Source organism: Gigantopelta aegis, chromosome 1 (assembly GCF_016097555.1).
Source record: "Gigantopelta aegis isolate Gae_Host chromosome 1, Gae_host_genome, whole genome shotgun sequence".
Taxonomy (NCBI): domain Eukaryota; kingdom Metazoa; phylum Mollusca; class Gastropoda; order Neomphalida; family Peltospiridae; genus Gigantopelta; species Gigantopelta aegis.
In genome coordinates, this window is record NC_054699.1 from 15,284,928 (window position 1) to 15,345,875 (window position 60,948).

Consider the following 60,948-nt stretch of genomic DNA (forward strand, 5'->3'; position numbering starts at 1 on the left):
TGGAGCTAATTTTAATTATTTACCGGCCTCGGTGGCGTCGTGGCAGGCCATCGGTCTACAGGCTGGTAGGTACTGGGTTCGGATCCCAGTCGAGGCATGGGATTTTTAATCCAGATACCGACTCCAAACCCTGACTGAGTGCTCCGCAAGGCTCAATGGGTAGGTGTAAACCACTTGCACCGACCAGTGATCCATAACTGGTTCAACAAAGGCCATGGTTTGTGCTATCCTGCCTGTATGAAGCGCAAATAAAAGATCCCTTGCTGCCAATCGGAAGAGTAGCCCATGTAGTGGCAACAGCGGGTTTCCTCTCAAAATCTGTGTGGTCCTGAACCATATGTCTGACGCCATATAACCGTAAATAAAATGTGTTGAGTGCGTCGTTAAATAAAACACTTCTTTCTTTCTTTCTAATTTTAATTAGATTGGTCAAACGAAATGTCACATGAAACCTGCTGCTCACCTGCTCCCAGAGATTATTATCCCTGGACAGTGACTGGTTAGAAGTCAGGCTTAAAATCTCTAATTAAAACAAAATCAGTTACAACCATTTATTTCTGTATAAAGCAATACATTGAGAAAAAAGGAAACTATTAGTAGAGGGATGACTGCATCATCGAGTTATTAACCTAAAATGTCCAGCTGGTGTAATTACTATATATAATGGGGCTAGTTCATTAAAATAAACCTTGGGCTCGGTGTATGCTCAAGGTTTATTTTAATTAACTGTCATGGGGCTAAAAATAATTTAATCCAGAATATACGAAATGGCTACTGATGAAATATGATTTTGAAAATGTGGTAGTTGGGGAGGATGCCCCCAGAGGTTCCCTCGTGGACTCAGGGGTGGGTTACCTGTGGGCTCTTGAGACTCACAAACAAATCCACCGCAATCCCCACTCAGAGTTTCCTGGTGATGGGTTTGTACATCACGATATAGGTCAGAGACCGTAGAATTCTGCTGTCCAAAGTTTGCCGATGCTTAGCTGAATGTGGGTGCTGTCAGGTTTCTGTAGTGTGTGTATTAGTGATTAATATGTGGATTTTGTTATATCAAGGAACTCGAAAATGATCGATATAAAGATATTTGACGTCAAACATAGGATTGTTGTGGTATTAGAGCGGGAATATTTGACTACTCTTTGGTGAGCAGTGATTACAGAAAAATTACATAGCTTGGTCTCTGATTGTAATGACAGCATAAAACCTTCCAAATGTCCGTCTAGCTCTCTTAGGCACACTTTCTTTTTTTTCTTTAGGATTACAGATTGTTTTTTGAAATAGGCAATGTCGGAGGATGTAACAAAAATAAAAATAAAATTCACCCAATTCCTGTTATTTTTATTTTTCTGTATTACGGATGTTTTCAGTAAGAAGTTCGGGATGGAGGAGAAATAAAATTAAAAAAAGATCCAAAGAGGTTCCCAGCCTTGATATACTGAAGCCAGGTATTGCATGCTGTGTATGAGAGGAAACTACTATCCCAGCCTTGATATACTGAAGCCAGGTGTTGCATGCTGTGTATGAGAGGAAACTACTATCAACCAGCCTTGATATACTGAAGCCAGGTATTGCATGCTGTGTATGAGAGGAAACTACTATCAACCAGCCTTGATATACTGAAGCCAGGTATTGCATGCTGTGTATGAGAGGAAACTACTATCAACCAGCCTTGAAATACTGAAGCCAGGTATTGCATGCTGTGTATGAGAGGCAACTACTATCAACCAGCCCCAAAGAAATATAAAAAGAACAAGCCAAGATTTAAAAAAAGATACAAATTGTTTCATTAATATTTCAGAAGAAAACAACATGTGCATGTACACATGTGAAATTCAAAAGTTGGACCAGAGTGTAACTGAAAGATAAGCATGTCAATGTTTGCAAACAAATCCTGTAAAAAAAAAACCTCCATAAAACAAAGTCATATCTCTCCCTTTTGAAACACCATTCAAAACATACTTTACACTAGATAAAATTTAAATATACATATTAATTAATACATGAAATGTCAGGGGAGAGAACAATTCTTCGGCACTCCGTTTCAGATGGGATGGAATTCCACTTTTCTATACACCACTCCACTTCAGGTTGCACCGCACCAAATAAAATACTTCCGGCTCGAAGCTGAAAGTGCACCGACAAAATCTTATGGAGTTGGAATTGCATGGGTCTTGTAAATGCTGATCTAGCTTATTTCAAGGCTTGTACTTTTATTTATTTCATATTTCTCGACACTGCGTCTGTAAAAATCGTAAGTAGGTGGAAAAATAAAATAAAACATTGTCTGAAAACTGATTTTTTTTTTTTTTTTTCATTTTGGCAAAATGAACGTCCGCAGATGCATAATCTGAAGAAAAAAAAAAGTGTGGCCTTACAGTCAGAGTACTCGGGCTATGAACTGTCAAGCCGTGTCCCTTATATACTTAAAAAAATGACCAGGCAAGGCTTTTGGACTCAGACTTGTGTGCATATTCAACAATATTTAATGCACACTATTGCTTAAAATATTGGTATATTTAATTAATAAAACAGAAATGATATGAGTTGACTAAACAGTGTGGGGCGAGCTGACCAACCGCTGGGGCGAGTTGGTAGGGGGCAAGTTGGTTTTGGGGCAAGTTGGTTTTGGGCGGAGTTGACCTGCTCCTAGCCCGAGTACTCTGACTGTAAGAGAGCTAGACGGACATTTGGACATAAACACGCTCTCATTACAGTCAGAGACCAACCTATGTCTTTTTTTGGCAATTCCTGACTACCAAACGGTAGGCAACGAGTCCCGCTCTAATACCACAACAATCCTATGTTTGACGTCAAATACCTTTACATCAATCATTTTCGAGTTAAGTGATACAAAAAAATCCACATATTAATCACTAATACACTTACTACAGAAAGAAACCCGACAGCACCCACATTCAGCTACGCTTCGTGACACTCCGTCGCAACAATTGCAAAGCTCGGCGATCTATTTCGAGACGTAGAACCACGTGATCGCGCACTGGGCGATTCCGCCTTGTGAAGCCAGGAGTTACAGGGGCCGTCTCATATCAAGCGAAGTTACAACATGGAAGAGTTGGCTAATGCCGGTTTTGGATGAATTTGGATTTCATTACGTCATTAAACCAAAACAATTACACATTATTGATTCCATTTTGAATTTGAAGGATACATTTGGGTGTTATCGACAGGATACGGCATTAAAGTATGTGCTACGTACTGCCTCCTCTTATGAACCAGATAAAGTAAGTAGTAATTTAATTTGATTATTTTATGTTTTATGTATTATCCCAGCATTAGTACAGTAGTAGAGTGTGTGTGGGTGTTGGTTTTTTTTTCTCAACAATTATGTAACGCTCTTGAGGGGATGGGGTATCATAAGATGTATTCCGAGGCGTTAAGGGGAAGGATGGCAATGCTTGTTACTGCAAAATCAAAATTGATAATCGGTGCATAGCTCATTCGATCTTTAAAACTTATCTTATAGTTGTTTTGCTATTCAGATCAAACTAAAAATATTGAAATTTGTTTTGTTCAACGACACCACTAGAGCACATTGATTAATTAATCACTAGCTATTGGATGTCAAACATTTGGTAACTCTGATATGAGTATTGGAGAAGAAACCCAGCTACATTAGCAATGGATCTTTTATATGTACTTTCCCACAGGCCACTGACCAGTTCTGGTGCATTAGTTGGAACGACAAAGAAATCAATTGGTTGAATGGATCCGTCGAGGTTGTTCGATCCTGCGACGCGAACACTCAAACGACTGAGCTGAAACCCACTCCCTAAGAAATATGCGGAAATGACTCAAATGTGAAACTGTGGTGTAATATCTCATTAAAAAGCAAAAAGAAAAATAAAGAAGATATAAAAAGCCGCGGTAGGATACTAGTAAATAAGTAATAAAAATAGTTCAAATTTTGTTTTGGGTTGGTTGTAAGTATTCTGTTTGCTTAATCAACTAGCCTTTTCATATGAACGATCATGCTTTTATCCAAGCAAATGTAAATCACATATGTGTATGGTAGTTTTAATTATTGACAATGAATTAACCTACGTAGAACACAGCCCAATTGATTTTCAACAACTGAACAAAGACCGATTCTGTAACACAATACAGCAATGATCAGTTGTAGACAGGAGTTCCGTCATAGTAGACAAGCTGACGCCTAGGGACCGATGGCGATGAGTTTCGCCGTATGCATGTATGGCCACAAATGACTGCCAGGTCCGATGTCGGGAATTAACCTGCTTATATCAGTTTGATGTTCAAGTACGCTAACCACGATTTCATGATCAGGGCCACAAACTGTACTCAAAAACGAGAGGGTGTGTGGGAGTTTTAAAAAAAGGTTTAGAACTTTTTTCAGCGTAGAATGTAGCCACAATTAATGAGATGAAACCCATCGATACGCATTGGCAGTTAACAGTACGACAATGATATTTGTCGCTGATTTACAAGTTCTTTTTTGACTGACGATTTGTTTATGAAAATGAAATGCACCGCAAAATCTGATATGAGATGGCCCCTGTAAACTGATCTGCATTTCAAGGCGGAATCGCCCAGTGCGCGATCACGTGCGTCTGTAAAAATCGTAAATAGATCGAAAAATAAAATTGCACATTGTCTGAAAACTGAGTGTCACGAAGCGTTTTTTCATTTTGGGTGAACGTCCGGGTTTCATTTTCTGTAGTAAGTGTATTAGTCAGAGTAATATGTGGACTGTTTTTTGTGTCACTTATATACTTAAAAATGATGATGTAAAGGTATTGGACTCAGACTTGTGTGCATTGTTGTGGTATTAGAGCGGGACTCGTTGCTTAAAATATTGGTATATTTAAGGAATTGCCAGAAAATATGAGACTAAATAGTGTGGGGCGAGCTGACTGGGGCGAATGGAGGGGGCAAGTTGGTTTTGGGGCAAAATGGTTTTGGGGCTAGTTGGTTCTGGGGCAAGTTGGTTTTGGGCGGAGTTGACCTGCTCCCATCATTTCAGAGTTCTAATCAAACTTCAAAGGCCCACACATGTTCTGGATTAATTTAATAAATCATTTCGGGCCCAATATGTTTATATAAAAAAATCGAAATAATTCTTCCCTTCTAGCATCAACCCATTATACTTTGTTAACACTAATATGCTGTACAGTGACTGTAAAGAGAACGTTTTGTTCAATATCGCGTCGTCACGGTCGTGATTCGCTTTGCAAGTTTTAGAGATCGCTATACAATTTTAAAACATTTAACAGTAGTAGCTAATCGATTTTCAATTGACTACAAATATCGCTAATCAAGATGTTAAAAACAACTGTTCCCTGCATTAATCAAAACGTACTTGTCCATATTCTTTAGTTTAAACGAAGGTTCGGCCTACTCACTTCAAATTGTTCCAGGGTATTCCACAATTTACTTCCGCGTTCTTTGGTGGGTTTTATCTCCCCTTAAAAAGCTTTTCACTGGTGAAATTACATACAGTATAGTTAACAACAGTGACAACAAACCAACTGAAAGGTAAATCATTTGCTAATTTGTTTTAACTTTGAAAGGATACTGCTTTCATGTAATAGTAGTAAACAATAATTTAAAGTTTATTGTGTATACGAATATGATTGACCCTGTCAAATCATACAGTTTCGTGTCGCATACTAATTATATGTTGATGATACCAGTTTTCGAAATTACATAACGTCGATTAAGAATAGTTAGTTTTGGAAAGAACACAGATGTCGTGTTGGTTATGTAACTTTAAATATGACTTACTTTTTATGGGTAAAATATCCATCCATAGACACAGTATTTTGGTAATTTCAGTTAAGGTCTCACTACATAGATATCATCTGCCATTGAAACCCGTGTTAAATTGCCCAACTTCAAATGAAGATTGCCAATAGAACGGGTTCTCGTTGGCACTAACAACATACACCATTGTAAACATACATAATATAAGCATTTGTTTTCACTAAAAAATTGAGAACATTTCAATCTCAGTTTTTTGCTATATGACCGCATCTGGCTGTAGTACCGATCCGAACAGGTGGTTCATAAACCGATTCACTCCAGCTGTCTCTTGCGCTATACACCCATGTCCCAAAAGGTCAAAGCACAATATTACAAAATAACATGGGCAAAATACAGCCAGAAGGCTTACCATTAAATACACATATATATATCGTTTTAATTCTTCACCATTTCCAGGAAGTGAATATGTGAACTATAACGTGTCACAATTAGGAACTATAGTAGACCGTGATGAATGAACTCTCACCCGGAAGTCAACTGTGCAGTGAGACCTAATATATTTTAATGATAGCTTCTCAACAAAATCCTGTACATACAGCCAGTATTTTTATTTAATAATTAATCCTAACATAATTAAAAAATTAAAAGATATGTTTGCCAAATTACTATAGTCACTAAATTCATAAACAATTATAAAATATCCAATATAAAAAAATATGACTATTAAAAATATTTCAGTATAAAACTTAAAAGGTTTTCAAAACAATCTGCATTTAATTCCATTTCCATCCCAACTAATGAACAGTGATAATCTCAGGAGATCTTTCCAAAAATGTCTAAGGGCAGATATTTTGAAATGGTAAAATTTAATAACTTAGTAGATGCTTTAAAGTGGTCTGACAATATTATTAAAATTGCCTAGCAGATATACATACAGTGAAACTCCTCTAAACTGGACACCCTCTGGACCAAGTATAGAGGCACTGATTTTCCGTTTCAGATTTTTCCCTTTTCCGTTTCATAATGTTACAAATTCCGGGTTTTTTCCGTTTCAGTATTAAACAAATTCTGTTTTTATTTCACACACACACACACACATGCACACACACCGCAATTAATTGCTGGTATAAAATAATAAATATGCAATGAGGCAAAACATGTCAGTAGTTTGTATTTATTTTTGGTTTAAATTTAAACACGAATACGCCACGACACAGACTTCGGACATTTTCTGTTTTCTTTACGATATGATCGGGAAAATAATTACAAACGATCACACTATAAACCACTTCCCTTGTACAATTTATTTTGAACAAAGCCTGGCATACAATATGCAATTACTGCATTCCTTTGTGAGATCGGAAATATCGCAATGCCGCAAATGTTAAAAATTAATAAGCAAACATAACATAATATATCTTTCACTTGAGTAAATATCGGACAATTTTAGCTCACAATGTTCGTTTTTTCTCATTAAATTGCCGGGAATAAGCGAAGTGTCCATAGTTTCTAGTTTGAAAAATAAATTTAATTAATCAAATGCGCTATTTAAAGTTAAATAATGTTTTGGAAAAAAATCGGGAATTCCGTTTCAGACAGGTATTTCCGCGATTCCGTGATCGCGGAAAATCAGTGCCTCTACAAGTAAAACGTCCAGTTTTAAGAGGTATCCAGTTTAGAGAGGTTCTATTCTGCACATATATTTAAAAAGGGATGTTGAAAAACGTCCGGTTTTGAGGGAATTCCAGTTTTAGAGGGTCCAGTTTTTAGAGGTTTCACAGTATATATTTAAAAACTACATGTACCGTATGTGTACTTGCAATGTTTTCCATACTTTTTATAAAAAAAATTTTTTTTATATAATTATTTTTGTTTTTGTTTTTTAGATGCCGGGTAAGAAAAAAGGAAAGGGCAAAGGAAAAGGCAAGGGAAAAGGAAAAGGCAAGGGCAAAGGAAAAGGGAAGAAATCTGTTCAATCCAGGGATCTAGTTGTTATGAAGAACTTGTTGAAGCAGTATGATCGCAACTGTGTGTTTACTGGATCACAGCCGAGTGCTAGTATAAGACACATTATTAAAGAATGCATTGAACAGGAAAAATGTCTAAGCAAAGTAAGAACCATTTCTCTTTTGTTGTTTCTTTGTTGGGGAGGGGGTGGGGGAGGGATATAGCTTAGTGGTAAAGCACTATTCCTTTGAGGTGTGATTGGGTCTGCAGTGGCGTAGGAAGGTGCCAAACAATAGGGGGGGGGGGGGGGGCACACTTTTACACTATTATAAAGCAAATATAAAGCAAAATATCTGAAAAGTGGGGCGCACATGTCCCCTTTCCCCCGCTTCCTACGCCAGTGGGGCATACATTTATAATAAATCACCCATGACGTGCTCACATGGATGGGTCTGAAGTAGTAGACTACATGTATATGGGGGAAGTAGGCTTCCAATCAATTCAGTTCTTGAGCAAGTGTTAAAATAACCATACATGTATCTTGACACCAAATAGCCATAGTTTACCATATATGATGGGGTGTCGTTACTGCTTTCCAGAGATTATTTTATAGTGGGTGGTGGGTGGTGAGAGGTATGGTGGGTTCAAATTGGATCTTACTTCCACTGTGTCTTTGTCTCCAATAGCAGTTCTAGCCTGATGCGAGGTCAGTCTGGGATCAATCCCCATTGGTGAGCCCATTGGGTCATTTTGTTGTTCCAGCCAGTGCTCGACCATCTGGTGTAACAAATGTGGTGGTATATTTTCTATTCTATCTGTAGAACGGTGCCTATATAGAAGATCCCTTGCTGCTAATTGAAGAGGAGTGGCAACAGTGGGTTTTCTCTGCCATCATCTGTGTTGTCCTCAACCATACGTCTGATGCTATATGATTAATTAAAATGTGTTGAGTGCATTGTTAAATGAAATGTTTCTTTTCTTTTTATGATAAATTGGCCGATACCATGCCATGTCTAGGTGTTAGTTCTAATGTATACATAGTACTTGGCCCAAACTGGATTTTGTTTTCCAACAATTTTGGGGGCGGGACATACGCCAGTGGTAAAGCTCTCGCTCGATGTGCGGTTGGTCTGGGATTGATCACCGTCGGTGGGCCCATTGGGCTATTTCTCATTTTATCCAGTGCACCACAACTAGTATATCAAAAGCTGCGGTATGTACTACCCTGTCTGTGGGATGGTGCATATAAAACTTATTAAAAGAACCCTTTCTGCTAATCAAAAAGAATATATCATGAAGTGGCGACAGCAGGTTTCCTCTCGCAATATTTGTGTGGTCCTTAACCATATATGTCTGACACCATATAACTGTAAATAAAATGTGTTATAAATTGGCTATATTGACACTGATGTATTAAACAAGAAAATGTCGTTCAGGAGGCTCTGTATAGTCAGAAACATGGTACATATACGTCACTACAGCGGTAAATGCATGGCAGGCTATTTAAGTTGATGTTTTAGTCAGGTCAGCAGTCATAATTTCCACTTAATCACTTTAGAAGATCAAGTTATTTCTATGATTATTATAAGACATTTTTGTATTGCTATTATATACGTTTTCTGTATCATATACGTATCATGTGATATTATGGTGTATTCTTTGTTTACAGTTTATATTAAGTCAGCAAACCCCATTGTTGAATATCTGTTAAATGGTGTATTCTTTGTTTATATACTACCGACAAAAAATAAGGGAACGACTAATGTGAATGTAACTATCGTTGACATGCACTGTTACAATACAGTGGCGTTGCATCTGAACGCTTCATCTGATCAAAATGAAATTTCACATCATGCATGAACAGCATGTGATGCACGTGCACACAGAAGATCATGTGTATGTGCCTATGGTGGAACTCACAAACACCGATGCAAGTGAGGTAATCACATGCGTGAAAATGGTCCCAAAACGATACCTTAATGAAGAGACGAAATGGCGAATTGTCGGTACGATAGAGGGAGGTACGTCAATATGCCAAGTTGCCCGAATGTTTGGTAAATCAAAAAGTGTAATTTCTAGATTGTGGGATAAGTACCGTCAAACTGGCGGGGTTGCAACGAGACCTGGGCGTGGCAGGCCTAAAAAGACGACACCTCGACAAAATAGTACCATAACATTAATTGCTGTACGCAATAGATTCAAATCAGCTGCTGCTTTCAACAGTGAATTCCGTACAATAACAGGAAGGCGAATTTCAACATTGACCGTCAAGAACAGACTCTACAAAGCCCGCCTGAAAGCGAGGCGTCCTCTGAAGGGATCTGACCCTAACAGCTCAACATAGGCGGCAACGATTACGGTGGGCTAGGCAACACCAGGGACGGACTGTGCGACAATGGCGTTACACCATGTTTACAGACGAATCGAGGTTCTGCCAAAGATTCACAGATGGCAGAAAACGTTGTTGGCGACGTAGCGGCGAGAGATATGCCCGAGCTACAATTCTAGACCATGATCGGTATGGGGGTGGTAGTGTCATGGTGTGGGGAGGGATCACACCTGACAGGCGAACAGATTTGTTAATGGAAATTTGACTGGCCAGAGATATCTGGACCAAATTTTGCGTCCTGTCGTTGTTCCAATGGCAAGAAATATTGGCAGAAATTTTGAATTTCAAGACGACAATGCAAGACCACATCGCGCTCGGATAGTCACCGATTACCTACGACAACAAGGCATACCGACAATCGACTGGCCCGCTAAGTCCCCCGATTTGTCCCCTATAGAGCACCTGTGGGACATTCTCGGGCGGAGAGTGTACGCCAGGGACCCAGCACCCGCCAACGTGGCCCAGCTTGCAGTAGCCCTTTAGAACGAATGGCGGGCAATACCCAGGGCAACCATACGTACATTAATCACCAGTATGCCATCAAGGTGTCGAGCATGCATCGCCCAAAATGGTGGACACACCAGATATTGATATACACGCCCCAAATTGGTTTTCCAGACGTTAATCGAAATAAAACATTCACTATAATTTCACCTGTTCCCTTATTTTTGGTCGGTAGTATAGTTTATATTAAGTCAACAAACCCCATTGTTGAATATCTCTTAAATGGTGTATTCTTTGTTTACAGTTTATATTAGAGTCAGCAAACCCCATTGTTGAATATCTCTTAAATGGTGTATTCTTTGTTTACAGTTTATATTAGAGTCAGCAAACCCCATTGTTGAATATCTCTTAAATGGTGTATTCTTTGTTTACAGTTTATATTAGAGTCAGCAAATCCGGAACCTGAACACCCTGTATTAGTCGAACCTCTGCTAGTCGCATTCCGCCAGATCCGGTACGACCAAATGAAGGATCTCCATATATGGAATTATCCAATGTCATATGAAAATTGTGCATCTCTTGTAAGTATTGATCACATCTGTAGACCAGAAATAAGCAAAGTGAAATGTCAATTAACATGATATCTAAAATCATAGACATCAAAACCAAAATGTGATATGGTCTACTTTGCCTCTCTCTCTCTCTCTCTCTCTCTCTCTCTCTCTCTCTCTCTCTCTCTCTCTCTCTCTCTCTCTCTCTCTCTCTCTCTCTCATGCAGTCTGGCTGTCCCCCCCCTCTCTCCCTAACCCCTCTCCCTTCCTCCCTCCCTCTCTCTCTCTCTCTCTCTCTCTCTCTCTCTCTCTCTCTCTCTCTCTCTCTCTCTCTCTCTCTCTCTTCCTCTTCCTCTTCCTCCCCCTCCCTTCATCTCCCTCTTCCTCCCCACTCTGTTTCTCTCTATTCATTAAATATATTCATAACATGGGAGATATTTATCTCTATTTCATAATTTGATATATATGTAACTGTGCATATAGTAAACCCCAAAGGCATTGTTTGTACCATATTAGCTAAACAAACATCGGCATTTCTGGAATAGAGGATTTGTGATATTATTTTTGTGTGTTTTATTTTGCAGGCATTGTTATTAGAGAAACCATTTTGTAATATTCGTCTGCTTGAACTGGTTGACTGTCTGATTGAGGCCTACTCCATTAACAGACTCGCCAAGTAAGTTACACAGCTCAGGCATGGATTCATGGTGCAGGGTGGGGATTACACACTTTTTCCCTTGAACTTGGCCAATCTAATTAAAATTAGCTCCACTATTACATGTGGATCTAAAGACAGCCAGTTGGAGCTCATGTCCACCAATCAAAACCTTACTTACAGAATCCTGCCAGTGATTTAAAACTAACAACACTGCGTAGTCCCCAATGTCCAGGTAACATTTCGTCTGTAAATAATAATTTAAATATTGACCAATCACACTTCGCCTTTTATAACGTTATTTGGGAGCATACAAATTCTAAAAATATCGGGCGAGTCTATTTTAGTGGCCGCAGTACAGCGAACCATACCAATACGTACGGGGTGGGTTATCAGTCTTCAATTTTACATTAAAAATTATTTATTTATTTATAAAATTAAAAAAACCTAAATCAGTCTTCAGTTTTACATTACAAATTATTTATTTTATAAAATAAAACATGTTTTACGGCATTCGTAATTCACACGAAACATGTCGTATACCCTCAGGATAATTCGGAATGTTTTCAAATTATTTTTAAATCACTGGCAGGATTCTGCAAGTAAGGTTTTGATTGGTGGACATGAGCTCCAACTGGCTGTCTTTAGATCCACATGTAATAGTGGAGCTAATTTTAATTAGATTGGAACTTGGCTGTCTGGTCTTAAAGAGAAAACATAAATTTTTTCATTAGTAGCAAGAGATTTTTTATATGCACCATACCACAGACAGGATAGCACATACCACAGCCTTTGATATACCAGTCATGGTGCACTGGCTGGAAGGAGAAATAGCCCAATGGGCCCATCAATAGGGATCGATCCTAGACTGACCACGCATCAAGCGAACGCTACTGGTCAACATCTTTCCCCTTCAAAGTGCCTCAAATTCCCTTGTTTATAATTAATGGATCAGTTTGTTTTTGGTGGTTGTGAGATATATTTTAGTCATCTGGGTTTTTCTGTGATATATTTCCAAATATATAATGGATTTTCAGTCCTCACTGTGAGCAAAATCAAGGCGAGCTGAAGATCACTCTCCTGAAATGATGCCAGGTGAGCAGTCCGATGAAGTTTCAAATGAAATTCTTTAAACATTTTTATTCCAAGGTGATAAATTTTCAACTGTCCTAAAAACTGTCCAAGCTTGTGTGGCGAGGACTGATTTTAGTATATCTTTCAATACTGTAGGTATGACAATATTTTGACTACAATCTTACATCATTGCCACTATGACTAATATACTCCCCACCTATTTCATCATCACTGGGGTTGGACAGTGGTAAAGCACTTGCCTGATGTATGGTTGGTCCAAGATATATTCCCATCAGTTCGTCACAACTGGTGTAACAAAGGCTGTGGTATGTAACATCCTGTCTGCTAATTGAGATGTAGCCCAGTGGTAAAGCATTCGCTTGATGCACTGTCGGTTTAGGATCGATCCTCGTCGGTGATCCCAATGTGCTATTTCTCATTCCAGCCAGTGCTCCACAACTGGTATAAAAAAGGCTGTGGTATGTACCATACTATCAAGTATGTGGGATGGTGCATATAAAGGATCTCTTGCTGCTAATCAAAAAGAGTAGCCCATGAAGTGGTAATAGGTGACTTTCCTCTCTCAATATCTGTGTTGTTCTTAGCCATGTGTCCGACGCCATATAACTGTAAATAAAATGTGTTGAGTGCATCGTTAAATAAAACATTTCCCTTCCTTCCTTTGTGCTGCTAATCGAAAAGAGTAGCCTACAGAATGGTAGCAGCTGCTTTCCACTCTTATTATCTATGTCCAGAATTAAAAAAAAGAGTACCTACATATATTAGCAAGGATAATGTGAGCACTGGTGTTGAGGTGGGGGAGGTCACTTGGTTTTCATGTTAAAAAAAACCCCCGAAAAAACCCAAACTGACTTGATCTTGAAACAAGAAGGCTAATTAAGTTAAAGTTTGTTTTGTTTAACAATATCACTAAAGCACACTAATTTATTAATCATCGGCTATTGGATGTCAAACATTTGGTAATTCTGACAGTGTAGTCTTAAGAGTGGAAACCCACTACATTGTTCTATTAGCAAAGGTTCTTTTATATGCACCACCACACAGACAGGATAGCACATGCCACAGCCATTAATATACCAGTCTTGGTGCACTGGCTGGAATGAGAAATAACCCAATGGGTCCACCGACGGGGATCGATCCTAGATCCATCACGCATCAGGTAAATGCTTTACCACTGTGCCACATCCTGCCTGCAAGAATGCTGTTACACAACTAATATAAGAACTGAATTTTTTTTCAAAAAGGGCACCTCGTCTGAAACCCTGAATTCCTTCCGTGAATTCCTTCCATGAATTCCTTCCCTGGATCAGCAAGTGAGAGATGAGGTTCCGTGCTCCTTGTAGTCCAACAAACATGGAAATCAAAAAGGAAACATATTTCAGTTTGAAGGAAAATAACTTTTCATTAATTGCTACCGGACCCTGAACAAACCGGAATCCTTTCAAAACCGGCCAAGTTTCATGGTCCTGAAAATTCTAAATTCTGACATGGTGACCCCCTAAACACCTGATCCTGTCTAAATCAGGTAAATGTTAGGTCCCCGACGTGGTCCGGTTTAGACAGGTTTCACTGTATTTATAAATTTAAATGTTGACTTTTTTCTTCTTTTTTCCAGATGTTTTTCATCTAATCAGAATTTGACAACTCTAAATTTGGATTATAATGAGTAAGTATTGATTGTTGATCAGTAAGTATAGTTCCCTCCATAATATTTATTTGTTGACTATAACAAGCAACTTTATTAGGACAGCGGGCACTCATAACAGGGAGGAGGCAGGATGTAGCCCAGTGGTACAGCGCTCAATCGATGCGCGGTCGGTCTGGGATCGATACCCATCGGTGGGTCTATTGGGCTATTTCTCGTTCCAGCCAGTGCACCACGACAGGTATATCAAAGGCCGCGGTATGTACTACCCTGTCTGTGGGATGGTGCATATAAAAGATCCCTTGCTGCTAATTGAAAAGAGTAGACCATGAAGTGGCGACAGCAGGTTTCCTCTGTCATTATCTGTGTGGTCTTCAACCATATGTCCGACGCCATATAACCATAAATAAAATGTGTTGAGTGCATCGTTAAATAAAACATTTCTTTCTTTCTACCGACCTCGGTGGCGTTGTGGTTAGGCCATCGGTCTACAGGCTGGTAGATACTGGGTTCAGATCCCTGTCGAGGCATGGGATTTTTAATCCAGATACAGACTCCAAACCCTGAGTGAGTGCTCCGCAAGGCTCAATGGGTAGGTGTAAACCACTTGCACCGACCAGTGATCCATAACTGGTTCAACAAAGGCCATGGTTTGTGCTATCCTACCTGTGGGAAGCACAAATAAAAGATCCCTTGCTGCCTGTCGTAAAAGAGTAGTCTATGTGGCGACAGCGGGTCTCCTCTAAAAAACTGTCAGAATGACCATATGTTTGACGTCCAATAGCTGATGATAAGATAAAAAATCAATGTGCTCTAGTGGCGTCGTTAAATAAAACACACTTTACTTTTGTTTTCTCTTTCTTTCTTTCTTTCTTTCTTTCATAACAGGGAAAATATTTTCCATATTTTCTCAGTGAGAAATATTCTACATTGGTGTAACGTACAATATTTTTAGACGATTTGACGCTTACAAACCAATGATCTTGTTGGTACTAAATATGACGTCATCATGATTTGGCAAACACACAAAATGACGTCATTTAGTTTAAAGAGTTTGCGTTTACGACTGTTTTCAGTGTTAAATGTTTAGCAGAATAAACAACGTGTTTTTTAGCATTATCTGTGAATGTGATTAAAATACAAACAGTGTGTAAAGTACTTTACATTGTTTTGATACATGTACATGCATGTGTGTCGAAAATAAAGGCTTTTAAAGACAAAATAGCTGGAGTAATAAATAGAATAACAAACTCGGTACCATTTATTATCAAATTTATGTCCCTCGTGAAATAAGTTTCATTTGTCACTCGCTAAAGCTCATGATAACTGGAAATTATTTCACTCGAGATATAAGTTTGATAATAACTGGTAACTCGTTTATTACCCTCTATATATGTAATGACTGACCATAATGAGCATTTTATTGTTTTCTGTGATAAAAGAATGTTAAAGTTTGTTTTGTCTAACAACACCACTAGAGCACATTGATTTTTGTTATACTAAGCTACTAAATTAAACTTAAAGCTGCATTGTCTGGTTTCAATCGTATACAATCAAGTTCTAAGTACAAATACAAGCATAACTGCACTTTTAATTCACTCGCGAGTTGTCATCATTAGCGCATATCGTCAAATGCTTACTAGCCAGTTAGAACAATTCTCGCCATTTTGTAATACCGAGCGGATTCTAGTAGCCACTTTTTAGCAGCCAATTACGCTAGCAGCCAATTTCAGCATACACACATGGCGACGTTCTAAACAAACATCAGACTCATACGCCTTTTATAATGTGTGTTGTGGTGTGGTCTATACGAAACTAGTTGGACATCCTATATTACCGTAATACAGAAGGATTTTTAAAGTAATACTTCAGATATTATAAAAGTGCTTAATAAAACAGTTATATTTAAACGGATATTAGTAACAATAAGACTGTGAAAATTAGTCTTGACTGTTATTTTGTTTTTGTGTTGTTTTTATATAAAGATACTCTTTAAAACTCTAAAATTCTTAAGTTGTAGTGAATAATAAAAATTAGCATAACAGTGTGTTTAAAAGTGTGAAATACAGGTAACAATTGAAAGGCGTACGAGTCCGATGTTTAGAATGTCGACATGAGTGTCTGCTGAAATTGGCTGCTAGAGTAATTGGCTGCTAGGAATTGACTGCTAGAATCCGCTCGGTTTTTGTAATGCAACAATAGCCGAACCGTGCTATTTTTAGCCCAGTGGGCGCCCGCCAAAAGTGTCCCACTTTCAAAATACTGGGTTTATTTTTAACTTGGAAAAGCCAGTGTAGTGAAACCAATTCGGAGTGCGGTGTCTTATATGCACCAAACGTAATGGGATTTTCTATTCTATATGCTTAAATAATAAAAATATTCCAGGGAATGCCGCTTTAACTTTTTCAGGTTTGGCGATTACCTGGATAATGCATCTGTGTCAGGGACTACACTAATTGACTGTATATATATATATTTTTTTTAATTCTAGTATCAATGTGCTCTAGTGGTGTTGTTAAACAAAATAAACTATCTTTTTCAGGTTTGGCAATACAGACGTAATATATCTCTGTCAGGGACTGCACTAATTGACTATATATATTTATATTTTTAATTCTAGTATCGATGTGCTCTAGTGGTGTCGTTAAACAAAATTAACTTTGAACTTTTTCAGGTTTGGCGATACAGGAGTAATGTATCTGTGTCAGGGACTGCAGGATAACAGCAGTGTCTTGTCTCTCAGTCTCTGTTTCTGCGGTCTCGGAATTCCGAGCGGAAGACTCCTTGGAAAGTTGATTTCCACCACAGCTGTCAGGTCAGTAGTTTTAAAATGTAGTGCAGTTGGTGTGGATGCTCAATCCAATTAAAATTAGCTCCACTATTACATGTGGATCTAACAGCAAAATCATGCCAGTGATTTGAAAAGAATTTGAAAACATTTGGGATTATGCCGAGGGTATACGAAACGATTTGGGTGAATTACGAATAGTGCCGGAAACTAATTTCAAAATAAAATTTTATATAAAATTTGTTTCAAGACAAAAAAACTACAAAACGTGATGGTATGGCCATAAAATCTATACAATCCAGAGTTTATTACTGGACTTTTTCCCCTGTTTTTTAATGTTGAAAGAGACCAACAAGTTCACCTATTACATAAATAGTCTCGCCTGATATTTTTAGAATTTGTATGCTCCCAAATAACATTATAAAAGGCAAAGTCTAATTGGTCGATATTTAAATTGTTATTTATAGATGAAATGTCACTGGACATGGGAGTCCATGCAATGCTGTTAGATCTACTGGTAGACCAGTAGAGCTAATTTTAATCAGATTGGGTGGCAATTGCCATACTTGCAGTATATGAATTGCCATCAGTCACGGGCTTGACCGAAGCCAGTTTTTTGCTGATGGATAAAAATGTCTGCTGTCACTTGAAGGGATTATTTGTGGTTTTTATATTCGTTGCAAAAGTTGCCAATTTAAAATTGCCATAGGAGGCAGGCTCGAAATTTCCGTCGGTGAGTATTTTGCCTTATGGTAAAAACATTTAAAAATTGCTGGTAGCAATTTCATAAGCTCAAGCCCTGGGATGTACCCAAGTTTCTGGTGTATTATAAGCTGCCAGCATTATATATAAGCCAGGCTTTAAGATGTGTGTGTGTGTGTGCGCGCACCCTACCTCACCTCCACACCCACATTTTGGCACTTTCCTATGCCCCTTAAAATTATAATAAAGTTAAAACCAGATCTAAAAAATATTTTGTCAAGTTGTAGTCAAATGTCATGAGATGACATTACTTATGTATGTTTTCATTTCCAGTAAAGACTATTTCAGTTTTATATTAAAACACATATTGAAAATCCTGCATTAAAATTGCTTTTTGGCAAGAAGGAAAAAGGAACAAGAGTTAACTCTCTGGAATAATGAAATAGTTTGTATGATTATCTCTTGAATAGTGATCTAATTTGTTTGATTTTCTCTATAGTGTTGATACTGAAAACATTAGAATGATGTCACTTATAAGGCGTCCTTGTTTTCGGAGAAAGTTCGGAACCTTTAGCGTAGGTATTTTGTAAGACACTTATATTTATTGTGAATGAAAGCAATTGAAAAATACCAATTTGTTCTCTATTTGAGTTTAGTGGTACTAGAAATTCATAATTAAAATTCCGAAATGATTAATTAAACAACAAAGAATATAGTAAATGGGGAGAAACGCCACCCTTTCCCATAGACAACCTTCTCTCATTTAAGATATGTCCTGGAGTGTTTAACAAACTGCACCTCTATATGTAGAATGACCTACCTACATGTATAAATCAGTTTAGTATGAAGCCTGTAAATATTTGCACTATAATTATATATTGAGCTATTTACCAGAAAAGAACATATAGACACCATACATGTAGTTTCTTAATAAATATAATTCCGTTTGGCTCATACTCTGGAGTTGCCCTTCGAATTTGTCCCTACCAGCACCCCTACATGATGTGGAAATGCATATTAATAAATCATTACAATTAATTGTGTAAAGAACAGATAATAAGCTAAATTCAAACCCCTGAATTAGATTATGTTGTGATCATGGAGGCCTTTTTACAAAAGGGCAACCATGGCAACCACGGAAAAAATCTACACTGTTCTTATATCTAAAAATAACTATTTTGGTGTGTTCTTACTTCATGCCAAGTTTCATGCTTTTATCATCAAAGGCACAATTCTTCCATAAATTTTAGCACTATTAAATTAAGTGAAAGCAAATAAAGTAGTAATAACACTTTTTATTCGTTATTGGGAATACAAAGTGTACAGTAAAATATATTTAAACCATACGTAGTTAATAATTTTATCACAAAGTGAACCTTTAAAGAAGGATTTGTTTGTTTATTTCAGAGAACTCTATTTGGATGGGAATGACCTGGAATGTGAAGGAACGCTGGAGCTCATCAAACTCCCCGTTGACCAGGCGGAAATGGAGGCGTTTCACAGAGCACAGATCGTGCGACTTGCAGAGGAAGAGAAACTCCGGAAACTGGAAGAAGGTTGGTACAGTGTGACCTCTGTACAGTGTGACCTCTGTACCATGTGACCTATATTATGTGTGACCTCTATTCTGTGTGACCTCTGTACTGTGTGACCTCTGTACTGTGACCTTTGTACCGTACTGTGACCATTGTACTGTATGGCCAGTTGTAGAGTGACCTTTGTACTGTGTGAACTTTGTAGAGTGACCAGTGTACTGTGTGACCTTTGTACTTTATGGCCATTGTACAGTGTGACCATTGTATAGTGAGACCTTTGTACAGTGTGACCTTTGTACAGTGTTACCATTGTACTGTGTGGCCTTTGTAGAGTGGCTATTGTACTGTGTGGCCATTGTACAGTGTGACCTCTGTACAGTGTAATCATTGTACAGTGTGACCTTTGTACAGTGACATTTGTACAGTGTTATGTGTACAGTGTGAGCATTGTAGTATTTGACATTTGTACAGTGTGAGCATTGTACTGCATGACCTTTGTACAGTGTGGCTATTGTACAGAGTGACCCTTGTACAGTGTGACCTTTGTACAGTATGATCATTGTAAAGTGTGACCCTTGTACAGTGTGACCTTTGTACAGTGTGACCCTTGTACAGTGTGATCTTTGTACATTGTGACCATTGTACAGTGTGACCCTTGTACAGTGTGATCCTTGTACAGTGTGATCATTCTACAGTTTAACCTTTGTCCAGTGTGACCTTTGTGCAGTATGACCATTGTACAGTGTGACCTTTGTTCAGTGTGACTTTTGTTCAGTGTGACCATTGTACAGTGTGACCGTTGTTCAGTGTGACCTTTGTTTAGTGTGACCATTGTACAGTGTGACTCTTGTACAGTGTGACCTTTGTTCAGTGTGACTATTGTACAGTGTGACCCTTGTACAGTGTGACCCTTGTACAGTGTGACCCTTGTACAGTCTGACCTTTGTAGAGTGTGACCCTTGTACTGTCTAACCTTTGTAAAATGACTATATTTTAACACTGCAACATTTTGATCAGCACTGTTAAAATTATTATCTCGTATTCCATTAGCAGAATATGATACAGTCTAATTAATTACAAGTACTGTTTATTTTCAGAAAAAACTAATCGGTTTAAAGCTGGTACAAGCGGTGAAAGCTCCACAGAGGATGGAGGGAAATCATCTAACACAAGCAAGAAAAAGAAGAAAGGTAAATAACAAAAAATTCTTATTTCTATGTGTTTATTACTTTTTAAATTATATCAAGTTGGCCATGTGGTCTGAGGTCTTATTACACAGATGTCATGTGCCACTGAAATCCATGTTAAATTGCCCAACTTCAAATGAAGATTGGCAATAGAACGGGTTCTTGTTGGCACTAACAACATACACCATTGCGAACAGATATATATATATTTATTTTCACTCCAAAATTGAGAACATTTCCGTCTCTCAGTTGGTTAGCTGTATGACCACATCGGTTGTTTAGCTGTGTGACCACATCGGTTGTTTAGCTGTGTGACCACATCGGTTGTTTAGCTGTGTGACCACATCGGTTGTTTAGCTGTGTGACCACATCGGTTGTTTAGCTGTGTGACCACATCGGTTGTTTAGCTGTGTGACCACATCGGGCTGTAGTACCAGTCCGAACAGCTGGTTCAGGAACCCATTCACAACCACCGGCACTTCCGCTATACACCCATGTCCTAAAAGGTCAATGCACAATATTACAAAATAACATGGGCAAAATCCAGCCAGAGGGCTTACCATTGAAAAAGATCAATTATTTTAATTCTTCCCTAATTACTAGAAGTGAATATGTTAACCACAATATATGTCACAATTAGGAACTAGTCGACCGTGATGAATGAACTCTCACCCGGAAGTGAACTGTGTAGTGAGACCTGGGCTGTGATCAGCCAGACCGAGCAGAAAAATGTCCACCAGACTGATTTATTTGCTTCACGGTTAACAAATGACAATGTTGGGAACCAATCAAACAGTTCGCGAACATTAGCAAAACGCTCACGGGCTGAACTTAAGACTGACATGCATTTTTTTTTTTCTCCTTTATTTTCACTTCGGAGAGTTCCGATTATAGCACAGGCATTAAAGTTGCAGACCCTAGTTTCCACCTGTGAAAATGGACACTAAGTTTGGATAACTATAAATCAGAAACATGCTTGGATAAAGTTACAACAGACTGAAACTCTGGGAGGCTGAAACGTGGAAATACCCTTAAACAAGAGACTGAAACTCGTCTCCATAACCGCTATTTCTCAGAGGTAGTGTTTAAAAACTAGGGTCTGTCACTTTAATCAGTGCTTGAAATGTATACATTAACTATCTTTTCACTAATAACTATAGGACCAGTGGCTTTAAAGTCATGATGTGTGTATTTTATGTTTGATTTCTACCGAAATGTTTGTCAGGTAAAAAGAAAAAGTCAAAGGGCCCCCCAGCACCGCCTCCTATAGGACCATGGATACACAAGTTACATTTAGCCGACAATGGCATCGATGGGATGGGAAATAAAGGCACCTTCGCCCCAGTGATCGTCATGAGATTGTTCAAGAAGTAAGTAGAAGAAAGAACAGGTTTTTTACAGCACTTTTTACTCCCAATTCATACACATTTGATATTGAATTTACCCAATGTTAACACAGGCTGACTAGGCCCAGGCCTAGGGCGCCAATTTTTAGGGGTGGAAAAATCGAGCGTAACATTTTTAGGGGTGGCAAAATTTAGCAAAAAATATAATAATAATTAATTAGAATCTACTAGCTCTTTATACCAGATTTATCCCCCCCCCCCCCCCCCCCCCATTTTTTCACTAAGTAGCATAGTAGAATCTATTCTTTGTTATGGTTTCGATGAGGGGAGGGAGGGGTGGGGGACAAAAATATTAGTGGCCTAAGGGCACCAAATACTCAAATATGTCTGACATCAAATAGCCGAAGATTAATAAATCAATGTGCTCTAGTGGTGTTGTTAAACAAAACAATTTTATTACTTTTTGACATTGAGCTTTCTGTTGTGCAAGTAGTATGTAGAACAGATTTTGATAATGGACCATTAAGGCATTTCCAGTATGTTGGGGGGTTTGGGGGTGGGTTTTTTTAATCATCTGTATAATGTTACACTATTTTAATGCAAATTGCCCCCATAATACGTATACAGATCACAGAATATGCTCCATTTCTAACAGTATCGTGAAATACCATGAACCGGTCTGTTTACATATGACTTGTTTTTAAGGAATCTGCACATGCGTGAACTCCGACATCAGATTATTTTTGTTGAATTATATACTCTTCAAAAAAAGTAGGGGAACCTGAAATATTAATGTTAATATCAACTATTAGACCAAACATACGTTTTGACCACAGACATCCTGGTAAAGAACGTTCAGGTGTGTTTATCAACACATCGAAACACATTCCATAGTTTGCACATGCATCGAGCAGAAGTGAAATTTGAAAGTTGACATTTTTTAATCAGTAAATCGCAAATTCAAACAATAAAAATGACTAAAAACAAAACAATAACAACTGTATGATCAACAGAATGAAAAAGATCGACAGAAATAATGTCCTACAGTGATTAATGGACCTTCCTGGAAATTGTCAAAATCGAGAATGACACCCCACGCACGTGATGCATGTGCAAACTATGGAATGTGTTTCGGTGTGTTGATAAACAGACCTGACACCCTTTCTCACCAATGTTGCCCAATTTAAGAAAATTATTGTCGCCATCGACTAGCCATTCTAAATATTGTTTTAGGATAACAAGTTATCATTTACTAAAAGCTATAAACCAGTACTAACGTCGACAATCAGAAACAGATTGGGTTCTTTAAAAAAACAAATCCCAATTTATCTATCGAAAGGAGTAATTTCGCGAATTTTACGTTGTCGCTTGGACAACATGCAAAATTAATACAGTCGTAACATAATATTTGCAACAGCTATTGCAATACATATGCGTTGCTAAGATTCTGTAATATTCAATAGTATTCATGTGAAAATTTTAAATAAATGTATTTTCACACAAAAAAGTTCTAGTATTTTGAACATTGTCGCCCAAATTCGAGTAATCTACGTTACATTTTCATTTGTTAATTCACTATGCTAATATAATGACGGAAAAACGTGACACATTCATACTTCAGAGCTCTAACATCACCGAATCGATGACAAATACACTTGTTACATTTAATTCAAATTATTGTCTCCATATTGCAAAACAGTGTGTAATTTTGAAGAGTTGTGTTAAGCATGTAATCTACGTGACCGCCTATATCGTACAAATGTATAGCGCCAACCACCCACAGGTTTGTGTACGCAATGCAGTGATACCAAGTAATCTAAATGAACCATATATCTACATGTTACATTATTTTAATGTATTACTGGGAGTGTAGAAGCACTTGAAGTAATTTACGTGATGTAATCAACGTTACCAGTAAATGTTAACATTTTTATTAACACGACAGTTTGCCGTTTAATATGAAAGCTGGTATTTGGATGTACGACTATATTGAATCACACTAAACGTAGTAGTCTCCCTTGCCAAAAACACGTGTTTCCTGTGGAGAAAATATTTGCAAGTGACGAAATTTGAAAGCTGATATTAATCAGATGCATCGCACAAATTGTTCAAGATCTTGGACCAAATAAGGTAAGTCAGTGAATAAATGTAATCTTTCTTAATAATTTAATATATTTATTTTAACACAACCGTACGTTTGTGTGAAATTGTACTATAATGGTTCAACATAGGCTATCGTTTCCGAGTTTGTTCTTTTTTCTATTCATGATTATAACCGATTAGTCGTAAATAACAGACCAAAGACATTACCTTCAAAATTTTGACTTGATGATTTGAAAATAGTGTCAGACATAATTGCAGGCAGACAATTACTTTGAATATTACTAAATATGTGTGCAATGTATAGGTAACGTAAATTACATATATATTCTAAGTGTACTAAAATAATGTAGTCTTGGAATAAAATGTAATTGTTAGTTGACAAAAATCATATTACTAACAGTTGGCCTTAAGAACCAATGTATAGATATTAACTAACTGTTGAATTTGTCAGTGTGTAGTACTTGTTTCAATGGTAACGTAGATTACATATGTTGGTAACGTAGATTACTGTAAAGGACTTTTTTATTTTCAGGATGGGAAAATCAAGGGCAGAGATTCAGAGAGACTATAGACAGAGAAAATTGGAAAAGGAAGGTGACGGTTATCTAAAAAAGGAAAGAGAGAGAGTACAAACGTATTATGTACCTATAACGGAAAGAACAACAAAAGATGCAAGAGAGAGGAGAGAGAAGGTCAGAACATGGGTAACAAAACACAGGAAACGATTAAAGGATGCTGAAAAGAACATTTCTGAAGGTGGTTCTAGTCCGTATATCAATGTGGATGTTATTCAGGAGGATGAGATCTCTTCAAGTACAGACCCAGCAAAGGCCAGACCATCCTTAATTGTTAAACTGCCATTTTCTGATAAAAAGCAGAGGACAAGGAAAAGAATAAGTCGTGCCACAGCCAAATCAAGAAGGCGCATCAATGTTCTTACATCACTTAACAATAACTTGATTAAAAAATATAAATGCGTATCGAAGAGATACGAGAGACTAGTTAAAAAGCAAAAAAATGCATCTGCCATTGTAAGTGTAAATTCCCACCCAAATGAACCAGAAATGCAAACTCCTAAGAGTTGTGGCAGAACTTCGTAAACATGGGATGAGTCCAAGGACTGTCCCAAAAAGCATCACCAAGAAGTTGATTTTAGCAAATGTTATTGGTGAAGAAATTAAACAAGCTCGAATATCAAATGGATATAAAGGAAATCAACTGGTTAAAAGGGTTGTATGTGGTGCAATAATAAAGAAATATCGTTTGCAAAATTATCTTGGAAACATGACAGGTTTTAGCCGTAAACGATTTTCAAAACAAAGCAAGGAGTGTAAAAGAATTCCCCATATCACAAGATTACTTCAGCAACGCCAATGCCTTCAGAAAACGTTGACAACTTTTCTGGAAAGAGATGACAATAGTAGAGTGATGCCAGGAAAGAATGACACGAAAACAGTACATAAGGAAAAGAAACAGAAAAGAGTTTTGAATGACAACTGTTCATATCTGTACCTTAAATTTATGTCAGAGAATACAGTGAAGATGTCACTAGCAACCTTCTGCAGGATGCGACCGAAACATATCATCCTAACACAATACATTTCTCGAAACAAATGTCTTTGTCAAAGACACCAAAACATGGCATTATTATTGAAATCTATGAAATCTTCAGGTTGTAATGTGCCTCTCAGTCCTGATGAATATGGACGCAAGCTGAAGGATCAATCACCTGTAGATTTTCTGAAAGAACTGAACAGGGAGAAGATTGTTTATGGAAAATGGAAGAAGGTGGATATGCCAGATGGAAGGAAGAGGACAAGAATTGTAGAAGAAGAAATAGAGAAAGAACAATTTAGTAAACTTGTCTCAGAACAATCATGCGAGTTCTTGGCACATGCATCAAGGGTCAAGGACCAATATAAAGCCATTTCAGATCTGAAAAACAATTTGCCGAAAAACCACGTTCTTGTTCAAATGGATTTTGCCGAAAATTATAGCTGTAGCTCTCCAGATGAAGTGCAAAGTGCATACTGGAATAGTGTTGCTGTAACTTTGCATCCCGTGGTTGTCTATTTCAAGACAACTCCTGAAGATGGCCTGAAACACAAAAGCTACGTGTTTACCTCGGATGACTTGGGACACAATATAGGGACAGTGTATGCTATCCTGAAGAAGCTAGTTCCTAATATACAAGCGGATTTCGGGCCCATAGATTGGATACATTACTGGACGGACAGCCCATCCTCTCAGTATAGAAATAAAACAGCATTTTATATTGTCTCAGATCATAAATGCTTGATGGGTGTCCCTGCAACATGGAATTATTTTGAAAGTGGACATGGGAAGGGACCATGCGATGGTGTCGGGGGCACTGCCAAACGCATGGCTGATTTATCAGTAAAGCAAGGCAAAATGAGAATTGAAAGTGCAAGAGAGTTTTACACATGGGGACAGAAGTATCACCATAGTGCTAAGTACATCTTCGTCAGTGCAGAAGAATGTGAAAAAGCTCGTTCAGAAATTACAGAATTCAATAAAACCCTAGTTCTTGTTAAAGGTACACTCCTACTGCATGCTGTGGTGCCTGTCAGTCGTGGAGTTGTAAAAACTCGAGTTGTTTCCTGCTATTGTGCACAATGTTTGGAAGGAAAGTATCATGCCGATTGGACTGTCACAACTGTACATGGTAAACACCAACTGCCTCCACCGGTTAATCCCGAGAAGACAGACCAACTGCCTGCAGATCTTACTCCTGAATGCTCTATTACAGCTGACGTTCCTCCACCCGGTACGTCCTCTGAAAATTCAATTGGAGCCGGTGATCTCTCTGAGGATATGTGGATTGCCTCAATATATAACAACGATTGGCACATTGGATGCGTGAAACAGATTGATGCAGATGATAAAGATTGTCTGGTTACCTTCATGAGACGTGAATCTTCGAGGCTAACCAAAAACCAACTTTCAAATGGCCTAGTTCCTCGGATGAATTATGGATAAAGTTTGAAGACATCATCTGCGAAATAAATACACCAGAGCCGAAAGGGCGCAGCAAAAGAAGTTTCGAGATCACAGTTGATGAGGCTACGCGAATTTCTGAAGCGTTCAAAATTAGGATGAAAAAAAAAATGAAATGAAATGAAATCTACGTTACTGTTGCTTTCTTACAAGCATTACCGTTCAATTAACGTTACATTCAAAGTTAGTTTAGTATTTTGTTCGATATATTGTGCTTCATATTATTTTAATAAGAATCCAATGATACATTGCAGTGCACATTTTAAAAGTTCATATTTCTGATGACAACATTCTACTTTATATACCTTTATGTACAGATTATTAAAAAACCTAAGTTATTTAACTACTCTGAACATGTGACTACATGACAATAGAAAAAACAAACAAATAACTGAATGGTTTAATTAATGAAATATGTTCATGTTCATTGTTTACTATTCACATTGTGTGTTTTGTAATCTATTTTATTTTTATGTATTTTTTGTAATTTACGTTACATAATTATCAATCAGACTTGGTTACACAATTGGACAATGATCTTTTTGGTCTTTGGCTGTGATTGAGTACTTTTTCTAGCAAATACGATGATACACCAAATGCAGTTTCCAAGTAATCAAGTTTTTTGGCATGAGATACATTAAAGATGTATCATTGTAATTAGTAGTGAACAGACTTTAAAATTATCTTTAACACATAGATAGTTTATGTTACTTGATCAAATGCCTTATTATGTTTAACTAATCAAAATCTATGAAATAACAATAAACAAGTGGAGTATGTCTGATTATATTGTGAATGACTGGGGATAACAGTTACATCAGATAATACCATTGACTGAGGTCACGTAGCTTACCTATAACAGTTTGTAGTGTTGTCGTAGAAGATGTAGAACTTTGAACTTTTTTAGTTCCGAGTTCTGAAATTTCAGATTTTTACCCTCTCAGTATTGCTCTTTTAATAAAATATGTTTTTATAAACATTCTAATGTTTTCCATTTTCATAATTTTGAGCTGTCAATTTGGGCAATATTGGTGAGAAATGGTGCTGAACGTTCTTTACTAGGATGTCTGTGGTCAAAACGTATGTTCGGTCTGATAGTTGATATTAACATTAATATTTCAGGTTCCCCTACTTTTTTTTAAAGTGCTGTGCCAGACCATACACTAAAATTTCAAATTCCACAATTAAATGCTTTCTTAATTCATTGCAATAATATTTTACACCGATATGTAAATCAATAATTACGAAAATGTCCCATAAAAGTATTAAAACATCACTCCCGTAGAACACTGCCGGAAACGACCGAGTAAAATTCTCGGTAAAAACATTTGCCTGTAAATAGCCATGACGTCACGAAGGGAACGCGCTTCACAGAAACCTATCACGAGATGACTTCCAGCGCAAGCGAAAGTGGGACCGACAGCGACTGCCAAGCTCATTGATCATGCGATTCTTCTTTCGATGATGAATAGTGTAGTAATGATGACTGGACTAATATTTGTGCAACACAACAAATAATGCCTTATCAGTTTGAACCTGGAACATCTTCCGACGAACCACAGGCCTGACAGATGACGATGAAAATGGTCGTGGAGACAGCTTACCACTAATTTACAATTTTTATTCTTGTTTTGTTCTTTAGCTTTTCGTGCGAATTATTTTGCTACACTGTATGTTCTAATACTTGTGATGTAGTAGAGAAGACGATAAATAACTCTTGAATTCTACAAGTCAAGTGGACCCGATATCGGTAATTTTAAGAAATAAACAAAAACGACTTTTAGTCCGTCCCATCCCTCAATGAAGATGGGTTTTTTTTATGAACAATTTCAGTTTAGTTTGACGTAAAAAAAAAAAAAAGTAAAAGTGTTTTGGAAATAACAAAACAATACTATTTTTTGTGTGCAGTTGTGAAAACAGTCTGCTCAGAAATAAATAACTTATTTTAATTTTAAGAAATAAACAAAAACGACTTTTAGTCCGTCCCATCCATCCATGAAGATGTTTTTTAGTGCGAATAATTTCAGTTTAGTTTGACGTAAAAAAAAAAGTAAAAGTGTTTTGGAAATAACAAAACAATACTATTTTTATGTGTGCAGTTGTGAAAACAGTCTGCTCAGAAATAAATAACTTATAGCACATTCCATAGTATGAAAAAAGGTTTTCTTTGTGGGAAGGTATAGTAAAATTAATTTAATGTATTTATAGTCTGTTTTACAGGGAACGCCTTTTTTCATACTATGGAATTTACAAGTCATTTATTTCTGAGCCGATTGTTTTCTAAGATGCATACAAAATTAGCTTCTTCTTTTTTTCTTTTTCACAAAAAACCCCTACATTTTTGTAGGATGGGACGGACTACGCTATAGATACTTACTTGTTTGTACTTTATTGTTTTAATGTTTTCGAACTGTAAAGAAAAATCTCACAAATGAACGAGATGCAAATGACAACAAATCGGATCTCGATGATTGCACGAACCGTGCATGAAAAAACAAACTGACCGGAGTTGAAAGCATAACGCAATTTGGGACATTGACGATATGCACCCCAAGGTCGTTTCGGTGTGGATGGCGTCGGCTTGTTGTCATTTGTTTTGTGTCGCAGAAAAACTGTTGGTACGGCATCTTTTTTTAAAAGCCATAACACATGGTATTCTCATATCTCGCTTAAGCCGACAAGCCAGTTCGGACGAATCGAAACTAAAGTGTCTGCAGTCAACGGTCTCCGGCATTTTCTTCCTGTCCAGTATTTTCACGTTGTTTTAATCAAATTCACACACAGATTATTCACAGCAACATTACTAGGAAATGCGTGAAGACTAAATTTATCGGCTTTTGTATTGCTACAGCCGCCAACAACACGCCATTTAACCATAATAAACACAAAAGAAGCAATGAACAATGGCGCTGACTATCGAAAGGAGTTCCCTTCATGATGTCACGGATCAAATCTTACGGAAATTCCCGAAACGAATTCAGCTGGTTCTGTTTTTCAGGGGAATATTTTTAAATGGAAAATATACCAGTATATAATTTTTTTACATTTTTTTTTTTTAATTTTCTAATCATATTAAATAATATCTTGATTGATATAGCTCAATACATCATACATCTGGAACAGCACTTTAAGAGTATATTTCAGGTCTCGAAATAGAAAGTGAGATATGGCCTGCTGTTATCTTTTTAACATAGCATAGGAGGCCAAAAGAAATATGGACTGCTGTTATCTTTTTAACATAGCATAGCAGGCCAAAAGAAATATGGACTGCTGTTATCTTTTTAACATAGCATAGCAGGCCAAAAGAAATATGGACTGCTGTTATCTTTTTAACATCTGCTATAGCATAACAGGCCAAAAGAAATATGGCTTGCTGTTATCTTTTTAACGTAGCATAGGCGGCCAGAAGAAATATGGCCTGCTGTTATCTTTTTAACGTAGCATAGCAGGCGAAAAGAAATATGGCCTGCTGTTATCTTTTTAACAGCATAGCAGGCGAAAAGAAATATGGACTGCTGTTATCTTTTTAACAGCATAGCAGGCGAAAAGAAATATTGCCTGCTGTTATCTTTTTAACATAGCATAGCAGGCCAGAAGAAATATGGCCTGCTGTTATCTTTTTAACATAGCATAGCAGGCCAGAAGAAATATGGACTGCTGTTATCTTTTTAACAGCATAGCAGGCGAAAAGAAATATGGACTGCTGTTATCTTTTTAACATAGCATAGCAGGCGAAAAGAAATATGGACTGCTGTTATCTTTTTAACATAGCATAGCAGGCGAAAAGAAATATGGCTTGCTGTTATCTTTTTAACATAGCATAGCAGGCCAAAAGAAATATGGCTTGCTGTTATCTTTTTAACATAGCATAGCAGGCCAGAAGAAATATGGCTTGCTGTTATCTTTTTAACATAGCATAGCAGGCCAAAAGAAATATAGACTGCTGTTATCTTTTTAACATACATAACAGGCCAAAAGAAATATGGACTGCTGTTATTTTTTTAACATACATAGCAGGCGAAAAGAAATATGGACTGCTGTTATCTTTTTAACATAGCATAGCAGGCGAAAAGAAATATGGACTGCTGTTATCTTTTTAACGTAGCATAGCAGGCCAAAAGAAATATGGCCTGCTAAGAAAAATATATCCTGCTGGAAATAAGACAGCACGGGGTGAATGGAGGATTCAGGACAGTATGTGCGGAAAATTAGGACTTCTGAGATATATTTTAGAGCATTGTAAAATTAAAATAGAACAGAATCACAAGCTCAGCCTAAGCTAAATAGACGAGGTAATCGTACATACATACATCTGTCTCGTGAAAAATGACTTGCGATTTTGGGGGTAATGTTAGCAGTGACCTGCTAGGTCTAAACAGTGGACTGCCTTGGGCTTTTTGTAGGCCGCTATTTCGACCCCTGTATTTGAAATTCCTGAAATCATGTGTATGTTTCAGATTGCTGGCACACTCCATGTGTTTGGAGGAACTCGACCTTGAAGACAACCTGATAGGTGACCTTGGAGGCCAGGAGTTAAAGAATGCTCTCACTCTTAGAAAGGAAGGTAATGAAAATGGACATTGTGCGATGTAACCGGGGCCATAATTAGTGTTAACAGTAACAGAAAGAATCAGTGCAAATAGACCAAAGGGGGCACTTTTAAATAAAGAAGAGGACTGTTTGTTATATATAGTGAGTGAGTGAGAATTGTTTGGGTTTTGGGTGGGTGGATATGGATTAGAGTGAGTGGCTGGGTGAGAGTGGGTGGGTATTGTTTGGGTTTTGGATGGGTGTTTGTGTTGGTGGGTGGGTGAGTGAATGCATGGGGTGGGTGGGCATCTTGGTGGTCGTGTGAGGGGCAGGTGGGTGGGTGAGAGAGTGAGTGAGTGTGTTATGGGTCGGTGGGTAATTTGAGTGAGTGTTTGTGATTGATTGAGTGCATGAGTGAGTGAGCGGATTACTGAGTGGATGAGTGAGTGAGCGGATTAGTGAGTGGATGAGAGTGAGTCCAGTCACAACTCTCACCTTCAGATTCAATCATTCGAGATATTATTGTGTAATATTTTTTTTGTAAAAGGAAATGTTTTATTTAACAACGCACTCAGCTAATTTTTTTATGGTTATATGCCGTCGGATATATGGTTAAGGACCACACAGATACTGAGAGAGGAAACCTGCTGTCACCACTGCATGAGTTACGCTTTTCAATTAGCAGCAAGCGATCTTTTATATGCACAGATCCCACAGACAGGATAGCACATACCACGGCCTTTGATGTACCAGTCATGGTGCACTGGCTGGAATGAGAAATAGCCCATTAACCCCACTGACCGACCTCGCATCAAGTGGGCATTTTACCACTGGGCTACGTCTAACCCCTTGTTTGTAAAAGTCAAATTGTAAAACTGTATTGTACCTATCCTATTGCTACCATATGGTGGCCAGATTTGCTTTGTTCAGTCCCTCATGTATTGTCTCGCTTGATGCGCGGTCGGTCTGGGATCGATCCCCATCGGTGGGCCTATTGGGCTATTTCTCGTTCCAGCCAGTGCACCACGACTGGTATATCAAAGGCTGTGGTATGTACCACCCTGTCTGTGGGATGATGCATATACAAGATCCCTTTGCTGCTAATCGAAAAGAATAGCCCAGTATCTATGTGGTCCTTAACCATATGTCTGACGCCATATAACCGTAAATAAAATGTGTTGAGTGCGTCATTAAATAAAACATTTCTTTCGGTTTTTTCACGTCTGGTCTTGGGAAGAAATGAAGAAGTTTGTTTTGTTTAATTACACCAGTGACCACTAGATCACATTGATTAATTAATCATCGGCTATTGGATGTTGGGAAGAAATGAAGAAAACTTGATCCTTTTCTCTTCTCCTGAATCTTAAACTGACATCCAGCCTATAGCGTGAGCATTGCCCCTCTTGTTCAATTCGACTGGTCCGAATATCCCAACAGACAATAAAATGACTAAAATCTTCCAAAGAACCTTGTGTCTCATGTTCAGGTTACATGATGGTCACTTCCTTCTTTTCCATGAGCAATAAATTAAATGTGAATGATCCAGTCTCGAAACTGCAGCTTTAAAATGTGCTGTTCTTAATCCAACCTTCCTTTCTTTTCCATAACTGCTGTTGGACATCATAGGGAAGGGGGTTGGGGAGGGTCGGGGCCTAGCCCAATCCTAAAGCACTCGCCTGATGCCTGGTTGGTCGAGGGTCAATTCCCATCGGTCAGCACATTGGGCTATTTCTTGTTCCAGCCAGTGCTCCACAAATGGTGTAACAAAGACCATGGTATGTACTCTCCTCTCTCGGGGATGCTGTATATAAAGGATCCCTTACTGCTAATCAGAAAGAGTAGTCCATTGTTTGGTGGCAGTGGGTTTCCTCTCTTGTTATTTGCGTGGTGGGCCCATAGGGTTATTTCACATTTCAGCCAGTGCTCCATCACTGGTGTAACAAAACCCATGGTATGTACTATCTTGTCTATGGAATGATGTATATAAAAGATCCCGTGCTGCTAATCGGAAAGAGTAGCCCAGTGTGTTTCCTCTCTCATTATTTGTGTGATCCTTAAACATATGTCTGATGCCATATAATCATGATTACAATGTGTTGAATGTGTTGTTAAATAAAACATTTCTTCCTTCCTTCCTTCCTTCCTCCCCAGCGAAATTGCCCAGCGTGAAGATCAGAACGACTCACCGAATGAGTCCCAACATCTTCAACTCCATCGTCAAACTCGGGTCCGGGCTCAGCAAGAAAAAGAAAAAAGGCAAGAAGGTGAGTATAGGACAGGACCATTGAAGTCGCACAGTGAGTATAGGACAGGACCATTGAAGTCGCACGGTGAGTATAGGACAGGACCATTGAAATCACACTGTGAGTATAGGACAGGACCATTAAGTCGCACCGTGAGTATAGGACAGGACCATTGAAGCCGCACTGTGAGTATAGGACAGGACCATTGAAGTCGTGCCGTGAGCATTGAAGTCACACTGTGAGTATAGGGCAGGACCATCGAAGTCGCACCGTGAGTATAGGACAGGACTATCGAAGTCGCATCGTGAGTATAGGACAGGACCATCGAAGTCGCACCGTGAGTATAGGACAGGACCATCAAAGTCGCACTGTGAGTATAGGACAGGACCATCGAAGTCGCACTGTGAGTATAGCAGTGTTCTAGCTGGGATTTTGATGGTGCAGGGTGCTAATTTAATTGTAGGGCAGTTTTAATGTGAAAACTTATTTTTGAGGCAAGTGCTGGATATGATCGAATTTTTTACATTCATAAATATCATACATGAATATGTAGAAATATCTATGCTGGTTTTAATTTACAAAACGTTTTTGGAGTGAGGGGAACAATCAATTTCTAAACCTAAATTTATTATTATTAAATTTGGATGTTTGATGAAACAGTACATTCATCACCGTTTGCAATATTATTGTACTAATGTACTAAATATAGACACTATTAAAAAAAATCTCGTTCCAGCCAGTGCAACACGACTGGTATGTGCCGTGGTATGTACTATCCTGTCTGTGGGATGGTGTATATAAACGATCCCTTGCTACTAAAGGAAAAAAGTAGTGGGTTTTTCTCCAAGACTAAATTTCAAAATTACCAAATGTTTGACATCCAATAGCCGATTATTAATAAATCAATATGCTCTAGTGGTGTCGTTAAATAAAATCAAACTTTAACTATTAAAATGTTTTACAAAAGGTTGGATCACCTAAAAAATCCTGTTCTTTTTTCTATTATATATAGTATTTATACCATTTAATATCATGCCCAAATGTAATTTAAAATAAATAAAGGAAATAATTAAAAGAAATCAAGAAATGAAAAAAAAAAGAGAATGATTAGAAATAAATAAATAAATAAATAAATAAAAGAACAAATAAATTAAAAAATTGACATAAGGATATATTTGTAACAAGTTGCTCACTGCATTTAAAAACGGCTATTATTGCATGTCAAGGTATAGATAGATTTCATTAAATAGCTTTTGCAGACATGCTTTTAACAAAACACAGTTATGCCTACATAGACCAAATAACCAGTGTTGCCAGTTTACTCTGTGCCGTATTATAAAGATGCAATCAATGTCATTGATAAGGACTACTGACATCAGTTAAAACTATATGTATCTTGGTCTGGGTATTTGCAAAGGCAAAAATTACTTTCAAAAATTTACTTATCAAAATAAATTTCGCATTTGACGTTATGTCGAAGTTTATCATGATGGTCTACTTTCATCTAGGTGTTTGCTAGGTGGTGTGTGGTTATGTGCATGATGGTGTGAGGATTACTTTGCATTCAAGCTTTGTGCCTGTCTGCTCGTCTGCACTCATATCGACTAACAATAGAAAAGAAGAAGAAAAACCCACATTACTGCTGTCGGCTTTCACAACTGTGGCCAAACAATGTATTGCATTGTCAAACGTTTTTTAGTTGGGAATTCAGACTCGTAACAAGACTGTACACGCTTTGAGAGGAAAGCAAGATTTTGTATTTTTATTTGACAATGAATTAGGGCAGGGCGGCGATAATCAGGGGCGGTGCGTAAACAAACATGGCAGGGCGGCACAAAATGGGGGCAGGGCGCAGCGCCCCTCTATTTATTGCTAGCTAGAACACTGAGTATAGGACAGGACCATCGAAGTCGCACTGTGAATATAGGACAGGACCATCGAAGTCGCACTGTGAGTATAGGACAGGACCATCGAAGTCACACTGTGAGTATAGGATAGGATCATTGAAGTCGCACTGTGAGTATAGGACAGGACCACTGAAGTCACACTGGGCTCCAGAGCTGTAGGATTTTGATGTTGTTTTAGTCCCCTCTATCCCCTACCAGTCCAACCAGAGGGGACCATAGGTTTCATCTCTGTTCTTCTGTCTCTGTCTGTCTGTGTATCTGTCTGTTTGTCCGTCTATCCGTCACACATATAGTTTTCTGGATGGGTTTTTTCAGAATGTCTTGATATATTGAGCTAAAATTTGGTATAAAGCTTTATTATGTACAGATCAAGTTTGACTTTCATAGCGATTTACCCATTTTTCACACTTGTATGGCTCTTGAAAATTAGTTTTCTGGACTTGTTTTTTTTTTTGCAATGCCTCAAAATATTGAGCTGAAATTTTGTGCATATCTTTAACTTTTATAACGATTTACCCATTTTAAATAAAGTTATGGCCCTTGAATTTAGGGGATACGAAAAACAAATTGGGCAGTACTCTTAGAATGCTTGTTCATATTTGATCTTATTTTCATGTTTATATCCATTTGAGGATCAAGCTCAGTGTCCTGGCCACACACCTATTCTGTTTTTATGAATCACAGAACCACTTTACACACTTTCGTATCAATGGTCATTAATGCTTATTTCAGTGTTTGCATCAAACATTCAAAACCTTGTGTATGTGTCTGTATGTGTGTGTGTGGTATGTGTTTGTGTGTGTGGTGTGTGTATGTGTGTGTATGTGTGTGTGTCTTTTTGAATTTGTTATTAAAAATTACACTCAAAATATGTTTATTTTTATTTTCAGAAAAAGAAGTAGAAGACTTAGTAAGATTTTTATCAAAATGGATTCTCTAAACCGGGACTACAAGTCTAGCATTCTACACACCAGTGTTTGGCGTAATGGCCATCACATAGCAAGGCAACACATGGTGTTGTCATTGTCAGTCAATGTTTTAAGAATTTTGTTTCAACAGACTCTTTAGTGAAAATCTGTGCAGACATAACTATACATTGAAATATTTTTGAATAATGTAAAGTAATGTGTTTTCTTCTTGTTAGTGATCATTGTTTATATGCCCATCTATAGTGGGTAGTATTATGGTGTGGTGTTGTGCGTCCATTCATCCGTATGTCCGTCTGTTAATTTTTTCTTGTCCGGATCATATCTTGCATACAGGACCATCAAACCTCACATGTAGGAACAACTTGGGATGGTGGTGTGTTGCGTTCTACTACTAGGTCACTGTGACCTACTTTTCATGGTCTACTGCACATAACAATAAATCCTTGTTTTGATCATATCTTGCATACAGATGAATACAGGACCATCATATGTCACATGTAAGAACAACTTGGGATGGCGGTGTGTTGCGTTCTATTACTAGGTCATTGTGACCTACTTTTCACAGTCTACTGCACATAACAATAAATCCTTGTCCAGATCATATCTTGCATACAGATGCATATAGGACCATCAAACCACATGTAATAACAATTTGGGATGGTGGTCGGTCCAAAACAAACTGTTCATCCATCCCATTGCAAACATTTCATATAATTAGACTTGAATCATACCCGTAACATATTCATTAATATAGATATGGTTTTCCATCAAATTCCTGATGGGCATATCATGTACCTCACCGGTACTCTTTTTTAAAAGATACTTGATCGTCTTACCACAGTCTATAGTATTACAAGGTTCATGCACAACACGGAAATCCTGGAAAGTCATGAAGTTTACAAATGTCATGTTCAAAGCCAAGAAAGTAATCATTATGGAATTTTGAGTTCGGGTATAGACTTTTGAGTTAGGTCATGGAATGTTTATTGGGGTCATGAAATGTTAAGTTAGGTAATGAAATGTTCAGTTGGGTCATGGAAGATTATGGAATTTTAAATTAGGTCATGGAATGTTTAATTTTGAGATGAATCATGGAAAATGTTAATTGGTTGATAATAATTTGAATAGTAATTTCTTTAACACTTAGTTATGTGTACCGGTACTTTATTTTTGTTGGTGTATCATTACTTGCAAGTTCATCTGGCACTCCAAGCATGTATGTCCGGGGGGGGGGGGGGGCTATCCAGATGAAAAATCATGGGAAAAGGTTAGTGATTCCTTAAAAATGTTCACGGATCAGATTGAATGTATTAATGCCTAGATGTTCATTTGGAAGGAGTTGAAAACTTTTGACAAAATTATATATGGGATTGTAGTAACATACTTAGCCTAAATAGCCTCGGGGGGTGGGGGGAGGAGAGGGTGATATTAAGGACCAATGATAAATGGTCTTCTTCACATAGACAAAAGTGTGTGTGTGTGTATGTGTGTGATATGTATGTATACATAAGTGTAAGATTTTATTATATTCATATTTAAACCCTTATTTTATCCTCTTGAATAGATATACAAAGATAATTGTTTACATGTCGGACATCTATCCAGCATAAATTTGTACATGTTTATTTTTAATTTAATTGTTATGTTTATCATTATATAAATTTGTTGTCCTTATGGAAGTAAACAAAAGTTGAGTTGTGATATAAGAATGTGATAACATTTTAACTTGTATTAATTTTATGCCACCTCATTGTTTTGATACATTTATTGAGAAATATATGTTTTTTTCTACATTCATTTGTTGTTGTTTTATTTCAGTGTGTATTCCAGTCCTATTTTTATAAAACACCTTTACAGTGTTTCCCTTCTGCTGATATTTTATCTTAGGCCCCCTTTTGCTAGTATATTTTCATGTGCAGGTTTATTAATACACTGTACATACATAGAATCTTTTCTACAGCTGGGCATTATACTGTATATCGTTATCGGTTTCATGTCAATACCGATTTACCGTATCAAGTAATTTTCAAAATAAAAAAATTTTGGTATTCAAAATTATTATCCGATATTTAGTAAAGCACTAACAATATATCTGACACACAAAATAGCTGAAAAGAAGAGAGAGATAAGGTCCTTGTGAATAGAATTTAATTTTACTTAGATGAAATTAGCTGGTGAGACTTAACTCGAGCATGCATTTAAAGCTGAGTATACCAAAAATACCGCTCGATATTGGTATCGGTATTGTATTGATACCAAATACCATACTGATACCGAGGTAAATCACCCCCAAAATACTGATACTGATGCCATACATGAAATTTCAATACTGCCCAGCTCTAATCTTTTCCATATACATGATTCTGCGTAAGGGACCGACCCTAGTTTTTAAACACCAAGGCATATTTTTTACTGCTGGAGCCATTTATGATCACTGAAATCAAACATTACTTATATTTTATTGTGTAGATTATCCATTTCCATACAATCGAAGCGTTTCTGGTCATTCTGGTGTTTCTAACGCCATAATGTGCATTTTCATATTTTTTAAAACGGTCTCGGTCTAGTGTCTCGTCCATAGAACAGCCACTCCCGAGCAGATCCATTACTGGAGATTTAATCTCTCTTGCATCGCCAAAATGAAAGAAAGAAATGTTTTATTTAACGTCAGACATATGGTTAAGGACGACACAGATGTTGAGAGAGAAACCCGCTGTCGCCACTTCGTGGGCTACTTTTATCGATTAGCAACAAGGGTTCTTTTATATGCACCTTCACACAGAGTAGTACATACCACAGCCTTTGATATACCAGTTGTGATGCACTGGCTGGAACGAGAAATAGCCCAATGGGCCCACCGACAGGGATCGATCCCAGACAGACCGCGCATCGAGCGAGCGCTTTACCACTGGGCTACGTCCCGCCCCGCCAAAATGAAAACTGTCATTCCCAGACCATTTTACTAAATCAAAACTAGCACCGGACAGAGCTCAACCGGTTTCGGTGGTGTCGTGGTTAAGCCATCGGACATACAGCTGGTAGGTACTGGGTTTGCAGCCAGGTCCCGCCTCCAACCCAGAGCGAGTTTTAACGACTCGGTGGGTAGGTGTAAGACTACACCCTCTTCTCTGTCACTAACCACTAACAACTAACCCACTGTCCTGGACAGCCAGCTCAAATAGCTGAGGTGAGTGCCCAAGACAGCGTGCTTAAACCTTAATTGGAAGAAAAATAGTTTATTTAACGACGCATTCAACACATTTTATTTATGGTTATATGGCGTCGGACATATGGTTAAAGACCACAGATATTGAGGGAGGAAACCCACTCGCCACTTCATGGGCTACTCTTTTCGATTAGCAGCAAGGGATCTTTTATATGCACCATCCCATAGACAGGATAGCACATACAATGGCCTTTGATGTACCAGTCATGGTGCACTGGCTGGAGCGAGAAATAGCCCACTGACGGGGATCGATCCCAAACCGACCGCGCATTAAGCGAGTGCTTTACCACTGGGCTACATCCCACCCCCTAAACCTTAATTGGATATAAGTACTAAAATAAAGTTGGAACTGAACCGAATAGAGCTCATTATCTAGAATAAGTAAACCGGCCTCAGTGGTGTCGTGGTTAAGCCATTGGACATAAGGCTGGGTAGGTACTGGGTTCGCAGCCCGGTACCGGCTCCCACCCAGAGCGAGTTTTAACGACTCCGTGGGTAGGTGTAAGACCACTACACCTTCTTCTATTCTCGGAACCGGCGTGACGTCACACGGCCTAGTTACCGATCATCCGGGTCTTTGGGGGTGAAGCAAAGCCTTAGTGATTACTGGTTTACATAGAATAAAGTTATCATATTAACTTTTTACATGCCTTACATATTGTCATTTATTTTCTGTAGCTAACACATAGTTGCAATACGTCTTATGTGTATTATAACAGCTTGGGTTGCCATATAAGAGAAACAAACAACCGGAATCTGAATTAGTATAATCTATATTTAGTACCGATGTGTTTCCGTGTACTTTGAATGTCGAGGGGACAGGGCAGGTTGGGCAGAATATAATTTTTGTTGATGCAATTTTCAGGTAATGTTAATTATAAATTTTAACAATTTTGAAATGATAAGATAATTATTAATATAATAATTATGATGTGGGCTAGCTACAAAATATATAATTTGTATTTATAATAAAATTTGTATGCATGATTAAGTTAATTATTTTTATGATTTAATAATTATTTTATTTCCAAATAATATGTAATAATTAAACAATGGCAAAGTTGTTACTTTACAACTTCAAAATTACAATAGTATTATTGTCATATCTTATTATATAGATGTATTGGCAATAGTATAATGTTCCACTGAATACATTCTTTTATTCTTAAAACAAAATACAGTTTCTTGAAATAAAGAAATGCTTTTTTTTTACAGATTGCAAAATTACCACATGATGTTGCCCTTTCCTTACCGGTTGAATGCAGGCAACAAAAAATAGCAATAATAAAATATAGCCATTCTCAAACCTTGACATCTAGGGGGAGCAATATCTCTCTCTACTTACCCATCACACCTGAGATTAGTTTCAAGGAGAATAATATATAGTTTCCTTTGGCATGTGAATTTATATACATGTAGTATCAATATGGTAATATTTTAAATTGCCCCCCATAAACTACATTATGGAGCAAATAATCAGTTCCCTCAGTTATTTTTATGTCGAGGTCTACAACCTAATAAAACATAAGTGTTACCTCGTGGAACAAACATGCAAATGTTTTAATAATAGGGTTTAACCTGGTATATTTAGTAATAAAACACAAAAACTTACCTGAGTAAATAATGGTTAATATATATATATATGTATAATATTGGTGTTGTTTTATATCTAGTCACAATGGATATTGCAGATATTTTCTTGTTCAGTCTTGTGCTGTATTGGAATTGTTATTGCAGTTCAATTTAAGTAATATCTACAAAACTAATTTTTAATAGTATACAGATGGAGAAAGGAGGCAAATATGGTTGTTAATAAACTGATCTATATCGGTATGCCTTCTATTAGACTACACATATTTAACCTAAGTTGCTTTTAACCCGGGTTAAATTACCTCATGTAGATGCACTTATGTAGCATATTCAAGGAAAATATATGAATGAGATAGTTAAATGCTATATTCTCCATGTCAAACAGTGTTTTCAAAATGGAAAACAAATATCAGATATGGCAGTTGACCATTCATTTTATTGCAGGTAATTTCTAAAGCAGATTACACATCCAAACACACACACTCACACACACACACACACACACACACACACACACACACACACACACACACACTGAACTGTAGAATACCATGAAACTACATATCTATGTAAAAAGGTAAGTCCTCTAACTTGAACAAGTAAAATTTACAAATGTACCACAACCACCAAATTACACTGATCCACAATAGAATAGATTTTTATGTATTTTTAGATTTATGTATATGTATGTGTAGTGTTTTTCCCTAGCTTGTTTTAGCATAGTGCAGCACCATGCCTCAATAGTCTAGCACCATCTTGCCTTAATCAGCACCATGCTGCCCTGAGATTAAATAAGCCTTTTTCACTAATTAATTCTAAAATTGCCTTTATAAAACGCCCAAAAAGGTATTATTAATTAATTAAATATGCCTTTTACATCTTTTGCCATTCATTTATTAAAGCAAGCACATAAATTACATTAATGTTTATTTCAATTAATTTTTGTGTATTTTTAATGAAAAAAAGTGCCCAGAAAATGGTGAAAATGCCCCAAAAGTGTTTGGTCTCCCATGCCTTGACAAATTTCTAGGGAAATCACATGTGTGTGTGTGTGTGTATATATATATATGTATGTATGTATGTATGTATGTATGTATGTATGTATGTATGTATGTATGTATGTATGTATGTATGTATGTATGTATGTATATATATATTATGTATGTATATGTATACATATACATATATAGATATATACATGTATACACACACACACATACATACATATATATATATATATATATATATATATATATATATATATATACACGTGTGTGTGTATACACACACACACATACATACATAGATATATATATATATATATATATATATATATATATATATATATATATATATATATATATATATATATATATATATATATATATACACACACACACACTGATTTCCCTAGAAATTTGGCATATATATACAGTAAAGTACGCTTATAACGAACTGCAAGGGACCAGCTTCATTGGTTCGTTATAACAGTAGTTCGTTGTACACATTTGCAGAAGTTGGTAATTTTTATTCCGAAAGTCGGCCATTTTGAATTTTGAACTCAATATAATAGTAATGTTTTCGTGTCCGTCATGATTGCATACTGAACGAAAAACTGACACGGATTTATAACAAACAAAGAGAATCCCATTAATTACCGCTGATTAATATCATTGTATATATATATTGAGTTGAACTGTCAGACTGTTTTTGGAGTACGGTTGATCTCACGGCTCAGCTGTCCGTTAACACTGATTGGTTTGATACGTAACGGTTCCGGTATAATTAGTGACTTAATCCCTTAATTGATACCTGTTCCCAAGTCCAGACAAACAAAAGTTATTTAGGCTGTTGTTTTAGTGCGGTCGTGCGGTCGATCCCACGGCTTTGCAGCGTTTTACACTGATTGGTTTGATACGTAATGCTTCCGGTATTCACGGTTCGTTATGTAAACACTTATTTACACTGGAATTAACTATTTGGGACCACAAAATTGGTTCGTTTTAACAGTTAATTCGCTATACATAGTTCGTTCTATACATTAAAATGTATTACTAATATATAGGGGAGAAAATCGGGACTTTACAATCAGTTCGTTCTAACCGGTAGTTTGTTATAAGCGTGTTCGTTCTAAACGTACTTTACTGTATATCTATATATATATAGATATACTGAAACCGGCACACACACATTATTTACCCTCTGCACCAAAGTAAATACTAAACACACGGAGGGGGGGGGGGGGAACGACCTATATTTTCTTACTGCAGGCCTGCTACAGACACATTTGCAAATTTTTTTTAAAAAAAAGTTTAAACAAGAATTTAGGCCTATATTATAATTATTATATGTGTGTAATTTAGCAGTATAAACTTTTATTTTAAAATTTAAAAATAAATAAATAAGATGTAGTAGGCCTAGCTGTGGTATGGCACAATACATACAAGTATAGATAATATCCAAGCAAGTAAGATTAAATGAAAAATAAAGACCACACAAATGTAATGATAAAGGAATATACTCTTTATTCAAGAACTGGATGCATCGTTTTGTTGGGGGGGGGGGGGGGGGGGGTCATGGAAGACGATGGAATTGTGTATTTTATTTACAGTATAATGTGGGATTTTTATCACTGCACATGCTTTAACCATTTTGTTTGCTAAATTAATCTCTGTTGGTGTCAACAAGCAACAACATTAAAGTCAACGTAGTCACATTCTGTGAGGGAAGCCATGGAATTCCATCACTCATCAGGTTTGTCGTTTTAATGACCCTACCCACAAGCGGCGCCTAGTCTCTTCTTTTGGAAATTTGTCAAACGATATTTTTTTTAACATCATGTTATGGTTTATGCAGCCAACTGCACAGCATGTGTTAGGCATCGTGACCGTTAACTGTTGTAAATGATCGACCAAAGTTGCCTCATTTCACTATCAAACCATACGTAACTAAGGAGAAGCTTCACCGCGTCACGTGATAAACAATGGCGGCCAGGGGTCGAAGTACCCGTATGTTCGGTTCCGAGAATCTCACTAACAACTAACCCACTGTCCTGGACAGCCAGTACAGATATCTGAATTGTGTACCCAGAACAGCGTGTTTGAACCTTAATTGGGCATAAGCACGAACATAAGTTGAAATGAAATGAAAGATTAAGTACAACTGTGATAACATGCTCTCATGTATCACTGTCAAAACAGTGATGATATAGGGAGTTCGCAAAAGGTGAGCATATCCTGAACCACCGGTGGCACCCGTCATCCATACTGCCACCACAGCTGCCACATGTCACTTCATGTAAAACAATTGGAGGGGGGGGGGGGGGGGGGGGGGGACGTGCAAGAGTTTCACCAGAGATAGGCCTACATATATATATGCACAAGTTCAAAATATGGAATAGTATGGCCTACTGGTATGAGCCATCATTTCTTTAGTTGATATAGCTTCCAAATGTCTATCATAAAAACAAAATTTTAATGCACTCAAGAGTCCCTGGACATTATAACCTTGATGGAACAACTTCTGTGCCAGAATTGAGAATGATATATGGTGTTGTATGAACTCTGCATAGGTCCTACAATGAGTATCTTAGAAGTTGCGATAAAATTATGGAGCCGAAGGTAGGCCTATCTATAGGCTATTGCTCAACATAAAGTGAACATTTACTATGGAAAATTGCCTTTCTTTTTCTTCTTCTGTTTTTTTTTCTCTTCCTTTCTTTTCCATTAGCCATCATTAAAACGATCTTGTTTGCGGGATGGTCGGTATAAAATAGTCCCTGAGCACTACTAATGGGAAAAATGTAGCAAATTTCTTAAGTCCGCCTTGGAAAATGTAGCGGGTTTCCTCTGTAAGACTATATGTTAAAAATGACCAATAGCCGACGATTAATAAATCAATGTGCTCTAGTGTATCGTTAAAAAAAAAAAAAAAAAAAACTTTTATTTTAATTTATTAAAACGAACACCTTAAAAGAAAATCACTGGTGACGTTCGCGAACTGTCATAACCCTAGCGTTAGGTAGCGAGGAACGTTCGAGTTCACTTCTCTACTTCCTTTGTTGGCGTTGACCAATCACATTGTGGCTTTTAAATGTAGTAGGCAGGCGTTGTTGCTACAACAGTTGCCTTTTTTCAGTTTGATCACTTATAATATTGTTTTTGTTACAAGAACTAAATTCAAGAATGGTAACAATCAAGAATATTTTACATTCTTATTATTTAGTAAAGAACCGTACATGCTCAATTACTGTATAAAATCATAGGAAATTTATGTTTCACCTTGATATAGGCAAATGTTTAGGTCGTAATTATATATTATCGTGATAACCAATTATCAAATTGTCTAGACCTCCGAAAGTTCCAGCATTTAGTTCATTTAGGCTTAGGTTTGGTGTTAAGGTTAGTGATAGTATTAGCATGCATGCTGGAACGTTTGGAAGTCTTTCAGGGGGTGGGGGTGTAAGTCCAAGCGTTATGTGGCGTTACAAGGGGGGGGGGGGGGGGGGGGTATTGAACAGCGTTACCTAACAATTTTGTTTTCTCTTAAATGTGCCATGCCATGACAACAATATATAATGGAGGTTTTTAGAGGTAAATGTAAAACTATGATGGTGATCAATTAAAATAGTGCAAGTGAAAACCCGCAGGGTTTTTTTTCCATCGTACAGCAGTAGGTCACTTTAATGATATCATCATAGTACACATGGGTATAAATAAACATTGTCACGTTGCTTTATCTGTGTGTTGGGGGGGGGGGGGGGTATCTGAGCATTACATAATATTTTGGAGGGTGTATGGTCTAGCGTTATAAGGGGTAGGTAGGTGTTTAATTTGGACAAAAATAGCTTTACATAATATATATATATTAGGCGTGTCTTCTCCCACCAATACTTTTTCTGTTGTTCTAAATAAGTTTTAAAGTAAAAGCAGGGCTTCTAGAATTTTTATAAAATCCACTAGCCATGGGATCAGTGATTAAAAGAATTTACTAGCCACTATTAAAAATTAACTAGCCCTACTTTACTTTAAGTTAAATACAATTTTACTAAATAACAGTAATAATCACAAATGTCACCTGAAGAGGGAGATAGAGCTTAAAAACACTAACATTGGTGGGTTGGGGTTGGGGAAGGATATTCATATTTACAAAATAGACTTAACTGCAACATTTGACAATTTTGTTTTCACTAGCCGTCAGGCATGGCAATAACAGTTATTTACTAGCCCAACATTGAATATCACTAGCCATGGGAGTGGGGCAACCATAATCTAGAAGCCCTGGTTAAAGATGACTAATATCAAGGACATAAGCAGTTTTAGTTTTGTATAGTCCGGAGGGATGTAGAAAGTGTGGTTCTTCCTACATCCGGATCTCATTACATACCCTATATATAGCTGGTATTCAAAACTTGTGGCACCATGTTTCAACCATTTCTCAACCGAAATAGTGCAACAAATGGACACACAAACCAAAAATGTATAACCTACCGTACTCGCTAAATCCCTATGGAAGTACTTGCATCATTATTAACAAAATAAATCTTCCAACAACAACATAAAACATGTCTGCACCATTTTAAATTTGCTAAATAGAGGGAAGCACCTTGCCGTGCATGTTGAGAAAAGTATTGCTGTGCATGTTGAGAAAAGTATTGCCTTAATGTGTCCCGTGTATTTGGTTTCGTACACATTGAATATAACCTATTCTATGGAAATTGTTTATGTATTATTAGCCCTCAAAATAAGTAATAAATGATATGTCACGTCTCGTATCGGTTACATCTTGGTGTTTTCCTGGATGTAACTATACTATGTATGCAGTAAAACATTTGTTCGCAATACATGATTGTTTATGAAATTCTTAGGCAACAGAGCTTGCTGTAACAAATAATACACAAATGAAATAACATCTCATCGGAATGAGATGTGTCCTAATAAACATTTAAATGCTCTGAAATATACTGACCGAAATTTTTTATTTTCTAGATGAAATTTCCAAAGTTGAATAGTAACCGAATCGGTTATGACTGAGAAATACCACTCAACCTAAAAATTGATTATGCTGACTACAGCTTATTTCGAGGGCTGTATTTATTACATTTACTTTTTTCTCTTTCTTTTTCTTTTGTCATCTTTTAAACTTAAAATTAATGTTTTGTGTACAATTATAAACCATACAACAAACTAATGTGGCAAAGCATATTAAAAATATAGTTGTTCTTAAATTTGAATGACATCAGTACACAAATAATGTTGCTTTCAATCTTCCCTCAATAACATTAAACTGGGTACACGATTCTTCTGTTTTTCAGAACACTGTAAAAGTTAGGTTAAGTATTCATGAAAAGACAAAACAATCCAAGTTCTCTTCAAGCCACATTAATGAGCACATTTACAGTGTACAGTTTTGTATTTTGGCTGTCCATAAAACAGGGTTTCCGAACTACCACAGTCAAAATTTTCGAGGTCTAAAGATCAAATGTTCAAGGTCTAAAGGTCAATTCATACTTTGATTGCTGACCTCATATACAACTGAAATTTGAACGAATGCGCACTCAAATTTAATATGAAGTGTGTTAATATTGTACAGAATTGACTGAAAAAATGACGATTAGGTTTGAACAGAAGCATGACTGGGCGAGTCGAGAACTCGCTGGCAAGAGTCCGCAGTGAAGTATAAATTCAGTTTAATTGTATCAGCTTTTATGTCTGTGTTTGTGTGTATGTATCTGTGTGTGACACCACATTTTCTCAGAAAATATTTAGGCCAGTTTAAACTCTCTGTTTTTTTGTTTCTACTTCTTTTTTTCGAAGGCTGATGATAATGGTAGTTACTCTTTCCTGGTGGAGTGGTATGAAGAACAAGCTGCCAGAATTCGTCAGTTTCTGCTTAGCTACCATGTGAAAACTCAGGGTGTTGAAATGGTAAGACGTTATATATTGTTTTCACTGATATTGAACCTTTTAGGCCTCTTGAAAGTTGTGAGAATGGTTCTTTCGTTCATCCATATTTGTGTAAATGTACTTTTTTGTAACCCTTTTTTGTTTATTGGCACTTTAAATTTAGGACAAGATTTGCTGTCAAAGCTGGTTCACACTTTCATTCATCTTTCTCATCTGTCACCCTCTGCCTATCATTCTCATTATCTTAAGACTAATGACTAATGGATTAATTTTTGACAAAAACCATGCTAAGTGGGTACAAGTTTATAACTTATTCATACATTTTCGCTTAAATATTTTATAAATACATAAAATAATGTTCATATGTGAAAAGGTAAGTGCTACATGTGTATTTTTGTGGGGTTTTAGGTCAGGTAAAAAAGATGCAAACAATTGATAAAGTTGCACTTACTTATGCGCAATTGGGATTAACTGTCTGGTATTTACAGCCATTATTAATATTCCCAATCACTGTTTTCCTGAATATTTCATGACTTTCGATCTTGATAAAATGATAAAATTTATTATCAAATTAGCCGTCTAGTGAAAATACTTACCAAAAACCACTTTTTCAACTAAAAATTTAGTATTATTTCCGGTGAGTGCCATGTGCAAAATGGTGGGAAATATGAATTGGAGAATGAACTGTATGTCGACTTGTGTGACATCGGGCGAAATATCTCGCCTGCAGTATCCAGAAGGCTAATGCAAAAAAACTTTACAAGTTCTCCCAAGATTTCAATCTGTTTTAACCCTGTCTGTTGGTTTTGTCCAACACTTGTCTTCTGAGCTGTCCGAACTATCACCTACCTGTCTCAACTTCATCCATGGGTGTATGTCTCTCCATACTTCCCTGTACCCACCTGGCATCCTGGCCGCCAGGGGAGTATGGTAGATGGTTACAATTCCAGAAGTAACTACTGAACACTCTCCGAAGTGGTAGGACTAAGTCCACAGCTAAAAGCTGATGGGAAATGACAGGTGTGTGGCACAGATAGCCACAAGAGATAAGCACCTGCTTGTGGTTGGAGAGTCAAAACAGAACAGAACTATATTTCACTCAAAGCCAAGGACTGGGATGTGAAGGTGGACAGCAAAAGAAGTTGAAAGATAGGAGGAGTTGCCATATCGAGAAGAAATGAGATAGGATTCAAAGGAGAGAAAGGAAAGGGGGCAGTGGGATTAATAAAAAAAAACAAAAAAAAAAAACACCCAACTAATTTAGGACATGATTTGCATGTCATTATGAGTTACAATCTATTGTTCATCCCATCCACCTACAAAAGTGTTGTTTGTAAATAATTTCAGTTTGGTTTGACATGAGAAGAAAAGTAAACATGTTTTTAAAAACCCCCACCAAAACCCCAGAACAACCTATTTTTGCGTTTAATTTAGAAAGCAATCGGCTCATAAATAAATAACTTATAGTAAATTTCTTAGTATGAAAAAAAAGGTGTTCCCTGTGGGACGGACTACACAGAGCTCTCAAGTTGGAACTTTGGCAAGATTTTGTCCGACATCGTGAATCCGAATAAAACGGCGCAGGAAATAAGCACACTGACCGTTGGTAAAGGTTCGAGATTCTGATCAATAAACAATGTGGTCACCTATTACATGATTTTAACCGGGTCGACCGGCAGTCACAGGCTTGTTTGTCGGTCGTCAAGATAGAATGAACAACAAAAAATATATATCATAATAATTTTTTTTGCTATGTTTAAAATGCATGAGAAAATTATGTACCGGCGTGAGAGTGTGACACAACATTCAGATTGCAAATGATATATATAAGTCGAAAACTTATATCATATAATATTGCCAAACTGATGGGAGAATACTTATAATACTTATAAATATATTATACAGTTATAAATAAAGTCTTTTAATTAGGTTGCTTGGCATTAAAAAATAGCAGTGAAACTTTTCAGTGGTCACTCTAGAATTTTGATTTTATTTTTTTTAAAGTAAATTTTCACATACTTAGAATATTTCCTAGAAAATTGATCAAAAGTGGCTAATTTGAAAGGCATTTTGAGAGCCAAATACTAACTGTTGTAGGCACTTTGTATAAAAATAAGCCATTTGATAATTTTTTTGTACAGCAGACTGAGTGAGCCCCACTTTTGAGTTACATTAACAAATAAAAGATGTTTGTTACAAAACTTGTTAATTAAAATTTTTTCTTTTTCTTTGTTATTGTAGTACTGTCTAAAGACGAGGAAGACGTTCTTAAAGACATGTTTGAAAGGGACGCCGAATGCCATCGAGCTGTCCGATCTGTTCATTGGAAGCACACACAACATCCTCGGTCGACAAATCACCATCAAAGATTATGGTGACGAGTACACTAGGAACCATCTGTCAGGGAAGAAAGAGAAGTAAGAAAATACGGCAGTCAAAATTTAATTAATGTCTTTATTATATTTCAATGTTAAAGGGACCGAAACAGATTGCTTGAGGTAAATCAGTAGCTCAAGATTTAAGCATAATAGTTGTTTGTAAAACTTTTAAAAAAAAAGAAAAGAAAAGAAGTGTGTTTTGTCTAATGACACCACTAGAGAGTATTGCCGTCGGACATTTGATATTTGTAATGTAGGTGTGCTGTATTTTATTGACAGAACATTTCATTACATAGTTAATGTGGTGTGTCCTATATTTGATTGACAGAACATTTCATTACATAGTTAATGTGGTGTGTTCTATATTTGATTGACAGAACATTTCATTACATAGTTAATGTGGTGTGTTCTATATTTGATTGACAGAACATTTCATTACATAGTTAATGTGGTGTGTTCTATATTTGATTGACAGAACATTTCATTACATAGTTAATGTTGGTGTGTCCTATATTTGGACAACATATGATACATTGATAATGTAGGTGTGTCCTATATTTGATTGACGGAACATTAGATACATTGTAACATAGGTGTGTCCTATATTTGATTGACGGAACATTAGATACATTGTAACATAGGTGTGTCCTATATTTGATTGACGGAACATTAGATACATTGTAACATAGGTGTGTCCTATATTTGATTGACGGAACATTAGATACATTGTAACATAGGTGTGTCCTATATTTGATTGACGGAACATTAGATACATTGTAACATAGGTGTGTCCTATATTTGATTGACGGAACATTAGATACATTGTAACATAGGTGTGTCCTATATTTGATTGACGGAATATTAGATACATTGTAACCAGGGCTTCTAGAATTTTTATAAAATCCACTAGCCATGGGATCAGTGATTTTAAAAATTGACTAGCCACGATTAAAAATTCGCTAGCCCTACTGTACTTAAGTTAAAACAATTTTAATAATTAATATTAATAATCTGATATGTCACCTAAAGAGGGAGATAGAGCTTAAAAACACTAACATTGGGTGGTGGTGGGGGAAGGATATTCATATTTACAAAATAGACTTAACAGCAGCATTTGACAAATTTCTTTTCACTAGCCGTCGGGCATGGCAATAATAGTTATTTACTAGCCCAACACTGAAATTGACTAGCCATGGGAGTGGGGCTACCATAATCTAGAAGCCATGGTAATATAGGTGTGTCCTATATTTGATTGACAAAATATTTGTTGGTGTGTCCAGTATTTGATTAACAAAACATTTCATTACATAGTTAATGTTGGTGTGTCCTACATTTGATTGACAGAACATTTGATACTTTGTTAATGTATGTGTTCTGTATTTGATTGACAGGACATTTGGGTTGGTGAAGCCTGATGCGGTGAACAAGGCAGGGACTATTCTGGATCAGATCTACCAGAAAGGATTCATGATTGCACAGCTCAAATCGTGTGTACTCGACCGCCAAGAAGGAAGTGATTTCTACCAGGACCACAAGGATGAATTTTACATGAAGTAAGCTTATATATTAATCAGCTGCAGTTCTTCAAAGATAAAACTCTAAACTCGTCTGCTGTAAAACAAATGTTATCTATAACAGATCTCACCATTTTAATCGGACTATATCTGAAGAGGGTGGGGTGGTCCAATCTCTAGTCAGTTGGGGGAGGGGGGGGGGATAAGTCAGATTTTTATCTGTATTTATTCCCCCCTGGTTCCTTTGGACATGTTTAATTTTAGTAATGGCTTGTTTTTTATTTATTTATGTTGTTTTGTTTTTGTTTTTCTTTTCTTTTGCTTCTTTTTTTTTCATTTATAAAGTAATTTACATCTAATTCGATTTTAAAAATAAGAGCCATACAAACAAAAAATAATAGTAACACAAAAAAAAGAAGTCAGTTTTTAAGATACTGTTTTCTTGTAAAATGTACTAATTAAATACATTATAATATACAACAACAACAACAACAAAGATGAATATAATACACCATTGCAAAAGTATGATTGATATTTGCTGTTTATTTCAGGACGCTGGTGGCGGATATAGTCAGTGGCCCTGTGCTTGCCTTTGAGATTGTGGGTGAAAACGCGGTGGGAAAATGGCGGGAGATGGTGGGGCCGTGCGACCCGGCAGAGGCCAGAAAATGTGCAGCAAGGTCACTCAGGGCGCAGTTTGGAACAGGTACGACCGATGAAGAGTTTTTACAAAACTTGTTGAAGAGACGTCCGAGGTTATTTACCACGGTTATAAATGTGAGGGATTCAGCTAAAGCACCCAGCATAATGTGTTATTATACTAAACATGCATAAACACCACTAAGGTTTATTTCTCCTTATTTAGACTTAAACTTTAGACTTACGGTACTTGGGAAATTCCTCCAAGACACTTGAGACAATATTATTTTGTAAACACTGTCACTGGGGTTATCTTAAGGAACCCAGGACAGTAATCGTCTGCCAGTATTGGTCAGGTGTGTGTGATGTTATCAGTGTGACTGGGGTGAAAGATTGTTCACACACACAGAGAGAATATCTGGCAAGAGAGAAAGACGTTTGGGGCCAGTTTAACTCTCCTTTTCATATACATTGTCTATATGTTATCATCATGGATCAAAGAATATAATCGAGATCAAACTTGTGTAGTTTTTGTGTGAGGGTGCTTTATGCACTCGGCCACATAAATAAGATGTTTCGGACTAACAGAGCCTGTTTAGTGACTAAGATTACACATTAAATACATTATGGCCCATGAACTAGGAGATGTGAACATTTGTTTTCCACACTCTATATTTGGCCTTCTGAATTATATTTATGAATTTTTCATAACGTCCCATCCCCTTATTAGAATAATTTCAAAATTGTCCCATAGGATTCTGTCCCAGGTCAGACCACTGGCTATCCAGAGATCGGATCCAGGATGGACATGCCTGAAACCTTAGTGGTATAGGGGCATGTTAAAATACTCAAAAAGTCAAAGTCTACACTCTTTGTTTTCAGAAGGCCTTGCAATATTCAGGTTACTGATCGAGTTTAACTTTCATGATAATTTACCCAATTATCACAGAGGTATGATCCTTGAATTTAGGAGACACAAAGAAAAATTGGGCCCGATAGGGAACATTTATTGCTTTAGCAGTTTAGAATAGAAATAGCAGACGTGTTAGAATGAAATCATGCCTCGAAATTGACAGGGAGCAGTCAGCCAATGAAGCTTCAAATGTACAATGTGCTTTTTTGATAAAAAGTTTCACAAGCTGCATTTGATTTCCATCTTGGGGTAAAGTGCTTGCTTGATGCGCGGATGATTTATGTGCTCTTCTGTCTGTGGGAAGTGTATATAAAAGATCCTTTGCTGCAATAGAAAAAATGTAGCAGGTTTCCTCTGATGACTAGATGTCAAAATGACCAAATGCTTGACATCCAATAGCCGATGATTAATAAATCAATGTGCACTGGTGGTGGTGTTGAAGAAATCAATTATTTTTCGATTTTCATCTTATGTTTTGCATTAAAATAAAGATTTATGTACTTGTGCCTCATTTGCAGTCCATGACACTTAATATTTGTATTTATTTTTCTTGTTTTTGTCCTCTCAAGACAAGTCAAAGAATGCACTGCACAGTGCGGCCAGTAGCGAGATCGCGTCTCGGGAACTGGAGTTCTTCTTCCCGACTGTCGGAGTTCCTCGTCGTAACTCAGCCAGCTTCGACCAGTGCACCTGTGCCGTCATCAAACCACACGCAGTTAAAGCAGGTACAACTTCAAACCTTCAAAAGATCTACTTTTTTTTTTTTTTAAATGACTGAACAATATAATTTTAATTTATAATGCTTATTTTCGTGCTTTTATCCAAGCTTCAAAGTATGCTGTCCTGGGCACACACCTCAGCTATCTGGAGAGAGAGAGAGAGAGAGAGAGAGAGAGAGAGAGAGAGAGAGAGAGAGAGAGAGAGAGAGAGAGAGAGAGAGAGAGAGAGAGAGAGAGAGAGAGAGAGAGAGAGAGAGAGAGAGAGAGAGAGAGAGAGAGAGAGAGAGACACACACACACACACACAGGCACTCACACACATACAGTGATACACACACAGAGAGAGAGAGAGAGACACACACACAGGCACTCACACACATACACAGTGATACACACACACAGAGAGAGAGAGAGAGAGGGGGGGGGGAGAGAGAGGGAGAGGGGGAGGGGGGGGGGGGGGGGGGGAGGGTCAGTGTAGTGGCCTTACGCCTACCCATTGAGTAACCATGAAGTGACATGAACAGAATGACAGTTCGTTTCAGTTTAGTGTTCCATACATTATATTTTTTGTTTTAATGTTTGTACTAATGGACATCTTATTTATACAGTTTGTTTAGAACTATAGAACTAACCGGTAAGATTTTAATGATTAGTTTGATCTTGTCTGTAGGTAGGAGTTGCCAGTTGGATTATAATAAATTATTTTTATTTTTAAGAGCTTTTAATGGGCAGTTATTTTTTTTGTGTCTATAATAGGACTTGCTGGTAAGATTGTAATGGTAAACTTATTTTTTATTTATGGGTTTGACGTAGCCCAGTGGTAAGGTGCTCGCTTCATGCGTGGTTGCTTTGGGATCGATCCCCTTAGGTGAGCCCATTGGGCTATTTGTCATTCAAGCCAGTGCAGCGCGACTGTTATATCAAAAGCTGTGGCATGTGCTATCCTGTCTGTGGGATGGTACATATAAAAGGTCCCTTGCTGCTAAAAAGGTAGCGGGTTTCAAGTCTAAGACTAGAAGTAAAAATTACCAAATGTTTGACATCCAATAGCCGATGATTAATTAATCATTGTGCTCTAGTGGTGTCGTTAAACAAAATAAACTTTTATTTTTTATCTATAATAGGACTTGCTGGTAAGATCACAATGGTATGTTTATTTTTTTAAATCTATAATTGGACTTGCTGGTAAGATCATAATGGTACTTTTTTTTTTTTTTAATCTATAATAAAACTTGCTGGTAAGATCATAATGGCATGTTTATTTTTCATGTCTACACTAGGACTTGCTGGTAAGATCATAATTGCATGTTTATTTTTTTTAATCAATAATAGGACTTGCTGGTAAGATCATAATTGCATGTTTATTTTTTATGTCTACACTAGGACTTGCTGGTAAGATCATAATGGGATGTTTATTTTTTATGTCTACACTAGGACTTGCTGGTAAGATCATAATGGCATGTTTATTTTTTATGTCTACACTAGGACTTGCTGGTAAGATCATAATGGCAAGTTTATTTTTTATGTCTACACTAGGACTTGCTGGTAAGATCATAATGGCACGTTTATTTTTTATGTCTACACTAGGACTTGCTGGTAAGATCATAATGGCGATCACGGAAGCCAACTTTGAGGTGACTGCGATCCAGATGTTCCACATGGACAAGGTGAATGCGGAGGAGTTCTACGAGGTCTACAAGGGAGTGGTGGCCGAGTACAACGGGATGGTGGTCGAACTCACGTCCGGCCCCTGCATCGCGCTCGAGATTCGCGCACAGAACGCGGTCACCGCCTTCAGGGAGATGGTGGGACCGGCCGACCCAGTGAGTACACTAGTACACTAGTCAGCTCATGTTGCTAGGTTTTTTAAAAGCCAGCCCTGCAATATTTACCTTGGGTTTTTTGGTGGGAGGGTTCTACTATATATAAACCCCTACACACACACACACAAAAAGTGCTTTCCAACACTACCACCCACCCACACACACACACACAGACGCACATACACATGACATACATGTGCCTGTTGTTAGCTTTGTCGTGTTAAAACTGGCTGCAATTCCTGCTGGATAATCGGTCCAGCAAGCTATAAATTCTGCAGGCCCGAAATCAAAGCCCACCGGACCAAACATGACTGACTCAAGCTAATGTGTGAATATAAATGTGAAATAACTGCTGGTCCGACTGGCAAAAAGTCTGGATAGCAATATTTCGAGCCCTGGTAGTGGTCTGTGGGAATGGGGGAGGGGTCACCTTTATATATAAACCTAAACAATTGTGCTTGCCAGCTGCCCTGTCCCCCACCCCCACCGCCATTGGACAATTTCTTGTTCCACGACTGATATATCGAATGCCATGGTATGTGTTATCCTGTTTGTGGGATGGTGCATATAAAAGATACCTTGCTACTAATGGAAAAAAAGATAGCTGTTCCGCTCGAAGACTATATGCCAATGATCAGTAAATCAGTGTGCTCTAGTGATATTGATATTCTTTCATAAAGCAGTATCCAAATAGAGTAATGTAGTCACATATGTGTACTATTCACTCTCCTTCATGTAGGACCGGTGTCGTGGTTAGGCCATCGGTCAACAGGCTGGTAGGTACTGGGTTTGGATCCCAGTCGAGGCACGGGATTTTTAATCCAGATACGGACTCCAAACCCAGAGTGAGTGCTCCGCAAGGCTCAATGGGTAGGTGTAAACCACTTGCAGCGACCAGTGATCCATAACTGGTTCAACAAAGGCCATGGTTTGTGCTATCCTGCCTGTTGGAAGCGCAAAAAAAAGATCCCTTGCTGCTAATCGGAAAGAGTAGCCCATGAAGTGGCGACAGCGGGTTTCCTCTCAAAATCTGTGTGGTCCTTAACCACATGTCTAATGCCATATAACCGTAAATAAAATGTGTCGAGTGCATCGTTAAATAAAACATTTCTTTCTTTCATATAGGGCGATATATGCAAATTCTCTTGACATCTCTTTACCATGCCCTCTCCCACACATACGTACCCAGGTACGGCGGAAGCAAGTAGATAATGGGGAGGGGGGGGGGGGGGGGGGCTGACTGAGATCGAGGGCACAAAGCTAAGTTACTAGGGGGTTCGTGGGTATGTTCCCCCCATAACATTTTGCAATTTTCTGCATTCTGCAAGTAAAATTCATCTCGGACTTAAGATTTACCACCAGTAATATTTTTGAATTCAAAATTATTGGGCCACTCTACTGGTGCCCAGTAAGATAACTGCTTTGATTATTTCCACAGGAGATAGCCCGACATTTACGACCAAGGACTCTACGCGCAACGTTTGGAGTCGACAAGATTAAAAATGCCATCCACTGCACTGACCTCCCAGAAGACGGACTACTAGAGGTGGGTGACAACCAGTCCATTTTATTCTAGGGCCCATATTTTCAAAGCAGTCTTGGCCTACGAAAAATAGTAAAACCATTGTAAGCTATGATGTGTGCTGTAGTGAAGTCACAACCTACAGTGTTTTTTTTTTTACGATTTCATAGTGCTAAAATGACTGATAATTTGGCCCTGTTTTTTAAATCCACTAATCTTAGGCAGTGCAAAATATTTTCAACTGGTACGTTACTCCTTGTTGTATTATTAACTTGGAAAACATATTTTTTTACAACTTTTTGCTTAAATTATCAATTTTGGTAAATTCAACATTTCTTTCATAATCCTGCTGTTTGTTTGTCAAAATTAATTTTATGCGAAACAAAAAAGGTATGTATACAGCAGAAACACAACGACTGATATATCAAAGATCGTGGTAGGTGATATCCTGTTTGTAGGATGGTGCATATAAAAGATCTTTTGCTACTAATGGAAAAATGTAGTGGGTTTTCTCTGTAAGACTAAGTGTCAACAATTACCAAATGCTTGACATCTAAATTATCAATGTGCTCAAGTGGTGTCATTAAACAAAACTTTGTATCATGGACACTAAAGTTAACATCTTTCACAATAATATATATTGATACCTCTTACATATCACGTTTTATCAGTCAACCATTGTTCACTAAATTATAGTGAGGTTGAATTCGACAAATGTCTGTTTTATTTATAAATAAGTCAAAAAGCTGATTCCATAATTCATAATTCATTACCTCTATTTTGTATGTGTCATGTTTGACTAAAAATTTAAATGTTATTAGATATTTAAAACATTTGTTAAATGTGCAGACCATTCCTAGTTTCAACCTCTAAAAATGGACACTAAGTTCGGTTAAGTTACAAACCTGTAACATATTTGTATAACATTACAAGAGAGTGAAACCAGAGTCTGTGACGTTGAAACTGTGAAATATAGTTAAAAATAGACTAAAACTCGACTCCATAATTGTTGTTTCTCAGACACACATGTATGCATTTTTAAAAATATGAAAAATGCATTTTGTGGTATTACAAACACCAGGATGACCAAACACACTGCGGTTGTATGGAAATGGATAATCTAAAACAATAAAATATAAGTAATGTTTGATTTCAGTGATCAAAAACGGCCCAAATTGTGAAAAACATGCCATAGTGCTTAAAAAGTAGGGTCCGTCTCTTTAATATCAAACATACCTACTGACGAGTGGAACCGTTAAAAGTTCTGTAGGCAGCAGTCAAAGTAAGATTTACATACGGAAAAATTTAGATTTTTTTTTTATACCCCCTACCACTAATGAAAAGACCACTCCTTCCTCTAATATTTAGTAACATATCTTGATGTGTGTACGTACGTGCGTACGTGCGTGCGTGCGTCCATGAGTGTGTGAGTACACCTGTCGACCGGCCTTGGTGGTGTCGTGGTTAAACCATCGGACATAAGGCTGGTAGGTATAGGGTTCGCAGCCCGGGAACCGGTTCCCACCCAGAGCAAGTTTTAATGACTCAATGGGTAGAACCAGTACATTCTCTTCTCTCTCACTAACCACTTTGGTTGAACCTTAATTGGATATAAGCACGAAAATAAGTTATAAATTTAGAAGTGCTGGGCAAAACCGAGCATGTAGCAAATAAATGTAATTAATTTATTTGTGTTTATTGGGGGACATACCTTCAGCAGCTTGGTGTTTTGTGAGGGGAGTATTGCTATATAATTACACACTTCCCACCAATATCAGATTTATTCTATTCTGATTGGATGACATCTCTAAAAAAAACTAAAGTATTCTTTTGATAAACCTAAAAAAATGTCACTACGTTAAATGGGACGTCATTACGTAAAACATGTTATGGGACAAAACATTAAAAACTGATTTATAGGTATTTTTAACTAAACAAGTTGTGTTTGTAATTTAAAAAATTGTCTGTCGAATTTATTGATAAATAGCAGTCACATATTTAGTATAAAATCGCTTAGCGTAGTGACATGATTTTATACAATTTGTGACCGTTGTACATCGACAAGCTCACAACAAAAAAAAGGGGGCAGGATTTAGCTCAGTTGGTTGAGTGCTCGCTTGAGGTGATTGCGTCGTAGGATCGAACCACCTCAGTGGATCCATTCAGCTGATGGGTTTTTTCTTATTTCAACCAGTGCACCACAACTGGACAAAGGCCATGGTATGTGCTTTCCTGTCTGTGGGAAAGTGCATATAAAAGATCCCTTGCTGCATTAAAAAAAATGTAAGAGGGTTTCCTCTGATGACTACAAGTCAGAATGACCAAATATTTGACATCCAATAGCCGATGATTAATTGATAAATGTGCTCTAGTGGTGTCTTTAAACAAAACATTATTTTTATTAGTTCACAAAAAACAATTCTTATTTATAATGCATATATATGCTAGTGTACTTTGGAATATTGTACGGTAGGTGCCCTTTTTAAATGTTGTACCCCCCCCCCCCCCCCGGGAAAATCCTGCATCCACCCCTGCCTTTTACCTAATACCAGTCTTCATTTTTCTTTTACAGGTGGAATATTTCTTCAAGATACTGGACCGCTAACATTTTCTCCTACTCGACAATACCTCCAGCAAGCACTTGTATATAAACATTATGTGAACGTGACATTGTATTCAAAACTGTGATCCTACATCATACATGTCTAGACTGGTCCAACACGGACAAACGTATCTAATAAATTATTTTTATTCTCGTCTATTTTATGCTCTCGTTTCTCGTTTTTATATTAATGTTAGTCAACTACAGTGCACCACTTGTAAACCTTCCTCCCTCCCACAAGCTCCCTCGCAGTGCACCTGCCACTTTCCAATTCTGAAATGTTGGCAAGTATGTACTAATGCAAAATACAAAAAAACTAGTTTTCATAAAGTCACAATCTCTACTTTTCATATTGTAAC

At 37.3% G+C, this 60,948-nt stretch overlaps 2 protein-coding genes across 3 annotated transcripts; both read left to right on the top strand.

The window, feature by feature from the left end:
- Positions 1-5,472: 5,472 nt before the first annotated feature.
- LOC121371050 lies at positions 5,473-37,375 on the top strand. Its single transcript, XM_041496673.1, has 12 exons — positions 5,473-5,517; positions 7,632-7,856; positions 10,960-11,106; positions 11,661-11,752; positions 14,442-14,492; positions 17,146-17,286; positions 19,369-19,517; positions 20,594-20,686; positions 21,909-22,053; positions 31,608-31,714; positions 33,832-33,944; positions 36,721-37,375. The coding sequence occupies exons 2-12, from the start codon at positions 7,632-7,634 to the stop codon at positions 36,730-36,732; spliced, it is 1,275 nt and encodes a 424-aa protein (XP_041352607.1). The 5' UTR covers positions 5,473-5,517; the 3' UTR covers positions 36,733-37,375.
- A 7,365-nt stretch (positions 37,376-44,740) lies between these two features.
- LOC121371060 (nucleoside diphosphate kinase 7-like) lies at positions 44,741-60,746 on the top strand. 2 transcript variants are annotated; one of them, XM_041496686.1, is made up of 9 exons: positions 44,741-44,800; positions 48,391-48,501; positions 50,722-50,897; positions 52,250-52,411; positions 52,924-53,078; positions 54,494-54,649; positions 56,230-56,465; positions 57,904-58,011; positions 60,560-60,746. In XM_041496686.1, the coding sequence occupies exons 1-9, from the start codon at positions 44,756-44,758 to the stop codon at positions 60,590-60,592; spliced, it is 1,182 nt and encodes a 393-aa protein (XP_041352620.1). In that variant the 5' UTR covers positions 44,741-44,755; the 3' UTR covers positions 60,593-60,746. The 2 variants fall into 2 exon arrangements, with proteins under 2 accessions (XP_041352620.1, XP_041352629.1); XM_041496695.1 differs by lacking the exon at positions 44,741-44,800 and adding an exon at positions 45,651-45,762.
- Positions 60,747-60,948: the final 202 nt, after the last annotated feature.

Excerpts from the sequence above, each read along its gene's own strand:
- LOC121371050 (XM_041496673.1), top strand. The coding sequence starts at position 7,632 with ATGCCGGGTAAGAAAAAAGGAAAGGGCAAAGGAAAAGGCAAGGGAAAA. Across the intron at positions 11,753-14,441 it reads TCCATTAACAGACTCGCCAA|ATGTTTTTCATCTAATCAGA; the intron begins GTAAGTTACACA and ends TCTTTTTTCCAG. Across the intron at positions 19,518-20,593 it reads ACTCCGGAAACTGGAAGAAG|AAAAAACTAATCGGTTTAAA; the intron begins GTTGGTACAGTG and ends GTTTATTTTCAG.
- LOC121371060 (XM_041496686.1), top strand. The coding sequence starts at position 44,756 with ATGTATCACTGTCAAAACAGTGATGATATAGGGAGTTCGCAAAAG. Across the intron at positions 48,502-50,721 it reads AAACTCAGGGTGTTGAAATG|TACTGTCTAAAGACGAGGAA; the intron begins GTAAGACGTTAT and ends TTGTTATTGTAG. Across the intron at positions 54,650-56,229 it reads ACCACACGCAGTTAAAGCAG|GACTTGCTGGTAAGATCATA; the intron begins GTACAACTTCAA and ends TGTCTACACTAG.